General features: G+C 35.8%; 11 protein-coding genes across 18 annotated transcripts in view; 6 read left to right on the plus strand and 5 right to left on the minus strand.

Annotated features, from left to right (window-relative positions):
* Positions 1-11,334: 11,334 nt before the first annotated feature.
* LOC147941320 (uncharacterized) lies at positions 11,335-12,282 on the plus strand. The gene is made up of 2 exons (XM_087458468.1): positions 11,335-11,712; positions 11,764-12,282. Exons 1-2 carry the CDS (start codon positions 11,335-11,337, stop codon positions 12,280-12,282), a joined length of 897 nt encoding a protein of 298 aa, XP_087314594.1.
* A 3,844-nt stretch (positions 12,283-16,126) lies between these two features.
* LOC104701147 (secreted transmembrane peptide 5) lies at positions 16,127-16,842 on the plus strand. The gene is made up of 2 exons (XM_010416786.3): positions 16,127-16,383; positions 16,529-16,842. Exons 1-2 carry the CDS (start codon positions 16,158-16,160, stop codon positions 16,681-16,683), a joined length of 381 nt encoding a protein of 126 aa, XP_010415088.2. The 5' UTR covers positions 16,127-16,157; the 3' UTR covers positions 16,684-16,842.
* Positions 16,843-18,352: 1,510 nt separating this feature from the next.
* On the plus strand, positions 18,353-19,291 carry LOC104774203 (secreted transmembrane peptide 6). Its single transcript, XM_010498859.3, has 2 exons — positions 18,353-18,568; positions 18,988-19,291. Exons 1-2 carry the CDS (start codon positions 18,460-18,462, stop codon positions 19,137-19,139), a joined length of 261 nt encoding a protein of 86 aa, XP_010497161.1. The 5' UTR covers positions 18,353-18,459; the 3' UTR covers positions 19,140-19,291.
* Positions 19,292-20,984: 1,693 nt separating this feature from the next.
* On the plus strand, positions 20,985-21,899 carry LOC147941321 (uncharacterized). The gene has a single exon (XM_087458469.1). It carries the CDS (start codon positions 20,985-20,987, stop codon positions 21,897-21,899), a length of 915 nt encoding a protein of 304 aa, XP_087314595.1.
* A 6,468-nt stretch (positions 21,900-28,367) lies between these two features.
* LOC104701151 (precursor of secreted transmembrane peptide 7) lies at positions 28,368-28,982 on the plus strand. Its single transcript, XM_019227645.2, has 2 exons — positions 28,368-28,552; positions 28,684-28,982. Exons 1-2 carry the CDS (start codon positions 28,399-28,401, stop codon positions 28,812-28,814), a joined length of 285 nt encoding a protein of 94 aa, XP_019083190.2. The 5' UTR covers positions 28,368-28,398; the 3' UTR covers positions 28,815-28,982.
* A 2,213-nt stretch (positions 28,983-31,195) lies between these two features.
* Positions 31,196-32,182, minus strand: LOC104701150 (enoyl-CoA delta isomerase 1, peroxisomal). The gene has a single exon (XM_010416790.3). The coding sequence runs from the start codon at positions 32,027-32,029 to the stop codon at positions 31,307-31,309; it is 723 nt and encodes a 240-aa protein (XP_010415092.1). The 5' UTR covers positions 32,030-32,182; the 3' UTR covers positions 31,196-31,306.
* Positions 32,183-38,855: 6,673 nt separating this feature from the next.
* On the minus strand, positions 38,856-44,278 carry LOC104701152 (uncharacterized). The gene is made up of 15 exons (XM_010416792.3): positions 43,922-44,278; positions 42,896-43,533; positions 42,500-42,812; positions 41,527-41,673; positions 41,354-41,442; positions 41,174-41,266; positions 40,838-40,964; positions 40,631-40,695; positions 40,375-40,549; positions 40,047-40,241; positions 39,901-39,948; positions 39,667-39,813; positions 39,499-39,581; positions 39,305-39,420; positions 38,856-39,190 (listed from the first exon to the last, which is right to left on the minus strand). Exons 2-15 carry the CDS (start codon positions 43,456-43,458, stop codon positions 39,096-39,098), a joined length of 2,256 nt encoding a protein of 751 aa, XP_010415094.1. The 5' UTR covers positions 43,459-43,533; positions 43,922-44,278; the 3' UTR covers positions 38,856-39,095.
* A 606-nt stretch (positions 44,279-44,884) lies between these two features.
* Positions 44,885-47,294, minus strand: LOC104701153 (2-alkenal reductase (NADP(+)-dependent)). Of its 4 annotated transcripts, none has more exons than XM_087456365.1 (5): positions 46,860-47,294; positions 46,233-46,419; positions 45,965-46,131; positions 45,790-45,872; positions 44,885-45,376 (listed from the first exon to the last, which is right to left on the minus strand). In XM_087456365.1, the coding sequence occupies exons 3-5, from the start codon at positions 46,127-46,129 to the stop codon at positions 44,998-45,000; spliced, it is 627 nt and encodes a 208-aa protein (XP_087312491.1). In that variant the 5' UTR covers positions 46,130-46,131; positions 46,233-46,419; positions 46,860-47,294; the 3' UTR covers positions 44,885-44,997. The 4 variants fall into 4 exon arrangements, with proteins under 4 accessions (XP_087312491.1, XP_019083191.2, XP_087312490.1 ...); XM_019227646.2 differs by having other exon boundaries at positions 46,855-47,294; XM_087456364.1 differs by having other exon boundaries at positions 45,965-46,113; positions 46,855-47,262.
* Positions 47,295-47,987: 693 nt separating this feature from the next.
* Positions 47,988-50,300, plus strand: LOC104701154 (cytochrome P450 72A13-like). The gene is made up of 5 exons (XM_087460090.1): positions 47,988-48,451; positions 48,549-48,766; positions 48,850-49,097; positions 49,187-49,556; positions 49,637-50,300. Exons 1-5 carry the CDS (start codon positions 48,175-48,177, stop codon positions 49,991-49,993), a joined length of 1,470 nt encoding a protein of 489 aa, XP_087316216.1. The 5' UTR covers positions 47,988-48,174; the 3' UTR covers positions 49,994-50,300.
* A 7,127-nt stretch (positions 50,301-57,427) lies between these two features.
* On the minus strand, positions 57,428-59,495 carry LOC104701155 (polygalacturonase-like). The gene is made up of 3 exons (XM_087460245.1): positions 58,868-59,495; positions 58,029-58,547; positions 57,428-57,858 (listed from the first exon to the last, which is right to left on the minus strand). Exons 1-3 carry the CDS (start codon positions 59,321-59,323, stop codon positions 57,640-57,642), a joined length of 1,194 nt encoding a protein of 397 aa, XP_087316371.1. The 5' UTR covers positions 59,324-59,495; the 3' UTR covers positions 57,428-57,639.
* Positions 59,496-63,796: 4,301 nt separating this feature from the next.
* Positions 63,797-68,971, minus strand: part of LOC104701156 (type II inositol polyphosphate 5-phosphatase 15) — a 7,151-nt gene continuing 1,976 nt past the window's right edge. For 2 of the 5 annotated variants that reach the window (XM_087458783.1, XM_087458784.1), the window contains exons 3-12: positions 68,698-68,971; positions 68,222-68,596; positions 67,777-67,901; positions 67,326-67,410; positions 66,976-67,141; positions 66,833-66,873; positions 66,470-66,737; positions 65,963-66,086; positions 65,074-65,434; positions 63,797-64,484 (exon numbers count right to left, since the gene is read on the minus strand). The exon at positions 68,698-68,971 is cut by the window's right edge and continues 55 nt beyond it. In XM_087458783.1, coding sequence (XP_087314909.1) covers positions 64,134-64,484; positions 65,074-65,434; positions 65,963-66,086; positions 66,470-66,737; positions 66,833-66,873; positions 66,976-67,141; positions 67,326-67,410; positions 67,777-67,901; positions 68,222-68,596; positions 68,698-68,727 — 1,926 coding nt within the window. In that variant the 5' untranslated portion in view covers positions 68,728-68,971 and the 3' untranslated portion in view covers positions 63,797-64,133. Of the gene's footprint in view, positions 64,485-65,073; positions 65,435-65,962; positions 66,087-66,469; positions 66,738-66,832; positions 67,142-67,325; positions 67,411-67,776; positions 67,902-68,221 lie in introns of all 5 variants that reach the window. The other 3 variants (XM_087458781.1, XM_087458782.1, XM_087458780.1) reach the window with 2 other exon arrangements.

Genomic DNA, 68,971 nt, shown 5'->3' on the forward strand with positions numbered 1-68,971 from the left:
TATCTTAATTTCACCGATAATTTAACCAAACCCATAGCTGAACATAACCGAATGCGTACCGATTTCTTGATTTTAATCTACCGGATAATTTAACCATATATATAGGTCTCTCTGTAATTGAACTCTAGTTTTTTATGTGATCTCTATTTCTCTCCAAAAATTCTGATATTGTTGCTCTCGAAAATTCAGATTGTCTTCCGTCTTTGAAACTCAAGGACATCTCAAATAAGTATTCTCATCATTTCTCATCGGCGATTTCGTTTTGTAACGTTTTAGCTTATTTTGTTTGAAATATATATATTTTCATCGTTTTTTGTTCATTTTGCACACAGATATAGGGTTACACAGCTACACTCAGCCATCTTCTAGTTCTTTGCAAGTATGGAGTGCAGGTCCACCCGAACTAAACTTTCTTGCCTTGACATTTGGAATTACTCAAAAATGTTTCTGCGGAAGGGAAACCGTTATGAAATGTTTCACTACAACCGACAATCTTGTAAGGATTTTCTTTGGATGCAATAACCATGAGGTTGTGAGACTGTGTGGTGGTTTATTCGGTTGGTATAATTATTATTTGAGTATAAATAACATTCTTATGGGTATATTTATTTCTTCGTATAGGATAGAGAGGACCATATTATGAAATGGTGGGATGAGGCTATTATACAAGAACTTCAAGCAATAAGAGGTAGACTTGCTGACTAGAGGTATTCTATTATAGCCATCCAGGAAAATGAAGATATGTTATGTGTTCAGCAGGAGCTAGACAAGGTGAAAGATCAGATGAAGGAATTACGTCTGTAAGATCGTCGTGGACCATGGGTGGTCGAGAATGTGTTAATCGCCGGTATAATCCTCATTGTTGTATTAATCTCTTTGGTTTCGTAGATCTTTCAATTGAGATCTAAAATCTGTGAACATTTCTTTATCGTGTCTGTTTGTTTGAATGGTATAATTATGTTTGTAATCTGTGAACTTGTTTCAGTTTCTGTAATATTTGGACGACTTCGTTGACTTCAGTAGTTGACTTATTTAGTAGACTTCAACCGTTTACATAAAGACTTAAAACTTAGATTATAAAGTCATTCTTACAATGTGAGTAAAGAAGTCAGGCGATGAAGTCTGCGTGTGAAGTCTACTCGTTAATGAGTAACGACGCGACGGTTCACATTATTAATTAATTATATTTATATGTAATTGTTCATTGTAACCGCTTCGTCTCGTCTATATAAAACAAGTCCTTTGCCTACTGACTATTTTTGCAAGTACAACCAAAAAAAGTAATTAGCAAATCATTTCATTCCTCTCACAAAAAATAGTCTGTAGTTCATCTGGACAAAGTTGATGCACTGTCGACGCCTCATGATCTAAGTCCAGATTGCACGACGAAGAATTGGAGATTGAAAGTCTTTCAGTACTTGTATCGGTCAATCTAAATCATCACATCCACGAAGAATTGGAGACTGAAATCATTCACGGTTGGGTAATTCTTAGAAAGTTTCTATATCACTTCACTTCATACTTATAAGTGTAGAATTTTATATTCTTAGAAACTTTTGTCCCTATATCAAAGAAACTCGTTCACCGTTGTTAACGATGTATTAATTTTGTTCATTAGATTGATTTGCAGTTTAAAATATGGTTTAGTTTCCCAGGAAAAAGTCTTCCTGATAAGTCTTCAGCATAATTATTACAAATATTAAATTAATTTGATTGATTTGATTGATTTACAAACGGTTCAGTTTTCCGTGCAGAATTCTGCATGAGAAATAGTCAACATAATCATTACAAGTTTTAAATTGATTTAATTGATTTGACGTTAGTTGGCGGTAATTTCTTTTTGTGGTTTTAATCAGTTTTTTATATTTTTACGGTATTGTTTCAAATAAACCAGAATTGGTTTTCTAAAACCGGGATTATTATAATTATTATAATTTTACTCAACTTAAAAACCACGATAACAACTATAATTATCTCTAATTCCATCTTGCTCATATTGTTGTCATCAATCTCTTCCTCTTATCTCTTCCGCTTATCAATAACAGTTGATTTTCCCATTTCCTTTTGTGTTAAACTTAAATCTCCATCTTTTGGATTGTCTTTTTTGTTTACTTTGCTTAACTTTTTTGTACCAGATCTCGCCGAACTCTGCATTCTTCAACCCCGCCATGAATATCACCAAGGATTATTTAACTGTCCATGAATACCACCAAAAAACGGTTTCCATTCTTCAGCATCTACATACAGTTCATCTCCATCTCCATTGTCATCTTCATCTTTAAATTTATCGTACTCACTGTAATTGAAATCCATCTCATCAACATCTTTCGGCGTCTCATCTGCATGATGAATATCATGGAAAGCTTCTGCACATTCTTCGGCACCTCGATCTACATCATTACCAAATTCATTTGTTGGCTCCCCTTCTTCAACAGAACGAGAGTTGTTTATATCAATATCACATTCGTTAACCGGCTATCCATCTATGCATCGCGTAGAGACGCAAAGGCGAACAAACATTCCTACTACTAAACTCTATCAAGTTCTGAACTGATCTATCATTTGTGACATAGACAGGAGGAGTATCTTGGAGCAATTGCTGAAGCATCATCTTTGTTAAGGGATACGATAAGTGAACCATCTCGGTTTCTTTGTCAATCAGATAATCTTCTACAATCATTTCAACAAGCTCATCGTATGTACAACCGTTTCACAAAAAAATATTCTCCCACCTTTGCGTCTATCCATGTCAAAATGTCAAGACTCATTTCTCGTCAGCCATTCTCCGAAAACAACGGGTATATGCGCCATTTCCCTGAAAGAGTAAGAAGCAAGTTAAATACTCATTATATGGTTGACAATCCGTAGAAGTCTTAAATCAATAACCTAATTGCCTAAGAAAACCAAAAACTTGATTTATCCAAAAGTATAATATATTATCATGAAAAAAATATACAGAGGCAAATACATAACCGATATAAAACAAACGAACAAAGAAATCAAAAAAAAATCTATATATATTTATAATTAAAGACTTTTTCAATTACATAGACTTCACACAGAACTCCAACACGTTGACTTCCAAAATAAGTCTAAGTTAATGACCTAACTGCCTAAGAAAACCAAAAACTTGATTTCTCCATATGTATAATATATAATCATGTCAAAAACATAAAGAGGCAAGTACATAACATATATCAAATAATACAACAAGAAAATCTTTAAAAAATTTCACCAATTTGCAATAAATTGGTTTTCAAATTTTTCCGTCTTCATATTGATGTCAAACGAGTAGACATCAACAAGCCTTTACGCAGAGACAATAACTCGAAGTCTACTTTGTGGTCTATTTTTGCAATTACAATTTAACAAAGCAGACTGCAAACGAAGTCTACTAGGTTAGTTGACTTATTTTGTGGTCTTCCTTTGTTAATTTTTTAGTCAGTTTTCAATTAAATTTATAAAACCGAGTTGACTTCAAAGGAAAATTCAACAAGTTAACTTCGATTTCAGTCTATTATGGCTATTTTTGCAATTGACCAAACCATTGACTTTGTTGTAGACTTCTAGTTACACATTAGACTTCATCTATCCGTCAACTAAAAAAAGTAAACTTCATCGTGGTTAGTTTTGCAATTGACCAAGTTTGACTTTCCCCAAGTAGACTTCAAACGAAGTCTCCAGACACGTTGACTTCGTTTGGAGTCTGTCGTGGTCATTTTTGGGATTGACCAAGATTTTAATTTATTTAATTAGTAGACTTCTTTTGTAGTCAACTAATTTATTTTAAATCAATAATATTCTGGTCAATGTTTTTATATTTTTGTCAATCCCAAAAATAGCCAAAATAGAAGTCTACTCTTTTATTATGGTAAGAAGACTTCGTCTGGGAGTCGTAACTAAAAAGTCAAGAATTTGGTCAATTGCAAAAATACACCTTAGTAGACTGCAAACGAAGTATTCGACAGAAAGATTATAATGCAGTCTGAACCATATTTTTTTGTTTTCAAATGAATTGAAGGAGACTGAAATTTCAGTCTACGGGCTCGAAACTCGATAATTTTTTAATTGCAAAACTAACCACATAGTAGACTTTACATGATATTATGACGGTTGGAATAACAAATGAAGTCTTATTTCGACAAAAAATCAAAGAAAATCACGAAACCTACTGGAAAATAACCTTATCGGTGGTTGTTTCGCAATGTCAAGCACCGAGGACGTCGTCTTTAGTCACCACGGAAGAAACCCAGCACCAATTTAATCACTATCCAAGAATCACGACATATAACAAGGTGAACGCACTTGCAAATTTTCTTAGATTAAAATGAAGTTCTCATAGATGGAGAGGAGATGGAAGAAAATGAAGTTCTCATAGCATTAGGTGTTATTTAAGCTCAAAAATTTGGGTAGTTGAAGCATTAAGAGCTTCAAATTTGGTTGTTCATGGTTGTTGGAAAATTGATGGCGGTGGCACAACCGTAAATAAAAGAAGAAGATGGGGATATGGATGTAATAAACATTTTTGCAAGAAATTCAAATATATCAGAAATAATGGCATTTTTGTGAATACAATGAACACATAAGAATTTAATTCAGAGAAAGTGGCAAATGTTGAAAAAAAAAAAAAGAGATAGTTATTTTTACAATTGACTCAAGTTAGGGGTCTAGTTTTGCAAACACCCCATGCTAATGAACCCAAGATTTTCAAAACACAAAAGTGACAAGTTCTACAAAATTAGAAAATTCAAAAGCAATTTACCACAACACAAAGAAAAGGAAAGAAAAGAAAGCTGAGAAAGGTAGACATAGTGACAAGTTCATATAAACAGATAAGTGACAAGTTCAAGGGATGTGAAATGATTAACAAGTAACCTAATAAGCAGATGGAGACGGTTGAGAGATGCTTTGTGGTTGCTGCAGCTGAATGAGTTTCCATGAAGTCCAAAAAGGCTCGATCAATTTGTCGCATATACTTTTCCACCAAGGACAAGTACTCGAGCTTGTCCTTTAACTCATCCACAGCTCGTACATGATATGCTTCACGGGCCGCAACCGCAACATCACGCCGTTCATTATCAACAACATGCTATTTGAATTTATGTTGATTCCTTCAGTTGCTCTTGCAATGCCACAAACAATGAAGAGTCTCATGGGTGCTTGCGCTTTTCATTGACAAGAGTCGTTTTGATACTTCCAAATCCATAAAGATTTCCTCTTGAATCGACTCTTCCAATGCTTCTTCATATCATGTAACGCTGAACGCATGCTACATTTGTCATAACTTTTTTTCAGGAAACCATATAGTCGATATTGTCCACAATATTCGAGATAGCCTTCGTCTCATATACATTTTTTTTTTGTCTCAAACTTTTAAAGGATCGATTCCAGATATTGAATACTTTGTGCCAGAATTTTACAATTCTTTTTTTTTTTTTTGTGCACCAAACAATTCCTTTTTTTTTACTTCTTGAACTTAACTTTTAATTTTATATTCTTTTTTTTTTATAACTTTTTTTAACTTCTTAAACTTAAGTTAAAGAATTTTGTAATCCTTTTTTTATTCTAGTTAAGAAAATTAAAATTCAGGTTTTCACAAATCCTACATTTCTAATTCTTCTCACCGTGAATCTTGTATACGACATTGTTCAGTAGTTAAAATGACTCCACGAAACGATGCAATAGTAAGAAAAGAAACCTACAAAACAACCCTACAAAAGGTGTACTCATCTTCGGAATATACAGAAAAGTCCAACCACATATTTATTGTCTATATTCTTGAGAATGCAATAAATGATCATATATATTGTCCATATCTATAGTAGTATTTTTTGCAGCAATTTTTGCTCAAAAATCGATTTTGGAAAAATTTTACATTTAATGTCATTTAATGCTTATATCTATAGATTCTCTACTAGTATTTTTGCAGCAGCTTTTGCTCAAAAATCGGTTTTGGAAAGTTTTTACATTTAATGTGATTTAATGCTTATATTCATATTTAAACAAGTTTAGTTACTCTCTACTATCCTTATAATCAAACAGAATTAAAATATTTTAAATATCCATATATATAATATTCTATAATTAATATTGATATTTAGAAGATTTATTCCATATTAAGAAAAATTATTCTCCTATAATACATAAAGGGGGGTGTATTGAAACAATGATTTTGGAAGATTTGATGGGATTTAGAAAATTTGGAATTTTGATAGATTTTAGGGGAGTTGATATGATTTATGGTAAAATTCTTTCAAATCCCACCTAAAACCATGAGATTTGTATTTCTGTATTTTTAACTAAACAAATCTTCCAAAATCCTCCAGAATCCCTAAAACTTATTAAAATCCAAATCCACAAACTGTTTTGAATAACAGTGGATTTCAAAGTAGATTTTTTAATCATCAGTTGAATAACAGTGGATTTCATAAGACTTTTTAAAATCCATGATTGAATAACATAGGATTTGTAACTTCTACACAAATCACTTAAAATGTCAAGTTGAATACACTCCCCAAAGTAATGTATATTTTTTCCTACATATATTGTGATTTGAATTTTTTAAACGAACATATATTAATCAATTAATATAAAAAGTGTGTGTTAAACATACATATATCGTAAATTTACCGTACATAGTAAATTATAGAATTTTAAGAAGTTTATAATTTATAACTGATATATCTAAATTTAATAAAAAGTTTAAAATTATAAATATTTAAATATATTAAATTATCAAAATAACACAAACGAGTTATATTACATGACGGGTTATATGATATTACATGATTGAATTGATAATACTAAAAAAAAAATATTATTAATATGATACTTCAATATAGGTTAAATCCTTATTTTACTATTTTAACAACAACAATATAAAATATGTTGAATCAAACTGAGTTAATTAAGATTGTATTTTAAAAAAGTTGTTGTGTGGTATACCACGAATTATATACTAAATCACTAAAATTAACAAAAGATTACATTACCAAAATTATTATTAAAATAGTATATTAAAAAAATTAAGAAAAAAATTTGCACCGCGGTATGCTGCGGATCATAATCTAGTTCTTTAATATTCCTTCTGTTTCATATAAGATGTTTATTTCTAATTTTCCCATGTTTTAAAGATTTTTTTTGTTTGTCATTATAGGGTGATTTCAAATTTCTATTCAAATTAGTTATTACTTTAATATTTTTTAATAAATTATATTATGTAGTTTGTTTTAGAAATGGTAAAACTTTTTTAAAGTAGTTAAAATATCTTATATTTGGAACAGATGGAGTAATGTATATTAAAAAGTCAATTTTCAAACTTTTGACAACATGAATTTCAAAATTAATAAACTACTAGGTTATTTTACAAAATCTCCCTTGAAAATTCGTAACTACATATACTTAAACTGATTAAAGATTGTAATGGCATATTGACTAAAATCAAAAACAAATCAATTTTAAACTTTATAGTCAATATATATATATATATATTGGAAAAATATTGATGATGAAGTGCCCACGAAGGCAAAACATTTGTTTATATGCTTTTAAATTTAAATATATGTTCATTCTTAGTGTTATATTAAACAAGTTAGTGGCTCTTAATTGATTTGAATTAGTCTTTGCTTTTCATTCATATAACGTTGATGGTGAAAATACTCGATGTCGACTTGTCCCTTATTGTACTCTATATGATAGTTTAATTTATGTACAGCGAAATTGCATGCAAAGAAAGTCATACTTGGGTTATAAAAAAGAGTTAATCTCAATAGCTTACATATAGACCAGTCCAGCATTATTGCTAAGAAGAAAAAAATTATATGTACATGGATTGTTAATAAAGTACATTCTGGATTAAGAATGGGTTTGAAAATGTCAAGCAATGCTCATCTTCTATCTTTGTTTCTTTTACTTCTTTGTCTCTTTTCTGAATTTGGAGGAATTGAGACAACTCACCGGAGGATAGGTTAGTGCATGCCTTCTTATATCTGTTTATATTCTCTTGTTTTATTTTATCATTGTAGCCCAAGCTATATACAACTGAATTTGCTTTCTTCAGTAAAGAAGAAGATCGGTAATCTTAAAGGATTCTTTTAAGTCGTACGTAATCCCTTAATAACGCGAGCAAATGATCAATTATTATAAATCATTGATGTATGAAATTAAAGCAATATAGACTAATTTCAAAGTTAGTTTATATTACTGTTTCTTTTAATATATTAGTACTACAAATACAAAATTAGCTATAGCAAGAACCATGCAGTATTTACACAGAAAAATTGTAGGATTAGTTTAGTCTTTTTTTTTTTTGTTTTTTTTTCTATTTTTGACAGGTAATTTAGTTTTCTCCAGAATTTCTATCGTTATTTTTGTTACTACCATTCTGTATTAAAAAAACTAAAATTGATATTTTCATAATTTCTAACATAAAGTCCTCACTGATATATCCACAGTAGAAGATCCTATTAAACAGATAGCTGCAACTCCATCTTGTTCATGCGGTAGCCAAGGAAGAGGTTCTCGAAGATCATACCATTATCAACGTCCATGCCAACGTCCACGTCCGTGTCCACCTCCACATGCACACTAGCTACTAGACCTTTGAAAAGGAAGCTAGTAAAGAAGAAGGGAAGATTTCTATTTTGGTGCTTGCACTTTTTAATTATAATTACTTAGATATAAAAAAATAATAATGATTATTACAGAAAATAAATAAAACTCAAAAAATATAAAATGGTGGTGCGGCAACAACCCACCCTACCAGCTACGACAGCAGCGTTCCCTCCAGGCACTGTTACCACTCTTCGTGTAGCTCAAAATTGCGTCGAACATCATAGCCACCCATCCCATTCTCACCCATATCGTTTACCATTTCATAAACAGCATTGCATCACCTTACCGGAGATCCATTTTGCATATTTAAAATGTTACGGTCTGTCTATCGTCAGCCTAATCAAACCAAAGCCCAAGTTTGAAGGTTCGGTAATAACTTGTCTATTTTACAAGAAATGATTAGGATAAAACTCTCGTTGGTGGAATCCCTTACATGAATTCTACATTCGCTTTATCTTAACCGTCACAGTACCATGACAATTAACATCAACGGAATTATCAAAAATTAAAAATATACAGATAAAGTGCCTATTCTGGAGCATATATGATCGAGATACTAAAACTTACTGAAGAATTACGTTGTGTGATGTCCAAAAGCACCCCGAAGAGCTGTATCCAATATATACTTGAAAATTCAATTTTCAAAATTGCTTCTAGCTAACTGATAATTCACCAAGAAAGCAACTCTATTAGGCCTAATCATCAAGAGAGACAAGTCTGCTAACGGACTCAATCCGAAGATATGATCACCCATCTAAAATAAGCAACCACCGTACCATACGATGAATTGACTTAGGATGAATAAAATCTTGAGTGAAATAAACTACCACATCAAAAACCTTCCTGAAGTGATATATAGAATAATCAAAAATAATTATATAAAGAATTCAACACATACGTTATAGAGTACAACTCAATTAAGTTATATGAAATAAATCATTGTTTGAACGAAAACGTGATACAATAAAAAGTTCTATCCGAGCTCAGATCGGGAGAGAAAACCCGACATGAAATGAATTAATCATGTTCATCTATAGAATAATGACAAGTAATTATATATATAATTCAACCATACATCATAGAGTAGGTTTTGTTGGGTATTTTCATTTTTAAACCATAAATTCAAAAGAAAACAAAAAAAAAGAAACAGCGTAATGCAAAGCAAAGCCAGATTGAACATCCATAATCAAGAATACAAATTTTAAGAAAGTATACCCTTAACACCAAAATATAAGTTTTAAATTCAAATATCACATCAATTATTAACAAACATTATCCCAGTATTATTCAATGATTATTATAATAAGTCTATCTTTTGGTCAATATCTTATATATAAACTGGTCCAGTATTATTGCTAATTAAGAAAACAAAAATCGCCTTGATTAAATATATATATATATAGATATATATACATGCAAAGCTACATGCTAGAATTTGGAAGAAGAATGGGTTTGAAAATGTCAAGCAATGCTATTCTTCTATCTTTGTCTCTTTTACTTCTTTGCCTCTTTTCTGGAATTGGAGGGAGTGAAGGCACTCACCGGAGAGTAGATTAGTGCCTTCAATCTGTTTAAATTTTCTTGTTTTATTTATCGCTATATAGTCCAAGCTATATATATATATATATATATATATATATACCACTTAATTTGCTTTTTCTGTAAAATGATTCAACGAATGAAACAACAAAAGTTCAAAAAAAAAATAGATGGTAAATTTTACATTGAAAATTATAGACATATTAATAAATTAAAACAAAAAAATACAGTCTATAAAATATCACTAATTACGAAACAGAGGAAAGATATGATTTGATAATAAAGTTATACTAAAACTGATATATAATTTTTTTGTCAATAATATTCAATATACAAGTTTGCATTCGTTCTTGGTAGACTATTAAAAGCAGAAACCAGTAAATTACAAAGCATAGTTATGATAGAAATGGCTTTTTACACAAAAAGTAATCGTAGGATTAGTTTAGAGTCTTCTCCAGATTTCTTACGTTATTTATTTATTTTTTTTTTTTTTTGAAAAAGGAAAGATTGTAAATCTTACGTTATTTTTGTTACTCTCATTTTTTTTAGTTGATCTTATTCATCATTTCTCACATAATTGCATTGGTTCTTGGTAGATATACGTCTTAGAGAGCTAACTGTAGGTCCATCTTGTTCATGCGGAGGCAAAGGGCTTAGTCCTGGAAAAGGATATCGACGTCCATGTCCACGTCCACGTCCTTGCCCAACTCCACGTCCACACTCTTAAAGAAGAAGAAAAAGATATTAGAATATACTTTTTGGTGTAATCAATACTTTTTGTTTATTGGAATATCGTATATAATCATATCCTACATGTTTAGGGATTGTCAATTATGTAGTTACTTCCTGATTGATCGCACATATCTTTGAATTTATGACCTGCGATTCTCTCTTGGCTTATATAAGCTATGTACTCAGCTAAGTTCAATATAAAGAATATTGTCTTCCTTTTGTGTCCATGATATCAGAACCTGAAACACAAATCTAAAAAAAAAAAGTTCTGATGTCTCACGACTCTTTGAACTCGATGCCACCCACGACGACTCCGAAAACATCGACCCCGACAACGACGATCCCGACAACGACACCAACTACCACGGAGGTTCGCCGAACGATTTCTCCGTACGACTTGACAGCAGTTGATAATCTTGGCGCCGTGTTTCGCATTCGTTGCTGTTAGGCATGAACTATGACGAATGGGCTTGTGGTATGAAGACCGCTTTGCTCTCCAGGAAGAAGTTTGGTTTTCTTGATGGAACCATTCCCCGTCCAGATGAGGGATCCTCCGACCTCGAATATTGGTGGACAATCCAAGCTCTTCTTGTGTCTTGGATCAAGATGTCCATCGATCCCTCTTTGCGTTCCAACATCTCTCACCATGATGTTGCGAAGGACTTGTGGGATCACCTCAAGCGGCGTTTTGCTGTCATGAACGGACCGAAGATCCAGCAACTCAAATCGGAGTTGGCTTGTTGCAAGCAGCGGGGACTTGCGATTGAAACCTATTTTGGCAAACTTACTCGGATTTGGGATAGCATGGCTGCATATCGTCCTCTGCGTGTCTGCAAGTGTTGAAAATGTCAGTGTAATCTCCTCGATCTCCATGAGAAGGATCGTGATGAAGACAAAGTGCATCAATTCCTCTTTAGTCTCGATGATGCCTCGTTTCGTGTTGTGCGTTCCAGCTTGGTTTCTCGGATGCCCATTCAACCTCTTGAGGAGGTGTACAACATCGTTCGTCAAGAAGAGGATCTTGTCCGCAACGGCACCTCCGCTACCGAACTCCCTCAGGAGGTTAGTGCTTTTGGCGTTCACGCAAGCTCACTATTTCGTCGTGATGATAAGGACAAAGGTTTGTTCTGCAAACATTGTAATCGTGCTGGTCATGCATCAGATAGCTGCTATGGTCTTATTGGTTATCCAGAGTGGTGGGGAGATCGTCCGTGCACTCGTACGTCTGCTTCTCAGGGTCGTGGTGTTCCCATGTCCGGTAACAATGGTCATGGTCGTGGTGTCGTCTCCTATGCCAATGCCGTCTCTACCCATTCTCCCTCGTCCTTTGCAACTGATAATCATGTCATCACCAACAAAGATAGGGATGCGGTAACTGGTCTGAACGATACGCAGTAGCAATCTCTTGTTACACTTCTCAATAGTGGCGCAAGCACTAGCACTGAAAAACTATCCGATAAGTCCTCTCATCATTCTTGGATTATGGATTCTGGTGCTTCTCACCACCTTACTGGTTGCTTTGATCTTGTGACCAATGTGCGCACCATGGAACAACCTGTGCTGGTTATTCTCGCCGATGGTCGTCAACGTCTTTCGGTTCAGGAAGGCACCATGATATTGGGTGCCCATTTAGAGTTAAAATCAGTTTTTTATGTTGAGGGGTTTCATTCGAATCTGGTTTCGGTTGGTCAACTAATGGATGAAAATGGTTGTGTTGTTCAAATGGCTGACAAATTCCTTGTTATCCAGGACTGCGCCTCGAGGATGATGATTAGTGTTGGGAAGCGTGATTGTGGCACCTTCACCTTTTGCAGAATGGAGTTGGCCGCAATGGTGTTATCTCGGGACAAGATTTGTATGAGCTGTGGCATAAGAGACTAGGTCATCCCTCTGCAAGGGTTGTTGGTTCTCTTTCCAATATTAATGTTTCTGTTGTTTCTGAAATTTCCAATAAGGCGTGTGATGTTTGTCTCCGCGCTAAGCAAACAATAACTTCCTTTCCTTTGAGCAGCAATAAAACTTCATCTATTTTTGAATTGATTCATGTCGATTTATGGGGGCCGTATAAGAATCCTTCTCATAGTGGTGCCCGTTATTTTCTTACCATCGTTGATGACTATTCACGACGTGTTTGGTTGTATCTTCAAGTTGATAAAACAGAGACAGCCACAAATCTCAAAAATCTGATCTCCATGGCCGAACGACAGTTCAACAAACACGTCAAACTTATCTGAAGTGATAACGGCACAGAATTTTTGGTCCTAGACAGTTTTTTCTGTTCTCAAGGCATCATCCATGAAACGTCTTGTGTCGGAACGCCGCAACAGAATGGCTGCGTCGAATGCAAGCATCTTCATATACTCAATATTGCAAGAGCACTTCATTTTCAAGCTCACTTGCCAATTCGTTTTTGGGGTGAATATGTGTTAACAACAGCATATTTGATCAACCGCACTCCAAGTTCTGTCCTGAAAGGTTCAACACCCTATGAGCGGCTACATAACACTCCTCCTCCTTATCATCATTTACGAATCTTTGGCAGTCTTTGTTATGCTCATGATCTCTCGCACAAAGGTGATAAATTTGCCTCTCGAAGTCGCAAGTGTGTTTTTGTTGGGTATCCATATGGCAAAAAGGCATGGCGGCTGTATGATATTGACAAAGATATTTTTTTGTCTCGCGGGATGTTCAGTTCTTCGAGGAAAAATTTTCGTTTGCCTCTCCTTCGGATCCTAACATCGACACCACGCAAGAAAATGAAGGTGATGCTTTGTGGGCCTCTTCTCTACCAGGCCCAATTGTTGATGATGTTATTGGACCTCCAGTTTCAATCTCATCAAGCCCCACGATTTCCAGCTCGACCTCTCAGCCTATCGAGACTTTGTCTCCCTTGATTTCGTTGTCGCCTACCATTGATGAACCTAATTCCGCTACTGATGTCTCTGTTTCCTCCTCGTCCGACGTTGTTTTCAGTTCTCGCTCGTTGGGTTTGGTTGGCACCGCTCCATCCTCTCCGTCAGTAGACGCGTCCCCGTCGTCTTCTTCTTCGACCCCCACCTCTAACCAGCGTGTCCATGTTCCTGTTGATCCAGTTCCGCCACCGGTTCTACCGCGTCGTAGTACTCGTCCACGCTCTCAACCAGCTGCTTTGAATGATTATGTCATTAATTCGGCTCAAACACGTCTCCTTCAACCATTCATGGGGCGATATCTTTATCCTATTCAAAATTATGTTGGCAATACACGATTCTCTACCACCCATCTAGCCTATTTGGCTGCAGTTATAGAGGCTGTTGAACCTCGCAATTTCCAGCAAGCGACTCAACAACGCGTTCGGAAGAACGCAATGGGAACCGAAATCGAAGATTTGCCACCGGGAAAACACGCAATTGGACCAAAATGGGTTTACAAGATTAAACATAATGCTTATGGCATGTTCGAACGCTACAAAGCCAGGTTAGTCGCACTTGGTAATAAACAAAAAGAGGCTGTTGATTATGGTGAGACTTTCGCTCATGTTGCAAAAATGGAGATTGTTCAATTATTTCTTGAGGAATCAATGGGTGGTCCATCAAATGGATGTGCACAACGCTTTCTTACATGGTAATTTGAATGAAGAAGTATACATGAAACGTCCTCCTGGTTACCATGTTGCTGACGCCAAGAAGGTTTGTCGTCTTCGCAAATCCTTGTACGGTCTCAAGCAGGCTCCAAGGTGTTGGTTCGAAAAGTTGACAACCTCTTTACGTCAATACGGGTTTGTGCAGTCTCTTTCGGATTACTCGTTGTTTACTTTCACCAAGCGTGGGGTTCAAATCTACATTCTGATTTATGTGGATGATATGATAGTCTCGAGTAGAGGCAGCGTTGCAAGTTTTCAAAAATTATTTATCTTCTTGTTTCAAGATGAAAGATTTGGGCACCTTGAAGTATTTTCTGGGGATCGAGGTTTCACGCAATCGTTACGGCTTCTAAGTCAGGGTAAGTATGCACTCGAGATTGTTTTTGACACGGGTCTACTCGGTGCCAAACCAGACAATTTCCCATTGGAGCAAAACCACAAGCTTGCTCTCTCCAAATCTCCTATTCTCATCGACCCGGAACGGTATCGCAGATTGATAGGTCGCTTGATTTATCTCGCTGCCACTCGACCTGACTTGACGTTCAATGTTCATGTTCTATCGCAATTCATGCATCAGCCACGCGCAGATCCCTGGCATGCTGCTTTACGGGTTGTTCATTATCTTAAAAAGGACAGCGGGCCAAGGGATTCTTATTCGAGCAAAGCATAATTTTCAGATTTCAGGATGGTGTGATTCGGGTTATCCAAGCTGTCCGCTTACACGTTGTTCAGTCACGGGTTACTTTGTCCAAGTTGGGGATTCACCCATCTCATGGAAAACTAAAAAGCAGGATACTGTGAGTCTCTCTTCTGCTGAAGCCGAATATCGTGCCATGGCATTTCTCACAAAGGAATTGCTTTGGATGAAGCGAATGCTTTTTGATCTCGGCGTCAAACATGATCGAACAATGCGAGTTTTATGTGATAGCAAGACTGCCATCTACATTGCTACAAATCCGGTCTTTCACGAACGAACGAAACACATTGAAAACGATTGCCATTTTGTTCGAGAGAAGATTCAACAAGGTATCATTACTCCAGTTCATGTTGATTCCGCTTTCAACTGGCTGATATTTTTACAAAACCGCTAGGTGAACTTTCTTTTGAGATCTTCCGTCGCAAACTAGGCATATGCAATCTCCATGCTCCAGTTTGAGGGAGGGTATTGGGATATCGTATATAATCATATCCCACATGTTTAGGGATTGTCAATTATGTAATTACTTCCTGATTGATCGCACATATTTTTGTATTTATGACCTGCGATTCTCTCTTGGCTTATATAAGCTATGTACTCAGCTAAGTTTAATATAGAGAATATTGTCTTCTTTTGTGTCCATTTCATTGTTAGATATATATACAATCATGTGGAAGCCAAACGATGTTACAGAAGAAAAAAAAAAGTTACAGAAAAAATAAGCATAATTATGACCAATTCAAGATCATTCATAATGGCACTAAAGCCAGCGTACACTTTAGTATTATTCTCGACTAATATGAAATGGCAAAGAAGTCGTATTTGGCATCATCCAAAACAACGGGACAAAAACACTTATCTCTTAAAATTCAAGTTTTAGCCACTCTTTTTGTCAACAAGGAATCTTGTGGCTAATGTAGAAACCGCGTTCACCAGTCAACATTTATAGAAATTATGCTGGCTATGAAAGAAAACATAATAGAAACAACCAAAAATATGAGGGTTAATTATGCGTCTTCTATATATGATATCACAAGACTTGCGATGACCAACAACACAACGAAGAAGAAAATGAGTTTCACGTCACTAAAGATTGCTGCACTAGTGTTACCACTACTTCTTGTACTTTTCATTCTCTCCTCTCAAGTTGAAGTTGTGGAATCTACAGGCCGGAAACTTGGTAAATGTCTTTACAACAAATACACATAGTATTAGTCAATGAAATTTGTGAAATGCTAACGAACTTGAAATTGGTTTCCCAAACTAAGTGAACCAAATTGAAACATCTCGCTAAATTAGTTTAACGTTAATTAATTATACTGCAGCGTTTTGGGGGAAGCCTATCGTGTGGACTCCTCCCTCAAACTCATGTGGAGCTTCTCCAGCAGCAGCAATAGAGTCTTCCAAGTGGACAACAGGCCGACCATGCAGACGTAGTCATCCTCCAGGAACTAATATCCCCGTTTCTCAATCTCCTTAATACTCACACCCTAATACTTCGAGTTTGAGTCTCTCTTTGTTAAAATTTTGAAGGTACATGTTATATTAATTGTCTTTAGTTTTCTGGTTTATTGTGTCAACCGTAGATGAATGTTATCACCTACTACGAATCAATGAAGGAACTAATACTTATTACTAATGGGTCCATGGTCAATTACTAATTGTTACTACTAACTTTGATATCGTCGCTTTTTCTTTTGAGGTTTATGCATTTAAAGAAAAGAAAAAAGAATGTCAGGATTGTAGTCGATGATTCTTCAAACTCTCAAACCGGCGTTGGAATAATTTTCTGATTTGTGTGGAACTTTGGGCTTAGTTCTATGCTATGGGTTGAGTGTCAACTTTAATGGACCTTATTAGATTAGACTTAGCTTGGGCCTGCTGCTGTTGTGGCATGCCAATAATTTAACAAGGAGAAAAACAAAAGAAAATTGAACTAAAGTCACGGCTTGCATGGGAGGGGAACTACGTCGCTTATTCATTTATACTTTATCTTCTTCAAGACCATTAATTAGAATCCATGTGTGTTCAAAGACAAAGAAACTCTAGTTACAAGAAGACGAGTCACCTTGTTACAAAGAATATAGGAGTTCATTATTATAATAACGAAAACTAAAAGAAAAAATAAAAGTTTATTGCTATTTTTACTACCGGGAGCTGGATATGTTACAAAACTAATAAGCAATATGATCCCGTATAATAAAACGGAAGTACACAATTTTTTTTGTAGATTATATAATTTTTATAAGTTGGTTACAAAATAAGTTATACATTAAATATAGGTTGGTTAAAAAAAACGTTATAGATTAATTGGTTAATTTATGGGCTATATGAATACACTTAAGAATATACTAAAAAATCTTCTTAAAGAGAATATTCCAATAATTTATACAATTTCCTAAATAAAATCTTTAGTATTCCATGTATTGTTACAAAATATATATTGTTAGGCATAAAAGTATATTCTTAGGCGTAAAAAGGAATAAAATCTTGGCAATTTTATCACACTTAATCGTGATTTCCGAGATTTTATTGTGCAACTGAAAATAAAATCTTACCTAAGCACATGTCATATTAAAAAACTTTCACCAGGCATGTTCAAAAATTAAAATAAAAATAAACAACAAACATAATCATTTCTCATACATAACATTACAAAATTAACAATATAAAACTTACAAAATAGATATTTTTTTCAAGTCATTATATTTAACATATGATTTTATTGCATAATGTTTTATCTAAAAAGCTTTTAAAAATAATAATATAAATTATATTTTATTCTAAAATTATAATTAAATAAAATGAATGAGCACGGATTTTAATCTAGTATATTGATATTATTAAGCAAGGAAAGTTTGAAAAAACAAAAACAAATCTTGACCAATTCAACTATTATTGATAGTGGCATAGTGCGAGAGACTTTGCTATTTTCTTTTCGACATAAGTCAAAGTCATTAGTCGGTTCATCTAGAATCCCACGATCTCATTGTTATTACATAAGGTGTACCAGTCGTTGTTATTACATCTTCTGCGTAAGTCAACGTACACTATTAGTCAGCTCAACTTTAATATTCTTCTCCACTAATTTGAAATGACAAAGAAGTCATGTGTGGCTTTATCCAATAGTAGGGATAGAACACTGTTAGGCTTGTAGCAATGTAGAAACCGCGTTCACTAGTGGTAATATATGTGGTTAGCGTCTTCTATAAATGTCACATGACTTACATAGACAAAAACCACAAAGAAGGAGAGAATGGGTTCAAAGTCTCCAAGTGTTGCTGCACTAGTGTTACCACTGCTTCTTATACTTTTCACTCTTTCCTCTCAAATTGAAGTCGTGGAATCTACAGGCCGCAAACTTTGTAAGTTTCTTAACAACAAATACACATTTTCTTAAAGGATTTTCGTAATTATAGGTAAATTACCGTATATTTCAATTACATAATTAGATCTGATGAATTCTATAATCATATATCATGCAGCCTCTTGACTTTGATTAATAATGGCTTTTTTTTTTTTTGATTAAACATCTCAAGAGGTTACATATTTGTATACAACTACAAGTCATTAGCCCTAATTATGTAATTTAAATATGCTAATTTTACCTTTGATTTTGAAAAACACATATACATGAAAAGAGAAAGAGTGTATTGCAAGATATTTATTGAGATTAAACAATTTTTTAAGTAAAACTTGTAAAACGAACGAGCTTGAAATCAATTTCTCCACCAAAGTGAAACAACAATCTCTCTTATTTTTAGTTTGAACTTTAATATGGCAGCGTGGTGGTTTACGGGAACTCCCATTGTGTACACACCACCTTCAAGGTCATGTGGAACTTCTCCAGCAGTATACACTTCGAAATGGAGAAGACCCCGACCATGTAGGCTTCCTCCAGGAGGTGTTATTACTGCTTCTGATAAATCTCCTTAACTACGTGCTTTTGTGTCTCTGTGTCGGATTTTTCAAGTTCTATGCAATAATAAAGTGTCTGTGGTTTTAAGATTTGGTTTCTTGTCTCAAGTGTAGTAAGTACACTTTGTAAGGTATTATGAGTGAATAAACGAACTAATACTTATGGTTAAGATGAGTCGACGATGCCTCCTGCAAAAAAAAAAAAAGGCGATTAACAATACAATTTCTCCTCTCTCCTGAGGCGATAGAAAAGGCGATTAGTTTTCTCTACCCTAATCTCCGCCGCCCACCGGCCTCTCGCCGGTTGGTGTTTTTCAAGATGACAAGGAAGAAAAAGAAGAAGGGATCTCGCCCCTTAGTCCCTGGAACCTCTCAATTCGCTCGATTTGCCTCTTCAACAACTCAGTTGACCTCCCCTCGCCAAAGGGTTGATGGCCCTCTGCTTGCGGAAGACACCCCTTCTCTACCACATGTGGTAGCTTCTACGGAGGTTCTTGCGACACCTTCAGCAAACCCGGATACAGATCGCCTTGCCTCTGTTTCCTTGGTTCCTGAGCCGGTTGAGGACGCTCCCTCCCCTCCCGAGATCCCGGTCACTCTGGTCTCCGGTATTTCCTCAGTCGCTGTAGAGGTCTCCGCCTCTGGCACTTTTCAACCAAACTCGACCGTTGTCTCCCTGGGTGCCTCGGACCCGATGGCTCCCTCGGTCAGTGTTCCGCCTAAGGCCGGAAAAAGATGGACCTCTCTCTTCGGTGAATCATCTCAATTGGAAGAAGTGGGGTCTCCGTCGCAGCACATCTCCGGGGTCCCCTTTGTCCTTATCCCGGATGAGAATATAGAAGCTGCTAGGGAAGAGTTTAAAGACTTTATCTTTGCCCAATTTCACGGGAACCCTCCTGACATGGGTCGGGTTATAGGCGTCGTTAATGCGCTTTGGGCTCGTTCGGGTCCTCGCATTTTTGTTCACAAAATTGGCTATGGTGCCTTTCTACTGCGGGTCACTAACCCTAGAACCAGAGCTATTCTTCTGGGACGAAATGTCTGGAACATTGCAGGCTTCCCCATGTTTGTCTCTCCTTGGTCCCCGGAGTTTACTCCCAACTCCCCTCCGATAACCTCAGCTGCTATCACTGTGGAATTACGTGGGGTTCCTTATCTGCTATTCAACAAGCAGAGTCTTAGTCGGATTGCTACTGCGGTTGGAAAACCGGTAGCTCTTGCCCCGGAAACTGAAAGGAAGGAGAACTTCGAGGTTGCTAAGGTCCTAGTCCGCATTGACCTCACCAAGGAGCTCCCCTCTAAGGTAATCACGGGCTTCTCTGATGGTCATGAAGTGGAGGTTGACGTCTCCTATCCTTGGTTGCCCCCTAAATGTTCAGTATGCTGTGCATATGGCCACGACATCTCCTCCTGTCCTTCTAGGCCTTCTAGCCAACGTAAACGCGCTAATAGGTCCCGTAGTCGACCCCGTAGCAGGCGACGCTCACGGCAAGGAAGATCTCCTGATAGTAAACCATCTCAAAGGATTTGGAGAATCAAGGGAGGGTTAGAGACCGAGCAGTCAATCCCGAGGCTTGAACCTGATCACCCTCCTTTTGGTGATTCCCCCGGGGACATTGGGAAAGGAATGAGGAGCTTAGCTCAGCAAATCAAATTTTGGATTGGCTGGCTTCAAAGATTTATCGTGCACCAACCTCTGTTATGGCTCCGGTGGAGGACCTAGTCCCTGTCGAATCTGAGCCGCCTAACGAAGGGACAACGGTTGCTCAAGACCTCGTGCAGGAGTCAGAAGGTCCGTTTATCCTTGTTTCTAACAGGAGAAGTGGCTGCAAGGCCATGTTGTCACATTAACCCCCTTTATCGATGTTTTTTGTGTGGAATATAAGAGGTCTGAATAGTACCAGGCGTCAGGACTTTACAAAAGAATGGATCTCCATCCATCAACCACTTTTTGGAGTGTTCCTTGAAACGCATATTCAGTCGAATAATACAAGCAGAGTTGCAAGAGCTATTCCAGTTGGTTGGAACTTTTTTGGCAATTTTGACCATCACAACACCGCGAGGATAGTTGTGTGTTGGGACCCCTCAGTCTCTGTATTAGTGTACCAGTCCTCTGCTCAACTGGTTACATGCGGTATATATATCCCTACTTTGAGTTTAAATATTACTGTCTCTTTTGTCTATGGTCACAATCTTCCGGAAGACCGTCTGCCACTGTGGGAGGACCTGATCCGGCTTCATGATACCACTCCAGTAAGCCGCTGCCCATGGGCGGTGGTGGGTGATTTTAACCAAATCCTCCGTCTTTCAAATCACTCTGATCATCTCTCTCAAGATGTGGATACCACTGGTGTTGATGACTTCATGATCGCATTGCAAGAAGCGGAGTTGTTCGAAGCTCAAGCTCAGGGTCTTCCTTTCTCTTGGTGGAATAATCAAGATCACAACCCCATCTCCAAGAAAATAGACCATGCACTCATCAATCAGGCATGGGCCTCTCAACACCCTGAGTCTTTTGCTGATTATATGGAGCCTCAGCAATCAGATCACGCGCCTTGTTTTTTTCAAGTTCCAGCGATGAGGCGGCAGATCCGCAAGCCTTTCAAGTTCTTCCAACATGTGATTGACCATCCTGATTATCACCAGTCTATTTCGCAGGCTTGGTCCCCTTCGTCTATTCAAGGAACATCCCAATTCAAGTTGGTCCGGGCCCTAAGAAAACTGAAACCTGTTTTGAGGAAACTTAACAAACGACATTTCAGCGGTATCAGTGTTTGAGTCAAGTCACAGGCAGCTAAGATTGCTACACTGCAGCGACTCCTTCTCTCCTCGCCAGACGTGCAGACTGCTACTGAAGAACATCAAGCAAGGACTCTCTGGCAGGTCCTGATTAAGGCAGAGGAGAAATTCTACAGACAGAAGTCGAGGGTTCTTTGGCTACACCTGGGGGACAAGAACACTTCTTTTTTTCATAAATCTGTGATGGAAAGGGCAGCCAGGAATCATATTCACCTGATGTGCGATCATAATGATAGACGGATAATGAATGCTAATGAGATTAAGTCTTACGCAGCATCCTACTTTGAAGGTATCTTGGGTCAAACTGACATGCCTACCTCTCCCGCCACAGTTGACACGTTGCGAGAGCTACTACCTTTCCGCTGCACTGATGAACAAAGTCAGCTGCTTTTAAGTCCTATCACTCCTGAGGAAATAAAAGCGGTTCTCCTAGCAATGCCGCTGAACAAAAGTCCAGGTCCAGATGGGTTCTCTGTGGAATTCTTCAGAGCTTCCTGGGATGTCGTTGGTAATGAGGTAGTGGAAGCAGTTCAGGAATTTTTCAGGAATGGGCGTCTTCTAAAGGATTTTAACACTACCATCTTAGCCCTCATACCCAAGGTGCCTCAATCAAGCAAGCTAGGGGACTTTCGGCCGATAAGTTGCTGCAATCTGATTTATAAACTCATTTCTAAGATTATTGCCAACAGATTAAAGCCGATTCTGCTCGAGTGTATCAGTCCAAACCAGGCTGCTTTCTTGAAAGGAAGAAGCCTCGGAGACAATGTGCTCCTAGCCTCGGATCTGATAAGGGACTATCAAAAAGCCTCGTGCCCAAGGAGCTGTATGATCAAAGTAGACATTCACAAGGCATTTGATACGGTTTGTTGGGATTTTGTACTGAAAGTGTTGGAAGCACAGGGGTTTCCCCCCCTTTTCTGTACGTGGATCAAGGAATGTATCTCCTCTCCTCGTTTCTCTATCTCGATCAATGGAGAATTGGCTGGTTTCTTTCCTGGGAAGAAAGGTATCAGACAAGGAGACCCAATCTCTCCCTACCTCTTCATAATGGTGATGGAGGTCCTCTCCAAGCTTCTAGAATCGGCTGTTGCAACTGAGAAAATACAACTGCACCCTCTGTGCTCTTCTCCGCAGGTAACCCATCTTTTATTTGCAGATGATCTCCTTGTTTTCACAAATGGATCAAGCTGCTCTCTCACGGGAGTTGCAGAGGTTATGAGCCAGTTCAAATTGTTCAGTGGTTTGGACATGAATCCAGCTAAGTCTGAAATTTTCTTTGGGGGATACTCGGATGCTGAAGTGGGTGACCTCAATGCTCTCTCAGGAATCAAAGTAGGCTCTTTTCCAACGAGATATCTAGGCTTGCCGCTTAACCCTGCTCGGATTTCGCTTGCTACGCTTCAGCCTTTTCTAGAGAGAATCAAATTGAAGCTTCACTCTTGGACAGTTAAGTTATTATCCTTTGCAGGAAAAATCAGGCTCATCTCCTCCGTCATATATGGCATGGTCAATTTCTGGATTTCTGTCTTCAATCTCCCGAAGGGTTTCTATGAAAAGGTGGACTCTCTCTGCGCGCTTTTCTATGGAAAAACAAAGTGGGAACAGCAGTTGGGGCGAGAGTGGCTTGGAAAGATGTGTGTAGGCCTAAGGAAGAAGGTGGCCTCGGCATTAGGAGATTAGAGGACTTCCAGATTGTTTTTCAGCTGAAGTTAATTTGGAACTTGTTTGCCAACGCAGGCTCCCTGTGGGTTGCTTGGTTACGAGGGAATGTTTTCCATCGAAAGAGTTACTGGGCTATAGAAGACTCTCAACGACTCTCCAGATCAGTTCGTGGTCTGATAAAGCTGAAACCCCTCCTCAAGGATTTTCTATACTGTGAAATTGGTAATGGTAGAACAATCTCCTTTTGGTATGACAACTGGTGTGCACTATCTCCTTTGATCGATTTTCTTGGAGCTAATGGACCAAGACAACTAAGAATCAGGAAACATGCTCATATCTCTGACGCGGTAAGGGAAGGGGAATGGCGGATGCCTGCAGCACGATCTGAACAGCAACGATCTTTTATGGAGCTGCTCACTACCATCTCCCCACCTGCGGATTCAAATGGAGAGGATACTTTTCTCTGGCGTCGGTCTTCGGGAGTTTACGCAGGTTTATTCTCCTCAAAGGAAACTTGGGAGCAGCTTCGCCCTCACTCTCCCACGGTGCCTTGGTACAAAATTGTCTGGTTCAAGGAAGCAGTGCCACGCTATTCTTTCATAACTTGGCTTGCTATGCTTGGGAGACTGCCTACAAAGGACAGAATGCGAAGCTGGGGCCTCACGGTACCTGCAGGCTGCGTCCTCTGTTCTTCTGGTATTGAATCTCAATCTCATCTCTTCTTCGAGTGCACCTTCTCCACCTCTGTCTGGGATGCTTTCGCTTCTAGAGTCTGGCCATCTCCTCCGCAGGATCTCTCGTCTATTTCTCCCTGGATCCTCCAAGCACGATCTAATTCTCAATCCCAGGAAGCAACTCTCGTCAAACTGATCTTGCAGGCAGCTTATTACGTCATTTGACGGGAGCGGAATGCAAGGATCTTCACCAACACATCAACACCAGCAGCTTCAGTTCAAGCCACCCTGGATCGGTCCTTAAGGGATCAGCTTCTATCTCTCCCTAGCTCGTTTCTTGGCTCATATTTCAGTTGTATTAATTTCCCTTTCTAGTTTATTTCCCTTAAATAAGTTGTAAACAGAGAAAATCAGAAAATTTGGTATAAATTTAACCTTTTACCAAAAAAATAAAAAAGATGAGTCGATGATGGATTACTAATGTTATTATCCGTTATCATCATACTACGTACGCCTTCCGCAGTAATATGTTTAAGGTTTTACATGCATGTTAAGAAACTTAATATACGTTTTAGCCTTTATTATATAATCAAGTATGAATTGTTCTTTTCTTCTAATTCTTAACTATAGATAGTTATTGGTAAATATTACCAAAAAAAAAGTGCAAGAAAATACAAATATGTATCTTTTATGAAACAATAATTTCATCTAAACCATCTCTAGTAAAAAAAATGTTTATTTGATTCAATAGCCAAAAAACTCTTTGAATTTGACAGTTATATTAACCTTTTGAGATTTGCAATATTTCTTATATTATTTTCTAATTTGACATTTCTTGTTTGGTTTAATATAATATGACATTTCAGTCCTTAACCAGTGCATTGACTACTTTTTATACACCCTCCCATGTATTTTGCTGTCACATCTAAAAAAACATGCGCTTCTTTAAATTGATGCAAACAAAACAACAAACTATCATGTGTTTGACTAAAACCAAAACAAACAAAATATTTTGGATCCTTACTAAAATAGTTCTCGTTTCTTTTTGATATTGTGGTTAATTAAGGCTTTAATGTTTCTACATCGGTTTTTTTGAATCTGATCTTCGAGGGAGTCTATTAGTCTTAACTTTTTAAGTATATGTTGAAAATTTTGCAATATTTTGTGTACTGTCGCCAAAATGTCTACAGTGACTCGGTGACTGAAGTGTTAATGTGGAAGAATGTTGTGGAATCATAAAGGAAACCGTTTGTAAATATGTGTTGGGCGTAAACCAAAAATTTCATGGGAAATATCGTAGGAGTTTATGAGGTTTTCTTGTAATTCTTGGTAGTTAGATAATTCGTTTATGCGACAAAAAAAAAATAAAAAAAAATAAGTCTTATGAAGATTTTATCATTTGCGATAGGAGAAAATCAAAAGCAGTTAGGGTGTGAGATGTAAGATTTAGAAAAAGAAACTAGTAATGCTGATATATCTTATGATACTAGATAAGGATTCGCACGATGTGCGGGTTTAAAAATTGTTGAAGAAAATATATTCTAAATCTTAAATAATTTTTTAAAATTATATAAAAAAATTTATTTCTTAAAGTAAATATATAAATAATTTAAGTTAGAGAATATTTGTATTTACCTTCATAGATTTATTTATATTTATATATTTTTAATATATTATAACAATTATTATAATAATCTAAAGCTAAATTATATCACACTAAAATTTTTGCCAAATATACTCATCATTACAAATATTATTATTGTCAAATTTCAAAAACGTTTCACAACTTATTCACAAAATATTTTTACATGCAACAAATTCATCAAAGCAACATCTAATAAGTAACCACATACAATTTTACTCTATGTTTTACCATTATATATTCTTATACCCAAAATTATTTTATTGTTAAAGTATGCTTTTTATCACCACCTATAAAATGTCTTCTAAACAAATTAAACAAATTTTATGTTGCTTTACTTTTATTTTGGCATAATTATAGTTCTTATAATTACTAAAATTGTTTTGTGACATAATTTCTTTAACCATGAAGTTTTTTTTACTCCAAAGGTATTAGATAAACAAGTGGTGAAAATTATATACTCGGTTACAATGATTTTATGACTAACCCATGAGAAACTTAAAGAAAGTTAATATAATATAATAAAAATAAAAATTTGAAAATTATAATCATGATGGTATATATGTCTTAGGTAATTCAGATCTACAAAATAGAAACTTTATATACAATCCAAAACATGACATATGTCATAATCACGTTAAGGATCAACGACCTATTTACTCTTTAGAAATATCCAATTGTACCAAAACAACTTAAAGCTATGATCTCAAATATTCTCGGATCATAAATTCTCAACTTATTTTTACCCTAATCAAAAGTTCTCATATATTTCTCCATATACCTGGTTTAAACGGTTTACGAACCTAATCTGATAGAAAACCACATAAATCTGGTCTGAAACCAATTTTAAAATGGCATACCGTTCTAACTTCCCAAATTTGAAACCGCTTCTCAATTACTCGATCAAGCAGCTCTTATTTCAGTACCGGAATCATCAACATTATTCAGAAAAGAAAACTCTAAATTTTGACCAGAAACATCAACCACCGACTTATCTTCCAAACTTATAATGCTACTAATTGTAGAATCACTTTTGGAACCTCCATCATCGATTAAATTAGCGGAGATTATATACTTCGATTTCATTTCATTGCATCTGATAGCTTCTATTGAAAAATCCGCACGAATCAAAGACCCACGCAATAGATCGGCAAAACTATATCAGAAAAAAAAAATCAAAGATCAAAGCTTTCGATATAAACATGTAATGTTATGTAGATATAATGTTATTTTCTTAATTAGATGTCCTATTATGTTTCAAAAACAATAATTATTTTAACATAACTTATGTTATTCTTTTTAAATTTGTTATTTACTATTGATTTATTAATAATAATATATATGCTTAGTGAATTACTTTTTTGTTTATACATGTCAAAATCCTATTGAGAAAACACGTATAATATAAGTAGCGTACAATGGAAAATAGATTAATTTTGTTAATTTTTCTTTTTGATTTAGAATTTTTTTAGATATAAACATGTAAATTTTATTTAGAGTTAATGTTATTTTCTTAATTAGCTGTTTTGAAAATAACAATTTTTGACATGTGTCAACATCTTATCAGTATACTTGATACATGTCATGATCATGTTAATGACTAATTTGAAAATCCAACTTTACATAATAAGATTTTTAATATAATAAAAAGATTAGACTTCAATTTATGCTTTTTCTTAAGACTGCCAATCGGTTCTTCATGATCTCCGTTTTTTCGCATTTGCCTTCACAAATCTTGTTGCAGTATTCAGTGTCTGAAATTGGCTAACCATAGAGATATAAAGTTTTTTTTTTTTTTTTTTTGTGTAAACAAAGACATAAAATTTCATATGTTAGGTTATATTTTATAATGTATATTGTATAATTATACGACCAAATATGGATGACACATAATATATTTATTTTACCATGTAGTGGTTGAGAATCTCTGTAACAGTGAAACTTTGATTTTTTTTTGTCTACATTGAAACTTTGATATGGATGGTACATAGTATATTTATCTTAGTTGTTTTTTTTAATATAATAAGATTACAATTATCTTATGCTCTGTTTTACCAAACTTGAAAACTGTAATTTCTTATCGTTAAAATTGGCACGTGTCATGTTCTGATGAGTTACTAACTTTGATATTTAATCGTTAAATTTGACACGTATCACAATCTGGTAAGTTTTTAATTTTGATTTCTGATCGTTATAACTAACACGTGTCACGATCTGGTGAGTTACTAACTTTGAAAACTAAGGTTTATATAATAAGATATCAATCATATAAGACTAATATCAAGATACTAAAGTCAAGTCAAGCATCGAAAATATGTACACATTTATCAGTCTTAATAATAGCAAGAAATCGTATGTTGTTACTTGTCGTCCAAAACAGAACGTTTGAAACCGCGTTACATATGTCATTCAAAAGTAAAATATATTAGTTTCGAAAATGATGTAAACAACAATAAAAAAATTATTGAATTGGCCTTACTCTATATATTGGTCAATAGAGATGATCATGATGTATGATAAAATCAAAGCGTGTGGCAAAAGAATGGGTTCAAAAAAACCATCACATATTTTTGTTCTTCTCTTATCTCTTCTAATTTTGATTTTCACTATTTCTTCTCAAGTTAGAGTCGTCGAGGCTACAAGCCGCATACTTGGTAAGTACTAATCTTTAGAGATTTGAAAAAATCACAATCATCGGGTGGCATAAGCTAAATATGGTAGTCAAACAAAAAAAAATTATTCCGTACACTGAGGATTATAATATAAACTTCTTTTGATGTTGTAGCAAATGGAAGGACCATCGTGTGGACTCCAGCATCAAAGTCATGTGGAGCTTCTCATGCATCGTGGAAGAAGTATCGCCGACCCTGTAAACGTCCTCCAAGATCTGCCCCTGCTTCCTACAACTCTCCATAAGACCATAAGACAGTTTCACGTTTAGTTTTGGAATTTCGGGGTTATGCGAGACAAAATAAAGTGTATGGTTTTCAAATTTCCTTTCTCATCTGTATGTCTAAATCAGTGTGTAATGTCTAAACCATATAAGGATATAACTTTATTAATCTCACATCTTTTCTTTTAAAAGAACATGAACTTCTGTTGCTAGCTAATAATAACGTAAAATATTGCAAAAGTCAATCTGGTACCTGTACAGTCTGAAATATGGCAAAGTACAAAGATGTGGCGTCATAAGAGGCAAATTTGACATAGAGCCTCAATTTTGTATAATAAATCATTAATACAAACAAATGTATCAACACTCTAAAATTTAAAAATTCTATTGAGCTCTCTTCAAGCAACTTCCCATTAGTATGATATTATCCGTTAAATTAGTTTAAGTGGTCAAATCGCACAAATTTATTTTTAGGCTCTTTTCCAAAAGATTCTACGGTAGTTAGAGTTGGATGACATATATTAAAAACATATTTTCTAATATTCTGATATGGGGCGTTGGCTTCTATCTCAACAATCCTTCTCTCAAACATAAGACCATGAACTTTTGGTCTCCCTTCCAGCCAAACCTTGTCACCTAGGCACCAACACCCTTTATTTGCAAAGTATTCTGGAGACATCCTTCTAAACGTCTAGGATTAGTTGTGGTTTTAGATACAGTGGTTTAGTTGTGGTTTTCACATAACGTCTAGGATTTGACTTTAGAGAATGTAATCTTTTGCAATCTATGAATGCAAATTTTTCACACATTTCCACTTTCCAAAGAATTTTTTTTTGAAATTAAAACAAAAATAGTTAAATACTCATCAGAAATTTGTCAGAGTTTTTTTTTTTTGAATTTCTGACCATATTATCTAATAACAATAAATATCCAAAAAGAGAAAATTTAATTTTTAACGAATTCCCATTGTACATCGAGTTTTTCGACTAACTGCAACAGTTTTTTTGTCGGAAAATAGTTGGTATTTTGTCGACCACCATTTTGTCGGAAATGGTAGTGAGAAATTTGAATGTTTCTTTTGTAGACGTACCATACTATGCATGTTAAACAAAAACAATATATGTCGTGATTTTATGTATTATGGTAAGTAGGACTGTCCATTGTGGTTAATAAAACCACTGGTCGTAATTTATGTGTTGCAATGTGTTATGTGTATCCTGTGTTGTATAATCATACACTATACATGGAACTGCGTATAGTAATTATTTGTGTTGGAAGTCGGTTGTAGATAGTAGTTAAATAATTTTTGTATGAAAGATTATTCTGTGCAATAGAAAAATAGCAGATAAAGATGATGTAAGGTTAAGAAAATAGAAACGAAAGATTATTCGTGAATACATTTAAATAGAATAAAGAAATGAAATAGTCAAAGTAAAAGGAAGAAAGTAACAAATCTAAGTCAAGCATTCAAAATTATGTGTTAATTAAATTTAATTAGTAGTCAATAAATTAGTCATGATTGTTATTTTCGAGTAATATGTAATGGCAAAGAGGTCGTATACTCGTATGTTGGCTTTTAGTTCATAGGTCGTACGTATCTGTAAATTTACCAAGCAATTCAAACTTGTAGTAAGTTAAATAATTAAAAATGTATCTTGTCAATAACGTGTGTATATAAGAAACTAGGACCATGAAAGATGATAGCAGCAAGATAATAACATAGTTAAATTGGCCTTGCTCTATAAATATCGGCAATGAAACACTTTAGATGATCACAACATACCGGGACGAAAACAAAAATGAGTTCGAAAACATCATATATAGTTTCTTTTATGTTATCTCTTCTCATTGTGATTCTTGTTTTTTCCTCTCAAAGTGGAGTCGTGGAGGCTACAAGCCGCAAACTAATTAGTAAGTATCTTTAAAATTATATTATCATTCCGTGTCCAAAGATAGAATACTATTAAAACGTCTGCTCACTAATTCGATTTGTGCACCTATACCAAATAGGCGCTCATCATGATTATGTAACTTAAACATAGCATAGGCTAACAGAGATTTTGAACTTGATGTTGCCAGCAAGGGGAAAACCCATCGTGTGGACTCGATCATCAAAGTCATGCGGAGCTTCTTATGCATCGTGGTCGAAAAAACCTCGACGACCATGCAAACGTCCTCCAAGATATGTTCCAGTTTCTACTCAGTCGTCTCCCTAAGTACCCTCTCGTTTTTGTGTAATATTGGAGTGTAGTGAAGTTTTCGGAATTCGAGTTTCATGTAAAAAAAATAAGGTGAATTTTCTGATTTGTATTCTTGTTTGAATAATGTATGAAATTAGTGTGCAATGTAAAATGATGAAATATACAACTCCATGTTATATATTTCTGATTTTTGAATTAATCAATACTAGCAAATTTCATGTTACTATGTTTTTTAAGTTCACATTATTACAACAAGTTGAAAAATTCAATCTCGTACCAAACCAAAGTACAACACACCCGTAGACTTTCCTATCTTAGAGTTTAGATCCAGTGTTTTGCACCCCACTCGAACCGGTCTCATCAAAACCAATCGTATGGACAAGAACCTCTCTTAAAAGAGTCTCTCTCATCTTACCATACACGTGTCCACCACCACGTCTCATAACAATCTCCTCACCTAACCTAACGGCGGCCTCAACCGTCTCCGCCGCATTACCATACGCCGAATCAACAATCCCCATCTCTACACCCTTCTCCGCCGTCACTTTCGCCGCCGTCAACATAACATCCCTCCTCGCCGCCGGAGAGCCAATCTTAGCCCTAATCACAGCCATAAACCAGGCCGGAACTTTCAACTCAATATCCAACTCACTCATATACAAAAAGCCTCTGTCACGACGCATCAACACATAGTCATGACTCATCGCTAAGATACATCCCGCGGCGGAGGCGTGACCTGTGACGGCGGCGATGGTTGGCATAGGGATAGAGATGAGATCGGCGACTAAGGATCTGAGTTTTGCGTCCATCAGAACAGAGAGAGATGGGTTTGTTTCGGCTAAAGCGAGATCGTAGCCGTTGGAGAAGAACTTACCATCTGACGTTGTGATGAGTACTGACTGTGAAGATGATTGATCTGAACGGATCTTGTTGATGGTGGAGCGGATGGAGTCGAGTAAGGTTGGGTTGAGACGGTGTTCGCCGTCGCCGGTGAGTTTTAGTATGAAAAGCCGACCATGTTTCTCTAATGAACACATGATGATGATGTGTCTCTCTTTGTGACTGATTGATTACAAATGATTTGGATAGCAGTAAATTAGTGATTATGTGTGTTATAAAAATGTATTTTATTAATTTGTCACGTTTGTTTTTTAGACACGGGAAAAAAAAAAAAATAGGTTTACTGGTTTTTAAAATTTTTTATACTGCATTAAAAAAAAATCTGAAAATAAAAAAAGTGAATTTGAATATTAATTTGGCTTGTTTAGAAAATTGTAAAATATCTTTATAGAGAAGTGCAAATGTATTTCTGGCTCGGATCATTCAAACAAAAATACCCGAAATTGAAGATTCGACTTACTAATTGGGCAAGAAAATGGGTTTGGATATAACCACTTACATGTTTTAAAAATTAATTTAGGATTAATTTATTAATAATGGCATCTAATTAGTTTCACCTAAACCGTTGTCAATAGGGCTTTAATTTCGGCATAATTACTACGATAAACCAGTTATAAAAATATCATTCAGTTACAAAGATATCAATCTTTAACAGAATTTTCGAATTACCAAACTGAACCTAATTGTAAATTGTTAATTACGTAATTGATTTTGAAATCGTAAATCTAATAAAACTATATCGTAACTGAATCTAATTTTTTAAAGACAATCTGTATACATTATTATAAAGTTCGAAACTTAAACCGCTCTTTTATAAATTCACACCGATATATAATTTCGTTTTAATTGTAAAATCTGTATTCTAATCATCTCATTTGTAAACCCAAACCGACATATAATTTCGTTCAAATTATAAAATCTAAACCCTAATCATCTCATCTGTAAACTCAAACCGACAATTTTGTTCTAATTGTAAAATCTAAACCCTAATCACCTCATTTGTAAACTCAAACCGACATATAATTTCGTTTTAAATTTCAATTATAAAATCTAAACCCTAATTCTCATTTATAAACCCAAACCAATATATAACCTCGCTTAATTGTAAAATCTAAACTAAGACAATATTTAACTTTCTTTAAATAAAAGTATACAAAATTTGTTTCCTTAATTAGTTTTGCTTTTTAATTTATTTTTGATTTATTTTTAAATAAAATATTAGATAGAACATTATGATTGGTTGAGAGGGAAGGGGGTGAATACAAAGGTTCACCCTTAGGGGGAACCTAACTATTTTTCATTTTTTAACTAAAACGATAGTAATATATGGAAGCCAAAAAAATTGAAATTTATGTATGTAAACTTATTTAATTTAGCAAAATAGAAATAAATAATCTCGGAACTATTTTAAAAAAAAATATATTGATTGGATATTCACGTATTTCTTTAACTAAACTATAGTAATAATTCGGATTACTATAGATGTAAGGAAAAAAAATCATAATTGTATATATGTAAACTTATTTAATCTAGTAAGGTATATAAAAAAATATTTTCAAGATTCATTTTTCAAAAATATTAGTTAGATATGAGATATTTCCATATTTCCTTCGGAAAAAAATCCACATAAATTGATTAAAAAAAACATACCAAATTTGAGTCTTTAATATTTGTTTTTTTTTCTTTGAGTTATTATTAAGGGGTTTTTGTTGTTGGAGTATATAAAAACATTGACAATAGTATTGTAAAAACCATATAAACATATATATTTATTACATGTTTTCATACTCTAAACTTTCTTTTCATACAAATTTTCAACATAAAAAAATTCTCTTTATATTTTAATATGACCTGTTAGATATTCATAGGTGGGGAGAATATGAGACTTCAAGCTATGAAACAAAAAGGGATAAAAGTGATAAAAGTGATAAAAGTGAACAGATTAGAGCCTCTACGTTATCATTTGAATATGATATCTTGGAAAAGCACTATTGATACTTTTTTACAAATAGTTGTGAAGATTGCAATCTTTCAAATATATGTTTTCCACATCGTGTTGAATTATTTCATGCCACATTTAAAGATCAGACTTTTAAATTTGAAATTCTAAAAATCTCAAAAATACCAAAAACATATTATATGTTTAAATAGTTTAAAATAAAAAAAATTATTTTATTTCTTTTTATTATATCAAAACTCATTATATTACCATTTATTATACTCAATTTTTTATACTATATTATCTAAATTCATTACACAAATATATGATTCACTATAATCGACCGTACTATAGTTATGAAATGTAACATATTTCATTTTGTTAAGAATCGTACATATTCCCTCGCGCTGTAGTGCGGGTCCGATCCTAGTATATACACTAAAATGGATTTAAGGGTGTGACAAAAAAATTGTGATCAAATTCATATTTGGATTTATATTTTGAAGTATTATTTACAAGGGTGTAGAATTTTTATTTATTTGTTTGGGGTAATTAGTTCAGATTTAAGGTATAGTTTTTAGGGTGGTTAAATACTGAACATAAAAATCTTGCAGAATAAAATTGATTTTTTTTTTTTTTTTTTGCTAAACTGTTAGTGTCATTTACTAATAATGAAAATGTTTTTTTTTTTTTTCTGGTAATGGACAAGGGTTTTATCTCCTGTAATTTATTAAATGAAAGACAACAACACAAGTACGAATGAACCAATAGTCCCTCGACCATCATCGTTTACAAAAGACTCTAAACTTGGCGGACACAACTCGAAAAATTGAAAACCTTTAGATAAAGTAAAAGCATAGCGAGTTAAACCGTCTGCAAGATTGTTCGCCTCTCTACACACATGCGAGATACGGACTATCTATTCCCTCGATAAAAAGTCATGGCATAAGCTTACCAGGAAAGACAAAGGGTGAGCGTCATCAATCTCTGTCTTCAAGAACCCAACTACCAACTCTGAATCCACCTCCAACTCCAACCGGGTAATCTTCTTCCTCCATGCAATCAAAAGCCCGTAATAGACACCCCATAGCTCTGCTAAATTGGCCGAGCATACTCCAATATTCACAATAAATCCCACACGCCAATGTCCACTCTCGTCTCTTAACACACCCCCAGCTGTAGGCAACCCCGGGTTCCCTTGCGAAGCTCCATCTGTATTCAGATGCATCCAACCCTCCCCAGGCGGCTTCCAACCAATCATTTTTACTACTTTACTTTGTCCGACCGGGTCACCTCGTACCATCTGGTGAGCCTTCCAAACTTCAGCAGCAACATCTCTCGCAAATTTAACTTGGTCTCTGCATTTTCCAACTGCTCCAAACACATATGTACAACGCCATTTCCATGCCCACCAAATCCCCATAGCAAACATGGTTGGCCATAAGCACTCTGTCCCCACATTCACATTCCCCCCCCCCCCCTTCCAAGTTCTCATATAACCATTCCAGCACTGTACTGCTAAAAAATAATTGTCTCCTCCTTGCAAGCACAATTCGGTTCTAAATACCTACAATGGATGGACAATTACGTAGAGCATGAAGAATAGTTTCACCCCCCCCCCCCTCCCTTACATAACTGACACACACTCAAGTCCCCAAGATGTCTTCGGTATCTTCCACATTTGTCATGATAACTTGGTGTGTCACCAACCAAATAAAAGCACAAACCTGTTCCAGAGCAATCACACTCCACACCCGATCAAAAAAGCTTGCCATTTTCTGTTTGGAGACCCTTGTTGATGCAATCCTAGAAATATCCATGACTCATCAAGAATTGGTTCAAGGCAAATCAAAATCAAATTATAAAGAAATTACTAGAAGACAATCAATTCATTACTATATCAAGAAATTGTCTAGATACAAAGAACCAATCTCCATATATCAATGATGATTGATAAAATCTCTCAAATTTATTCTTGATTGATTTATGTAATTAATTTGATTTATTTTGTATTTATGTAATTGATTTGTAAATTGAGCCTATATAAGCTTATGTTTCCCTTCATTGTAAATATACATATTTTTTTGGAAAAATAAAGAGAGGGTTTTCTCACTTTTAAAGCTTAGGTTTTTATTTTACTTGTCTTTTCTACTGTGTGATTTCTTCAGAAAACAAGTGGAATCTTTATCTTTGTGTGTGATTCACTTAGATATTGATTTGAGTTCTTATCACAAAGTCATTCCGCAACTTTGTGTGGCGAACTTCGATCCATCATTCAACTCCATCCTATCTGAGTTAGTTAGAGAGGTCCTTTAGACCAGCTATCGACTCACCCCTATTTTGGCTCGTATCACTTGTTGCTGTTAACAACGAGTATGTTGACTTAACCGTAAAGCGTCCATCCTCTGTTCCACTCCACGAAAGCCTATCCAAATTCCCAGTCACATTATCCACTACTACAACTGCAAGTTCCAAGCGTATAGACAGCGGCACGTAAGGCAGTATATTATCTAGTTTCCAACCCACTCCGTCACACCATAGATCCTTTACCCATACCTCCTCATAATCATGAGGAAGATCCATTATGACTCTGTTCATTAAAGGTTCCTTAGACAGCCAATTATCAGTCCAAAAATGTATTTCACACCCATTACCGAGGCTCCAACTTTTCCCAGGCATGACTACTTCTTGTAAACCAATCTTCACACTCTGCAAAGTGGATGATCCAGGCCTTTTCGCATTTAACCACGTCTGGTTGCTGATATCTCCCACTCTATACTTGCTCCGAAGAATGCTTGCCCACAAACTTGTACAATCATGCAGTAGCCTCCGACACAACTTCGCTAATAAAGCCTTGTTCACTACTTGTGACACCCTGATACCCAGCACACCCTCTCGTTTTGGTAAGCAAACTCTATCCAAGGGAAAGTAAGTGAGTCTTTCTTTTTTAAGGTGTAGACCCCCATAAGAAATCACTCGTCACTTTATCGAGCCCAGTCAACAATCATTTAGGTAGAGCTATTGTACTCATCGTGTGCATAGGATTAGAGGCTAATACAGATTTTGTTAAGGTGATTCCCCTGCAAAACTCAGAAAACGGCCTCTCTACCCTACTAATCGAGATGACACCTTCTCGAGTACATCTCCAAATGTCTCCTTATATATTGATTCTCTTCTGGAGAACAGGTGATAAGCCCAAATTCGAGGATCACTCAGCCAGATTAGAAAGGATAGAAACTCGCCAAGGTGCAAGGTGCAACAAGGGAGATTTGATGGATTGAGGGGTCGCACAGCAGTTGCGGAAGGCTGCTGATATTCCCAACTCCAATCGCTACTAGATATGACACACTAGTCCAACAAGAGGAGGTTGTTGCTTGGATATTACACACCAAGAAACAAGAAAGTGTTCTACACAAAGAACAAAGAGATAGACTCATAAAATGAACAGGAAAATTGAATCATGATTCTCAAATGAGATTACATGTGTTTATATAGGGATAAGAAACTTGGTAACAAGACCAAGTATTAATTGTTCTTGAAACTAAAAGAAAATAATTATAGATAGTTGAATGGAGACCCAACTCTTGGTGCATGTTTCCCTTCCCAAGGTGTCCTTCCCAAGGTGAGTTGAACTCCATTTTCATCATCCCTCTTTGACCACAAAATAAAGTGATTATTTTAGGCTTTCTTGGACTTGAATTAGTCTCAAAGTGGGTTGGACTTGAATTAGGCTCAAAATGGGTTGGACTTGATAGGTATCATCTCCAATAGTTTTTCCCATGCTCTCTTTGGCCATAAGCTCTTGAATAAGCCCATTTAATGCATTTCTTAGCTTCTTAGCTTTTGCTCTAGTCATTGGTCCTTCAGGTACAAGCATGGTTCCTCCGCTACAAGCTCCTCGGGTTCAAGCTCAGCTACAAGTTCCTCAGGTTCAAGCTCAGCTACAAGCTCCTCCTCCTTAGCTCCATCCATGATCACATCAACAGGAATTCCTAAATATTTCCTCAGATCCACTGTTGCCTTAATCCCACTTTCCTCACTAATTAACTGCCCCAAATCTCTTGATACATTTTTGGTTAAAACGATTTCAGATTTCTCCAAACTTACTTTCTGACCATAAGCAGTGCAGAACTTCTCCAACACCCTCCTAATGACCCAAATTTAAGAAACTGATGCTTCAGCAAACAATATTAGATCATCTCCAAAGCAGACATGCGAGAGCTGGGGTCCTCCTCTAGACAAGCAGATAAGGTCCCTCCATGTTGATTCTTTTGAATGGAGAGAGAACTACGACATTCTTACCAGCTAGGGGACTTAGACAAGGTGATCTTAAAATAACCTAATGAAAATGTTTGGTTTTTACAAAAGTTAGAACCTAAAAAATTTATGACTTTGGAAAAAATAAAATAATAGTAAGATTTGAGAAAATCACCTACAGTGAAATCATGATAACCATAGCAGCATCAAGTTACCGAAACACTTTCTACGACCACGTGCTAGGATGATGTTTCGAATCTCCCTGTCGAGAAGCTTGAAGATATTGGCCGATGGAATAGAGAGATGATTGTGGACCTTGTTGTTTCTTTGCTTCCGATCCATACGTGATAGATTGTTCCTTGCATGTGCCACAATTTTCCTGAGCAGTGACGGAGAGAAGAGGCTCGAACGCAAGAAAGAAGTTCAGACTTCTGACCATGAGATGAAGAGGGTTTTGTTTGGATCAATTCTTTAAAGAACAAGTCGCCATAATAAAATAGATTATGATTATTTTTGTTTTTGATTAATTAATATTTATAGAACAGTAAATAGCTGGCCAAAATTAAAAGAGTAATATCATGCTGTTCACTGTTGTTACAGATGATGTGGAATATCGGATTGCACGTTTTCACATTTTTGTTTTTTGTGTTACGAAAGAGATTTCACATATTTGCATCGAAATAGGTTTTCACTTTTCACAAATTTGGGAACACGAATTGCGATTTTCACGTCACCTGGCAGTTTCGACACCAAAATACAACAATTCAATGAAATTAAACGCATCTATTCTCGATTTTATTATTTCAACCGCAAAAACAGTAGTAATCATATCGTCATTCTTCGACTGGGTGATATACATTTCACATTGTTTCGTCGTGGTAAGTATAAAACTTCTTGAAGAAACCAGTAATGTCGAAAACAAAAAAACCTCCTCTGAATATGTATTTTATTCTCTTTTCGTTTCTAGTTATCAATCAGGTTAACTGATGACACGAAAAGAAATAATTTCAAGACTTGGTAGTAGGCTCGTCTGTCTCGTCAGCTTCAGCATCTTCGATCTCGCTCGCTAACTTCACTAAATCTTCCACCAGTATTTTGCCATCTAAAGCAAAAACCCAAGAAAACTTCCATCATACAATCCAATGCGAATTATCAGGAAAAAAAAGGAAGTTTAGAAGTTAAGGCAATGGAAGAAATAAAATATAGAGTGTGTGACCTTTATCTTTAGAAAGATTCTGGATAAGCTCTTGGATTCCCTCTTTGCCCAATGTGTCTTTCAAGTACATCGCAGCCGATGCTACCTCATCTGGACTAACCTTTCCATCATAATCTCTGTACAAACAAAATTGAATTGATTCATTGCCAAAATATTCTAAGGCGAGAAATCATCTTAAGGATAGTTACACAGACCTGTCCAGGAGTCGCCAGCGGTTGCCAATCTTGTTATCGACATCATCAATTTCCTTTTCCAGTTTCTGGAGCATTGTCTCCACCTAAAGATAGAAGATAAATAGAGAGAATATTAAACAAAACACTACAGAGTTTGTGATCAACAAAACATGATAGAACTGTTGTTACCCTATCTAACAACCGAGAGGAAGTTTTATCGGCGATAGCTTTCTGAGCACTTCGGTCACTATCTTCTCGAGCAGCTAAATAAGCTTTCCTAGCCTCTTCCTCATCATCTGTACCACCTTTCTCTACCATGCTGTTGTATAGATCAACCTGTAAGTACGGAAAGTAATTTTACTCACATCAATCTAAGAAAGCAATAAAATGAAGAGAAACGAAAAATGTTTTAAGCCGATTTACCTCTTTTTTAACTAATTTTAAGAACTCCTCACGCTCCATGCTAACAGACTGGAATCCAAGTCAAAAGAAACAACAAGCATTAACCCGTTTGATTTCTTATGAAAACTCTGATAGTAGCAAATGGGAGTGAGGTAAAATGTCCATACAGATGCGGAAGCTAAAACTGCCAATGCACGGCTAAGCTCACAGAGCTGCTCATGCTTCTCCAGAGTTTTCGCTTTTGCCTGTTCATTAGCATCTTTAGCTGTAGAAGCCATCATCTCATCCAAAGCTACATCTTTTTGGCTCGAAGCGGACTCTTTCATCTTTGCCATTTCCTCCTCTTCTTCTTCCTCCTCCTCCTACATTCAACCGAATCAGAAGTAAGATAATAGTTTATGCATGCAAGGGAATTTCCAGACTCGATAGAAGGGAAAGAGAAATATAGTTCCACAATCATGCTTTGCTTAGTAGGGCAACAAAGATAAAAAAAACCTTGATTAATTCTTCTTGCATTTCTAGGTACTCCAACTTCCTCTTCCTTTCTGATACAGAATCTTCCGATGACAGAGCTGTAACCCCAACTGTGTCCACAACCTCATCTGGCAGAGAGGAGAGAGTAGCTTGAACAGCCTCTTCAGGCTTGAGTTTCCCAGCCATTGAGAATGATCTGTTAATACGCACAGCCATATCATTTTCTAATCTTCTCGTATATAGTATTAATATCTACTGAATTGCAATAGAAGATTACCTAGAGAGAATTAAGAGGGATGATGGTACTGAATGGTTGAGGGACAAATCCAGCCAGTCATTTAGCTGCAATGAGAGATTTACAGATCAGCAATCACCTATATCTCTAATTTAACTTTTAGAACAACACAAACCATACAAGATCTTTCTTCTTGTTCACAAAGAGTACAACTTATTAACAACTCCACAAAGATTTATAAACGATAACCTGCTCTCTCATTTCTTCAACTGAACCTAATTGCAGCATTCCTCTGTATCTGCAAGCTTGGCGCAGTTCAGCTTCTGTGAGAGACTCCAAACCTTCAGCCTTGATCAACTTATCATCTTTTTTAATCCTACAAAGTCCAAAGAATGGCATTGGCCAATGATTATACGAGAAAGAAGAACTTAAATTTAGATGAACGTATACTTTGCAATGCGTTCTTCGTGGAGTAAATTGATGCTCACAAAACTCTTATTTTGCCACCAGAAACGGAGAAAATTATTGTAGAACAATAGGGCTCGTTGTCAGACATTTAAGAAATATGAGCAATGTTGAACTTACTCCTGTAATCTTTTCCGAAGCATATACCGTAAATATGCATCAGTTCCGAATGGGCTAATACCCATGTATTTGCACATATTTACTAATCGAGACCTGCAATAAGGAAGATAATATAAACAAAACAAACCAAGACAGAAGCAGTATATTTACCAAGATATACAGTTTAGACTAATGCGTAACCTGTTAATGTTATCTAATGTAAGCTCATCGTTGAAGAGCTTCGCAAAGCCCAAAATTTCATCATTCGAAACGCCGACTCCTCTTCTGACCTGTGCAATTAATAACGAAGCTATCAGTTCATCTAGAAGATTACCGAAGGAAGTCAGTTATGTAGAATAGCAAGGAAAATGAACCTTGTTCATAAATCCATCGAGATCTTCTGCAGTCTTTTTAATCTCTCCACTGCGCGAGGTTTGGACTTCCTTTGCCATTTCTTTAACAGTATCTTGGAGAAACTTAGCATACTCCATTCTTGCATTCAGCCTTCTTTTCAGTGCTTCCTGAAAAAGATACGTGAAGTTTTAATTAGCATGAAATATCAAACCAATTCATACTTCCCAGATCAGTGTAAAGTAAGTATAAAGTTAGTATGATTTGTATTTCTTTAGCATTGATAAGTATCACTTGGATTGACAAAACAAAAGAATATCACTGAAGGGTAGCCTGAATAATGATCACCGCTAAACCAGTTTCAAACAAAACTAGTTTCAGTACCAGAGATACGCCTTAGTTAAACATCTTTTACTTTTACAGGGAACAACGGTTAAAGGCTACACATGTATATCAAACGTGGGCCTATGATGTTCAGGATATTTTCAGACACTGAACACTTTTGAAACACTGATGTTAAGATTAAGTTTCATACAAAAACTTTTCCTACTACATAAAATAAAACAAACCAAAATAATTTTTCCAGCACTAATTTGCCAGAAGCTGCAAAAAAGGTAAATTTTGCTGTCTCATGATGAATATAAAGCCATCACATAGGTAGAAACGACTCCTGACAGTCTTAGGCCAGTTTCCAAAGAAGTAACTGGCAACACTAAATTGCTGTATTATTTGGTCTATGCAAATGTTCCTTCTGAACCTAAAGTGCATTACATTATCTTGCGGATGGAAGAGCAAAATATAGATGAAAATGTGGAAATATAGCTCCTCAAGTCTGTCAAATACTCATGCAAAAGTTCCAGTACTCTAGTCCGTATAGAATAACCAGAAACATCTCACGATTACTTTTTCAGACAACTGAACTTTTAATACCAGTAAATAAAATGGATAAAACACTTATATAGAACAGAGAAGCAATAAAATAGGGTTTAACAGTACCTCTTCTTTCATCTTGTCCTGGAAAGTTGACGGCAGCATGTTTGGGAACAACTTAAGAAATACCGGCAGCAAGAACTCCATGAATGGAACAATAATGAAAACTGCAACCGGGACTAATCTAAAAATGTCGGCAGTTGTTCGAGTGAGTTGCTGTCGTTCCCTCCTAGAGAGACCTTTTCCATTAGCAAGTTTAACAAGCAGCCTGACACTAATCCTGACATCAGCCCAGAGCAACTTTGTCCCGAGCCAGTAGTGCTGCAGAGTAGATTTAAATTCATCTTTCCAATGGCGAAGCTTCTTGGCCCAATCTTCCCTGCAGAATAGATCATATGTTAAATAACAATAGATAGCATCAAATCGCTCAAAAGCTATGCAACATAGAAAACGCAGCGATACCTGCTCATCGAAGCAATAGCTCTTAAAGCAGGACCTATTCCCAGAAGAAACGTCCTCACACGCTGCATAATGGATATATCAGATTTTTGGGATTCTTCCAGTTTCATGGCTTTAGCTTTGGCTTTAGCCAAACTTAACCCCTCAACAGCTTCATCACACTCCTCGGGAGAAGCTTCTTTAGTTTGTGAGGTAACCTTTTCTTCCTTTTTATCATGGTCAGGCTTGTTGGCCGTTGCTAGAGAGGAGTACATAGATTGTCGAACCAATCTATATCCCAAAGGGTAAGGGACTTCTAAATTTCCAACTCCATTACTAAAACTTGGAGACTGAAGTAATCTACTTTTATAAAAACCCTCCAACGACACAGTCGACTCTTTATTCTTGACATGTTTGAAATCAGGTTTTCCAGAATTATATCCCCAATCAGAACTAATCCCTCTAACGTTCTCATATCCTTGTTGTCCTAGCCGCTCAACGCTTGAAAGACATTGAATCGTAGGCAAACATTCACTAAGAGATTTAACTACGTAACTCCTCCTTCGAAGCAACGCTCTTGAAGCCATATTTGCAGTAAAACGTGTAGATATATACAGTATGAAAGCAGCTACATACCAGCAAAAGCCAAATTCTATACCAATCTGCACATTGAGTATAAGATATATCATTTACATTGATGCTCTCATCAGCAAGTAGCAAGTTATATATACTACAGTCTACAGATATAGATCATTCAAAAACAGTTAAAAAAAAAAAAAAAAAGATGAATAATTGAGATTTTTCAAATGGATTGATTCGTACATCATCACAAAGCTCAACCCAGAAAAAAGTCCTAAATCCATTTTTCTCGACAAAGAGAGAATGATAAACACATAGATACTGTGAAATTGGCACTCGATACACTGGATTGAAAGCATTGCATGAATCTTAGCAGCAATCTGAAACACGATCGATCCTAGGGTACTAAACAAATTGATCGCGACGAAATTAAGACGACTTAATCGGATGATGAAAACGGAGACGACTTACATCTACAAAGAAGCAGGAGTGGAGAAGAATGTGATCGATCAAACGTGGAAGATGATCTAAAATTAGTTTAGAGGAAAAGAGCGTCAAACGAATTGTCGTCACTGAGTCGGAGAAGAAGAAGAAGAAGGAGGAGGATTCTTCAACGTGTTTCTTCTGCTGATTTTGATCGTTTTGCTTCGGGTCGGGTCGGTTAGATACGGATCCGAAAATAAAATACACATTAAAATAGTATATTATATAGTGACTATGTGTAACAGACGGCCCGGTAAACAGACAGCAAATGAGAAAGAATTATAGAAATTAAAAAGAGTATAAATAAGTTTAACATATTGGTAAAGTTATTCCTACCACTAACACGATCTCCAATCGTTTTCTCTATTTCTTTTTTTATAACAGAGGATTTCTATAACGGAGACGAGTTTTTTTTCAATGGTTTTCTCTATTTTTTATTCTATAAAAAAATATTTCCAATAGATTTTATTTTTATTTTACAATTAACACTTTTTATTTTAAAAAATTGCAAACTAATCCATTTTACTTTAAATTTTGTAACACTTTCATAAAATTATCTTTTCTAAATGGTAGTCTCAATATTTTAGAATAAATATTTATACTTAAATTTATATTATTAGTTCTTAAAAATTCTTATTTTATTTATTTTGGTCATAAATAAAAGAAGTTAAAAATTAAGAGGATTACTTTACAAATAAAATAGTTCACCTCTATTTATAGAAGAAAAAATAGAGTTACTCTATAAATAGAGAAAAAAATAGCAATCTCTATTATAGAGGTGAAAATAGAGTACCATTGAAACAAAAATTACTCTATAATAGAATATAGAGGCAAAAGTAGAGTACCATTGCAGATGTTTTAACATGGGTATTTTACTTTTGAGTGCAACAAAATGCTCATCTTGATCTTGAAGTAAAAAGCCTAAAAGGTATTGAAATCTAAAAGATCACGTTTGTGAAACACACACTTCCTTCCTCAAATAGCGGATTCACAAGACCTTTTTGCTTTGGTTAGCAAGAAGATATTACAGATAATGCAATATACATTTAGAAACAAATCACTCCTTAATTAGCAACACGAACAACTTGTTTACCAATGTTTTTCCCAGAAAATAGCCCAACAAGTGCAGCAGGAGCGAGCTCGATTCCTTCAGACATATCTTCGATGTATACAATCTTCCCTTCCTTGTAATATCCCTTGACGTGTTCAAGAAACTGTGGGAAAATATGGAGGTAATCGCTCTGCAAGAACCCTTCTAATCTTACGCGTTTAGGGTTCACGTTGTATAGGTTGTTGATTCCTTGTGATGAGCTTGAGAGGCTTTGCAAAGATACCATTCCGCAAAGCGCGATTCTCCCACGGACCTTCATGTTGAGGAGAGCTGCATCAAGCATGGATCCACCCACGTTGTCGAAGTAGATATTGATCCCCTCCGGGAAGTACCTGTTAGTAAGATAAAGAAACATTTCAGTCACGGTATGCACGATACTTATCTCATTCCGTAGAGCTAGCCACAAGAAATCACAGTAAGTGGCATAATCAGAGTATCTTACTATTACATTTATGGAAATTTTGTCTAGTGATTGTTTCTGCTTTTTCTTTGTCTAACTAGAGTGACACAGTGTTGATAAGATGTGTAAATAGAGTTGCAATGATGGTGAAATTAAGTTCCTTATGGCATAATTAAAAGCCTAGAGATACAAGCCATAATGACCTCAAGACAAGCATTACATCATAAGTGACCTTTTAACGAATCAAACAGGTTTCACGTTTCCCAAAACAATGATGGTATGCAGGAGAACGAACGAGTGAGACTATTAAGGTAATTGATCCGTTAGGTTGAATCTTGGAATTACCTCTTTAAAGCAGCATCAAGGTCAGCCTCTTCCTTGTAGTTAAAAGCTTCATCAAACCCATGCTTTTGTTTAAGAAGATCAACCTGAAATAATGTCCACAAAAAGTTACTTCACAAAGACAAGTCAAGTAACAAGAGTTCCTAATCATTAGTTTAGAGACTAGAGTAATAACAACCTTTTGCTTACTACCGGCACTCCCAACAACATAGCAGCCGTGTAACTTAGCAAGCTGTCCTACAAGTTGTCCAACTGCTCCTGATGCTGCAGAGACAAAAACGCTATCTCCTTTCTTAGGACAGCAAATCTCGTAAAACCCTGCATATGCTGTAAATCCAGCCATTCCTGTCAAAAGTGAGAAGAATCAGAGAAAAACAAACTATAGGGTCTGGTAATTGTGAGCTCAAACTGTTTAGATCAAACAGAAGATGGGGGATCATACATACCGAGAAGTCCAAGATGATAAGAAAGTGGAATATCTTCATCCAACTGAATCTTTCTCAACTGCAGGCTATCTGAACTACGAAGCAAACTGTATTCTTCCCAACCTATAATCCCAGAGACTATGTCGCCCGGCTTATAGTTAACATCATCAGAATCTATCACTCTTGCTAAACCAAACCCTTCGATACGCTGCATCAATATCACAAAAATATCAATACGCTTAATACAGAGTACATAACAAAGGAAAACTCAAGCCAAGAATCATCATCTAAAAGAGTCATCAAAGAACATAGAAAAAAGGGACCAAACAAACAAAACAAATCTCAAGATTCCTCAGCATATCTGTGAATTAATTTATCTACCGCACGAATACAATAATTACACATCCCTCTTCAATTATGAACAATTCACCAATCAAACAAGATAAATATCAAGACTTGGCAGCATTTCTATATACATTCACAAGTTCCGTCAAAACGTCGAACACTTGGTGTGCAAAAAACTCTCTATAGCACCTGTACAATGTTTACACACCCATCTTCAAAATTTGATTTTCCAAAGAACAAAAAACAATACCAAAAAATACCAATTGACACAAATGTAAAGTATGATAATGTTATATACTTGACCAGGAACAAAAGGCGGGAGGTAGGAATCGTGGAAGTCACGCATTCGACCTCTCATGTAAGGATCACAAGACAAGTAGAGATTTTGAACGAGGAAACAAGAAGACCCTTTTGGTGCTTTAAGCTCAATCGTCTCCCCAAGCTTCACTTCCATGTCTTCTTCTTTAGGAATACCATCTACATACTTCTTCAATATCACTTTCTTGTTTTGCACCATTTCAACTTGTTCCATTTTTGTTTCCAATCTGTGATAAAACATAAAAGAATGATGAGTAGCAAGTTTTCTTCCAAGTGATGATTTGGTTTTGGTTTTTTAGGGGAAAGAAAGAGTTTGGTAAAACGAGTGTTTCTCGTTGTGGCCGCGCGCTTAGTACAGTTGAAGTCATTCAATGTACACTCTACTAACAATAAGTGTACATTTTAGTCTTTGGAATGTTTAAATTCTGTGTAAAAATATATATATATATATATATATATATATATTTTCATCCCAGTTCATCGTATTTGGCTTCAATTTTTCACATAAATTAAAATTAATTTAATTTTATGGTTCTACTGATATATATATATATATATAGTTTTTTTTTCTTCTGTATTGTGACATGTTTGAATTTCTAATGTAAAGACTTTTTTTCACTCTATTTCATCATATTTTGCTTCTATATTTTCACATAAATTAATTTAATTTTATGATTCTTCTATATTTTTTTGTGTACTGTTACATGGTTTGAATTTCTAATGTAAAGATATATAATTTTTCATCCCATTTCGTCATATTTTGCTTCTATATTTTCACATAAATTGATTAATTTAATTTTATGATTATTTTTTTGTATTGTGACATGGTCTGAATTCCTAAAAACGGACACAGTTAGACATGACACAGTTATGAGTGAAACAATTTATACAAAGCATGTTGTAGGCATAGTTTTTGTGCTTACTTCCTTCATTATTAATCTTTTCATGATTGTTTTTGTCATTCTAGTCATTTTCTTAGACGAAAAAAGGCCTATAAAAAAGGACAACATTTCAACTCTTTGGTAGAAAAAACCAAAAACACATGAATGGTGGTGAGTGACAACTGATAAAGAAACGTCAACACAACTTATGGCCAATATATCTCCACTTTCTATCGCATAAAGTTTATTTTCAAACTAATCTAAATAAGCTACTCTATAAGTGGTATAGCAACGTTCACAAGTCACAACAAACTTATGTAAACTGTGAAAGTATAAAGCAAAAGACCAACGTTCACAAGTCACAACAAAATAATTAACAGTCCGAATGTTCTCAAATCCTCTCTATCTGGGAAAGGAAAATGGAGATATCAGTAGCGTCGATAGCAGTTTCAATAGCCATAGCTGTTTTGTCGTGGTGGGTATGGAGAACTTTGAATTGGGTTTGGTTTAAACCTAAGATGCTTGAGAGTTACCTGAGAGGACAGGGTCTTGTCGGAACTTCTTACACGCCTCTTTTCGGCGACATAAAGAGGAGTTACAGCATGATGATGGAGGCTAAATCCAAACCCATCAAACTAACGGATAATATCACGCCACGTGTTGTGCCTTATCCCTTGCAAATGCTTAAGACTCACGGTAGGGGTTTTTTCTCTCTGTTTAGGACAAAACTATTCAAGAGTATGTGATCTAGAAAAGGTCTCAATTTTTGTATCCTCTTATGTGGCTGGAACAGGAAATACTTTCTTTACATGGCTTGGACCTATACCAGTCATCACTATAATGGATCCTGAGCTAATCAAGGAAGCGTTTAACAAAGTTTACGATTTCCCCAAGCCGCATACGTTCCCTTTGGTCAGACTGATAGCAACTGGACTTGCTGACTATGATGGTGAAAAATGGGCGAAACACCGAAGAGTCATCATTCCGGCTTTCAATCTTGAGAGAATCAAGGTTTAGGCTTTAGAATCAGTTTATCTTTTCTTTATGTATGTGTTTATTTGGCTCTGATTTGTGCCTTTTGCTTCTATGTATAGAATATGCTACCAGCGTTTCACCAGAGTTGCAATGAGGTTGTTGACGAATGGGATAAGTTAGTTTCCAATAAAGGGTTTCCATGTGAGGTGGATGTTTGGCCTTGGCTTGTGAATATGACTGTAGATGTGATCTCTCGTACTGCTTTTGGTAGCAGCTACAAAGAAGGACAGAGGATATTTGAGCTCCAGACAGAACTAGCTGAGCTCGTTCTACAAGCTATTCGGAAAGGTTCTGTCCCTGGATATAGGTAAATAAAGATAAAACTAGCTGAGCTCGTTCAACAAGCTATTAGGTGTTATGAACCATATTCTCTGTTTTGTTTTGTTTTTTGCATAGTTATCTCCCAACGAAGCTTAATAGAAGGATGAAAGCATCATATAGAGAAATCGAAGTTATACTGAGAGGGATCATTAACAAAAGGGTAAGGGGGAGAGAAGCTGGGGAAGCACCAAATAACGATTTGTTGTGTATGCTTCTTGAATCAAGTATGGGTCAAGCGAACGGAAATGGATTGAGCATTGAGGAAGTAATAGAAGAGTGCAAGTTGTTTTATATCGCCGGGCAGGTGACAACCTCAATACTTCTGGTTTGGACAATGGTTATGTTAAGCCAACACCAAGACTGGCAGATACGTGCAAGAGAAGAAGTGAATCAAGTTTTGGGCGATAAAGAACCAGATACAGAAGGCCTTAACCAGCTCAAAGTTGTATGTAAAATCAAATTTAAAACGTATCAATACTTTGTTGTGTGTTGTTAACTTTTGCTGAATCATTTGATCCCTTGCAGATGAAAATGATATTATATGAAGTATTAAGGCTATATCCTCCAGTAGTTCAGCTGATGCGAGCTACTGACAAAGAGATGAAGCTAGGAGACTTGACACTACCAGTTGGGGTTCAGATTAGTCTACCTATTATGCTAGTCCAACGGGACACCGAACGGTGGGGCAACGATGCAGCAGAGTTCAAGCCCAAGAGGTTCAAAGACGGTCTTTCAAAGGCAACAAAATGCCAAGTCTCCTTCTTTGCCTTTGCGTGGGGACAAAGGATGTGCATCGGCCAGAATTTTGCCCTGTTGGAGGCAAACATGGCAATGGATTTACCGACTGCAAAAACAGTCATTATACAATCGTTAACTACTTAGTCACGACTGATTGGCGACTAACATACGTAGTCGCTAAACAATGCGTCGCTAAAAAAATCAGTCGCTAAAAAGTCTTTATGGAGCTACTAATTGGCGACTGATAATTGGGGTCGCTCTTCCCTCGCCAAACAGTCGCTAAAGTTGCGACTGAATTGCAACGCTTTAGGGACTGATATGGTTACTCATTTGCGACTGTTTGGGTACTGTTTTGTTTACGTTTTGGTGACTGTTTAATTATCATGTTTTTAAAAAAATTCTGGTAAAAATGAATTATTTGATTTTGTAATACCAAAACTGATTAAGAAAACATGTACTAAAACATAACAAACATGAAATTAAACAAATACACAAGTACCATGTTTTTACAAAAGTTGCAAAAGCTCCAAAAACATCCAAATATCCAAGAGTGTTGCAAATATTACATGAGGGAACCTAACTCTGAAAATCAGCAGGGTTTAGGTCATTGGTTTGAGACTCAGGGAAGGCGACATAGTTTGGGTTAGTCTTGAGGAAGCTCACCAAGCGTGAGATCTCTGCTTGTTGCTCAGATGCAACCCGCAAAGCCTCAGCTGCAACCCGTGAAGCCTTTGCATCACGCTCTGCTTGTAGAGCTGCTTGTTCCTCTATCTTGCGATTAGCGTCTTCAAGCTGTTGTTGTAGGGTTCTGAAAGTAGAAGAGCTTCCAGGGTACTTCCACTTCCCATTGATGTAACTTCCTAGGCTTCCAACTCCAAAGTATGTTCATCTATCATTTATGTAAGTAGACTCCATACACAAAACAGAGAAAAAAAGTTATTATAATTACTTAATAATGAAAAACTTAATAGCTTATTAGAAAGAAGAAAATTACCTGAAGAAATAGCTCATCATCCTCCTCATGAGATAGCTCTGATCGACGTGAAGTACCATCTGAAGACTCATCATTATCCTAAGCAGCCAACTTAGCTTCCCTTCTTTTCTTATATGCCTCATGAACTGCTTGCGCTTTCTTATCCACAAAAGTACCATCTTTTTTGGTATGAGTCCTGAGAAAACCTTCAGGAATAGTTGGCGGTCTTCCCAATTTTACTTCCTGGAATGTTAGACAATGAAAAGGTTAGGAACCATTTGATGTCAAGTAATTAAACAATGAAAAGGTTATGATGTAACTCACCATCTCTTGTTCGATTTGTAAGTAAGACTTCGGCCCTGATACATGCTTGTGAGGGCCAAGACCATTACGGTCAGACATTCGAGCTGCTGAAGTGGTTGCACTCTTTTCCATGGCTTCTTCTGTGTTCCAATAGTCACACATTTCTTTCCAAAGAGTTCTCTCAATATACCTCGGTTTCCCTTCCTCTTGCTGAGCTGCTGCCTTGGAAACAATGTCTTTCATACGGTTTTGACAAATGCTATAGAACTTTGCTTGAACCACACCGGTTAGAGAGGGATCCCAGGTGTGTGTTTTCTACAAAAGAAGACTAGTGTTAGTGATTAAAAAAACCAAGAAAAAAGCTATAAATACAGAAATCAAATTGAAAAGAGTAGAAGTTTACCGCGAATTCCAAGAAGTAACCTTCTCTTCTTGCATTCGGAACACAACCCCAACTGTAATATGGACCATCAAACTTGTTTGTAAACACTTTTGTAATCTTTCGGGTAAGTGATGACTTGTGTTTACCAAACCTTCAAACACAAACAAATCAGTAGTCAAATTCCAATCAAACACAAACAAATCGATCAATCCAAGTAAAATTCTAATCACAAACAATCCAAAATTCTAATAATTCTAATCACAAACAATCCAAAATACAAAATTCTAATCCAAATTCTAATCACAAACAAACAAACACAATCAAATTCTAATCCAAACAAACAAACACAATCAAATTCTAATCCAAAATGCAAAATTCTAATCCAAATTCTTACCAAGTGGTTCCACGCTCTAATGAGGGAGAGAGGACAGTGGTATACTTCTCACGGCCTGGTTGGACAAGCATGTCATGTAAAGAAGCGAGTACATCAGCTGGGAGATTTGATTCCCTTGCACCGTCATCATCCGAATCAGCTTCTTCCTCATGTGAGTTTTGCGCTTGAAAACTGTGAAGCGATGCTGAAGCTGCTCGAGGTTGACCAAGTTGAGAAGAGAGTGGTCGATGAGACTGTCGAGGTAGAGGAGACTCTCGTGGTAGATTTGAGACTTGAGGAGACTGTCGATGATGACTCCTGACTGACGGTTGAGGAGACTCTCGAAGTTGAATCGAGAATTCTGGTGGATTCGTCGCGGAGGCGAGAGGTTGAGGAAAAGGACGCCTGGTTGGATCTTCGCCGGAAGGGGATGTTCCGGGAAAGCTCCTCGAGTGCTGGAACAGATTTGTCGGAGGTGGATAGTCTCGGTAAGAAGGTGTAGGTCTCGCTGGAGGCTGGAGGTTTGGGACAGGAGTTCCCTGAGAATCAGTCTCTGGAACTCGATGGTTCGTCGGCGTGAAGGTATACTGGGGAAGAAGATTGGTGGGTCTGTGATTCGCCGTTTGTGAGGTTCCAGAGGTTCGATTAGAGGGGTTTCTTCTTCCTCCGCCTCTTTTCTTTACTCCAGCCATCAAGGGTTTATGGTTTCGTCGAGTGAGAGGAATTTAGATCTAGGGTTTTGAGGTTTTGCCGTTTCGTCTCGAAGAAGAAGAAGAAGAAGAAGAAATGAGAAAAGATATGTTAGATTAGGGTTTGTTCGGGGAAGAAAACGAAAAATAATGGGTTTTTGTGTTTTGTTACGGCCCAAATTTTGTTAAGGCCCAAATTTATTAAAGCAGTCGCTAAATAGTAGCTCTTTAGTCGCAATCTTTTAGCGACTGTCAAACTGGTCTCCAAATTAGTCGCAAATTGGCGACTACACTACGACAATATGCATCAGTCTCCAATTAGCGTCTACTAGGCGACTGATTTATTTTAGTAGCCATTCAGTAGCTAAACAATCGCAATTCAGTCGCTAAATTTAGCGACTGTATTTTTAGTCGCAAATTGCAGTAACCAATTCCATGTTTTCTTGTAGTGTTCACATGTCAATATGTTCTATATATTAAACTATTATAAAGTAGAGTTATGAGAAATTGTCATTTGGCACCACTCTATTTTTTTTAACATGTGTCATTTTTTTCCCCAATTTTAATGAAATAAAAGACACATTATTGCTAATCTACAACTAAATTGTCTACACACATTTTTTAATTTGAGATATTTTATTTGTTCAGTTTCTTTAGGTTACACTTACTTCGCTCAATCAATTACCTTTAAGACATTATAGGTGGATGTTTTCTTTTGTTCAAACTGTTCATGTTGCAATAATGAATATGACTGAATTAATTACAATTAATATGCTTTATAACTGTATTTATTGTCATGAATGTGTTTACTCAGAATAATGTGTCAATAGAATTCCTTAATTCCTTACAAACTTCATAAAATGTTTAGTGTATTATATAAGATTTAATGCTCATGTCTTTCTTTTCCTATCATTTCCTATAGTATTTTATTTTATTTTTTCTTATGAAGTTTTTTTTGTTAAAATGATGTCTTGCAGTATGATGATTAATAGATTAATAAATCGATGACTATTAGAAGAAATCATATACAAAGCAATGTCAATGTTTTGTTCTTTTTTGGTATCAAAATCTTATCAATATTTATTAGCCTCTTTCAAAGAATTATGTTTTATGACAGTCATGATTTAAAGTTTTTGCATTGTTTTGTAATGTGTTTTTTTTTCTTTACTTTCAAACTATAGTTGGAAGTCTTTAGTGATGAAGATGAGTCCAATGCTCGACTCCTAAATCACAATCTCTTTGGCTTTGAACATTCACTCATAATATTAGTTTATGTTTCGTAAATTTGCTTTGTTTTTTTGTTTTTAAAAGTTTTTTTATCCCCATTACAAAAAAATATTTTACTTTGCCTATTTTTACCGTGTAATGCATATATACATGGTCAAAAGATCACATACTTCTTATACCTTTTTGGAATCACTTCCCAAACTTTACAACATCTTTTCACATTACAAGGAAAAACATTACAGAGACCTATTGTAAATATTTAATATATATATATATATATATATGTACATATTGTAATCTCAATACTTTCATCATAGATACATGTCAATAGTTAAAAGTGGTATAAATTAACAAGTAGATTAACCTTTACAAAAGCAAGACTACTTTTACAAGAAAACATGTAGATTAACCTTTACAAGAAAACATGGATTTACCGACTGCAAAAACAATCACTATACAGTCGCTAACTACTTAGTCACGACTGATTGGCGACTGACATACGTAGTCGCTAAACAGTGCGTCGCTAAAAAAATCAGTCGCTAAAAAGTCGATATGGAGCTACTAATTGGCGACTGATAATTGGGGTCGCTCTTCCCTCGCCAAACAGTCGCTAAAGTTGCGACTGAATTGCAACGCTTTAGCGACTGATATGGTTACTCATTTGCGACTGTTTGGGTACTGTTTTGTTTACGTTTTGGTGATTGTTTTGCGACTGTTTAATTATCATGTTTTTAAAAAAATTCTGGTAAAAATGCATTATTTGATTTTGTAATACCAAAACTGATTAAGAAAACATGTACTAAAACATAACAAACATGAAATTAAACAAATACATAAGTACCATGTTTTTACAAAAGTTGTAAAAGTTCCAAAAACATCCAAATATCCAAGAGTGTTGCGAATATTACATGAGGGAACCTAACTTTGAAAATCAGCTGGGTTTAGGTCATTGGTTTGAGACTCAAGAAAGGCGACATAGTTTGGGTTAGTCTTGAGGAAGCTCACCAAGCGTGAGATCTCTGCTTGTTGCTCAGATGCAACCCGCAAAGCCTCAGCTGCAACCCGTGAAGCCTCTGCGTCACGCTCTGCTTGTAGAGCTGCTTGTTCCTATATCTTGCGATTAACGTCGTCAAGCTGTTATTGCAGGGTTGTGAAAGTAGAAGAGCTTCCAGGGTACTTCCTTTTCCCGTTGATGTAACTTCCTAGGCTTCCAACTCCAAAGTATGTTCCTCTACCATTTATGTAAGTAGACTCCATACACAAAACAGAGAGAAAAAGTTATTATAATTACTTAATAATGAAAAACTTAATAGCTTATTAGAAAGAAGAAAATTACCTGAAGAAATAGCTCATCATCCTCCTCATGAGATAGCTCTGATCGACGTGAAGTACCATCTGAAGACTCATCATTATCCTGAGAAGCCAACTTAGCTTCCCTTCTTTTCTTATATGCCTCATGAACTGCTTGCGCTTTCTTATCTACAAAAGTACCATCTTTTTTGGTATGAGTCCTGAGAAAAACTTCAGGAATAGTTGGCAGTCTTCCCAATTCTACTTCCTAGAATGTTAGACAATGAAAAGGTTAGGAACCATTTGATGTCAAGTAATTAAACAATGAAAAGGTTATGATGTAACTCACCATCTCTTGTTCGATTTGTAAGTAAGACTTCGGCCTTGATACATGCTTGTGAGGGCCAAGACCATTACGGTCAGACATTCGAGCTGCTGAAGTGGTTGCACTCTTTTCCATGGCTTCTTCTGTGTTCCAATAGTCACACATTTCTTTCCAAAGAGTTCTCTCAATATACCTCGGTTTCCCTTCCTCTTGCTGAGCTGCTGCCTTGGAAACAATGTCTTTCATACGGTTTTGACAAATGCTATAGAACTTTGCTTGAACCACACCGGTTAGAGAGGGATCCCAGGTGTGTGTTTTCTACAAAAGAAGACTAGTGTTAGTGATAAAAAAAACCAAGAAAAAAGCTATAAATACAGAAATCAAATTGAAAAGAGTAGAAGTTTACCGCGAATTCCAAGAAGTAACCTTCTCTTCTTGCATTCGGAACACAACCCCAACTGTAATATGGACCATCATACTTGTTTGTAAACACTTTTGTAATCTTTCGGGTAAGTGATGACGTGTCTTTACCAAACCTTCAAACAGAAACAAATCAGTAGTCAAATTCCAATCAAACACAAACAAATCGATCAATCCAAGTAAAATTCTAATCACAAACAAACACAAACAATCCAAAATTCTAAAAATTCTAATCACAAACAAACACAATCAATCCAAAATTCTAATAATTCTAATCACAAACAATCACAAACAATCCAAAATACAAAATTATAATCCAAATTCTAATCACAAACAAACAAACACAATCGAATTCTAATCCAAACAAACAAACACAATCAAATTCTAATCCAAAATACAAAATTCTAATCCAAATTCTTACCAAGTGGTTCCACGCTCTAATGAGGGAGAGAGGACAGTGGTATACTTCTCACGGCCTGGTTGGACAAGCATGTCATGTAAAGAAGCGAGTACATCAGCTGGGAGATTTGATTCCCTTGCACCGTCATCCTCCGAATCAGCTTCTTCCTCATGTGAGTTTTGCGCTTGAGAACTGTGAAGCGATGCAGAAGCTGCTCGAGGTTGACCAGGTTGAGAAGAGAGTGGTCGATGAGACTGTCGAGGTAGAGGAGACTCTCGTGGTAGCTTTGAGACTTGAGGAGACTGTCGATGATGATTCCTGACTGACGATTGAGGAGACTCTCGAAGTTGACTCGAGAATTCTGGTGGATTCGTCGCGGAGGTTGAGGAAAAGGACGCCTGGTTGGATCTTCGCCGGAAGGGGATGTTCCGGGAAAGCTCCTCGAGTGCTGGAACAGATTTGTCGGAGGTGGATAGTCTCGGTAAGAAGGTGTAGGTCTCGCTGGAGGCTGGAGGTTTGGGACAGGAGTTCCCTGAGAATCAGTCTCTGGAACTCGATGTTTTGCCGGCGTGAAGGTATACTGGGGAGGAAGATTGGCAGGTCTGTGATTTGCCGTTTGTGAGGTTCCAGAGGTTCGTTTAGAGGGGTTTCTTCTTCCTCCGCCTCTTTTCTTTACTCCAGCCATCAAGGGTTTACGGTTTCGTCGAGTGAGAGGAATTTAGATCTAGGGTTTTGAGATTTTGCGGTTTCGTCTCGAAGAAGAAGAAGAAGAAGAAGAAATGAGAAAAGATATGTTAGATTAGGGTTTGTTCGGGGAAGAAAACGAAAAATAATGGGTTTTTGTGTTTTGTTACGGCCCAAATTTTGTTAAGGCCCAAATTTATTAAAGCAGTCGCTAAATAGTAGCTCTTTAGTCGCAATCTTTTAGCGACTGTCAAACTGGTTTCTAAATTAGTCGCAAATTGGCGATTACACTATGACAATATGCATCAGTCTCCAATTAGCGTCTACTAGGCGACTGATTTATTTTAGTAGCTATTCAGTAGCTAAACAATCGCAATTCAGTCGCTAAATTTAGCAACTGTGTTTTTAATCGTAAATTGCAGTAACCAATTCCATATTTTCTTGTAGTGATATACTTGTAGTGATATACTTGTGAATGTCCTTTATAATATGAGCACTGCAGCAATGATTCGTTTGCATATAAAGATTGAGCTCCTTTTTTTATTAATTACAAATCAGTAGGTACTACAACCACATGTTATGTACACATACACATAATCATTTACATTAATGGTTACAAAGTATATAAAAATAATGAATTTTGATACATATACAAATATATTATGTACAACTTACCAATGTTGTTTTATTCTACAAATCTTGGTCTGAGCAAACGTATAGAGTTTCAGAGACATCCACTAGGTGAAACCAAACCAAGTTGCTTACCAGAAACATTTATGCAAGAAGTCTTTGCTGCTTCACCATTGTAAGTTAGATTAATCGCTTGCATTCGAATCCCAGTGCATGGTACTCGCTCACTACAATCCATCTTTATAGCAATCTTTGTGGCTGATGTTCCCATGATTCCGCTATATATTACATCGTTTATTTTGACTCCCGACTCCTGTAAAAAATTTTGTTTTCATATTTTAATTAAAGTTTCACTATCACTTTTTTTGCTAATTTTCTCGCATTTGTGATTTGGTAACAATCATCCTATATAAAAGTTACCAATCAAACTCATTATTTCTTAAAATCAGACAAAATTATTTGAGTTATAAATATGAAACGGACCTGAGAAGGGCAAGAAGAATCGCCTGGGCAATAGTTCTGGTCGATGACGATAGGATACGAAACGTTGACCATAAGAGCCCCTAAGAACCGAACCCTTTCCACGAACCCGTTGCTATATCGTGGCCACGACTTTATCCTTAGTCCATTGTCCGTTCGTACAAACACAGCCTTCTTCACAGTCACGTTTTCCACGCCTTGTTCCTCTATGGACTTCGCTAAGCTCCCAATGCTGATTCCATGTCCAGGACCACAAGTGATTCCATCTACCATCAGGTTCTTTGTACCCGGTCCGATCGAGATACAATCGTCTCCGGTTTTGATGGAAGCATTTCGGACCTCGATGTCGGTTGATAGCTGGATGTGAATGCCATCAGTGTTGGGGCTATCATCTGGTGCTATCATCCGGACATCTTCAATCCATATGTTTCTGCATCGGCTTATTGCTATGTGGAACAATTGGCTCTTCAATGACAATACTCCTTTGATCCTCACGTTGTATGAGTCCATGAATCTCAATGTCTACATTAAATAGCCTTTATTAAATCTTGATTGCTAGTTGGCAAAAAAAAAAAAAAAAATCTTGATTGCTTATTTGCGTTTGTGTTCTTTTGTGATTAATAAAAAATTAAAATTTATATTTTCGTAAACAAATTTTTTGTTTTCATACAATTTCAAGCAAATGCATAAATTATTGGGACATGTAGCCTCGTAGTTGTAATAGTGTTGTCTATTTGTCATCGGTAAAATTCAATTCCGCATAATGCATGTTATTGGCAAAAAAACACCAAAAAAAAAAAAAAAAAACACGCAAATGGATAAATCAAAGACTTAACACATACCGTTGCACCTTCAGGGCAGTTGTAACCATTGGCTTTGCAGCTCCACAAGGTTGATCCCTTAGCATCAAAAGAACCACCAAGAACCGTAACATTGTGAACACCAATAAAACTAAACCAGTTTTCTCTTTTCCCAAGCAATCTGTAGTCTTGCGGACCAATTAAAGTTCCGTCAATCCTTAATGTTATCTCGCGGCTTTTACAACTTTCTCCTTCAAACCGAACCTCTCCGCTAACCAAATACCTTCCTTTAGGTACGTAAATCACGACCGAGTCTGCCACTTCACACGCGGCATCCCATGCATCCGAAAAGGCTTTTACCGAGTCTACCACTCCGTTTGGTTTTGCGCCATAGCTCAGAACGTTAAGACTTGTTCTTGCGTCAGACTGACCAAAGTGGGACATAATGATTGTTGTAACGATGCTAAAGACCTGAACAAAGCTTAGAGAGAATGTCATATTTTGTGTTTCTTTTTTTTTTAATGGAAGGATTTTATAAAGTTTAAGATTATTGTATTTTCTGATGAAAATGTAAGTGTGCACGTGTGTATATATATAAGTATGCTAGGGTCTTGGATAAAGAGAAGAAGGATTCTATGTGGTTTAAGAATCAAAGTATGAAGCAAACGGCGGGCGTCACCATAGATATCTCTCAAGGTATTTGAAAACGAGTTGCTTGATTTCCAAGTAGTTTTTGGAGCCTCGGTACGTAACGTTGAATAATCATTCTATCTATTATTGTAAGTCAAGTAATTATCAAGTGATCCTGAGCTTTAGTCGCTTTTTATAATGGTAATTACATTAAAAAAAACTCCAATCATGATCGTTAGTTAATTTAGTTATCATGTCATTTAAAATCAATGAAAATAGCCTCGAGTCCGATTTACAATTCATAAAACCTTCCGGCTAAGCTATTTCCAGCTCCAAACCAAATTTTGATTAATAATTATGTCCTATAGATCAGATTTTGGTTTGAAACTAGAGATTGTTTAGGTTGGCAAATGAAAAAAAAAATTATCAAAGTGTAATTCAGACTCAAAGCTATTTTTTTTAAATGACATTATAAACAAATGATATAACGACGATGATCGTAATAGTAAAAACATTAGAAAAAGCGATTAATGTTGAAGGATCATTTGATAGTTACTTGACATATAATAGAAAATACATTAATTTTTTAAAATAAATATATAATGCGAGATTTTAATAATTTATTAATTTATAACGATATGAATTCATCAAATATACAAAATTTTAAAAGTTGGTTAATTATGGTAAAAAGATTGACCATCATTTTCACTAATCATGTAATGGTATTGTTTTAGATGATATCAATTCTGAAACTTCATATGGATAAATAATTTGCATGAAGATACAATAAATTTTCGTACAAAATTTGTTATTGTGTTGCATATTAAGAATTTAGATGCATTATCTTGTGAAATGACATTCATAAACTAGATATGGAATTTTTCTCTTATAAGTCAAACTCTTGATGTCGTGAACATGAACACAGCTGATGTCTTGAACCTGAACACAACGCTACTACCATCCTTGAAATTTGTATGACATTCAGAAAATACATAAGATCATTGCTATTATTTTTCTAGTGTACATACACATTTCTGGTAATGAACATCTTGCTTTAATGTATACTTTAAAACTGAATATGAGGACTAGAAAAGCTTATATTTCAATTGTGTTTTAAAAGACATATTTTTGTACTAATTGTAAAGAATCGTTGAAAAAAGAAAAAAAAACACTCTTTCAATTATGAGTTTTAAGACATTACAACAAAACGGATCCACCGGTTATGAAAGATAATCAGAAAATGATACATACTAACGATCTGAATGGTTAGACACCACTTCATATCCTACTAATCAATGGGGATCGAAAAGTCTAAGTTCTTATCACACATTGACGAAGCATATGGATGATTTAAATCATATGTAACTACAAGATGATATTGGTCAGATGTGATAAAAAAGAAGACATATATTTCATCCTACATCTTGTGACCAAATGCTGTCATGATTCACAAAATGTATCTATATGGATACTAAGGGTACTTTTAAGAAAAATAGAAAATCAAGACAAAAATAAAGGATAACTCATTTTGCTTTAGTAGTAGGTTATTAGATAACTCATCGGTCACGAAGAAAACAGAAATATATGTCGAATATTAGATAACCATATATGCATGGTGGGTGATTCATGGAATAAAACTTTATTAAATTTCATATGGCTTGCAAAATTCAACGATCATTGTTTGTTTAAACTTATCGTATACTATTGGAAACTCCTTATTCGGTTTTTGTTCTTTTCAGTAGACCTATATATCATACATGCTTAGTGGAATATTAAGCATCGCATTGCTTATTAAATCAAAGAACAAAACTTATAAATTAATTCTATCGTTTAAAGTCATATATGGACCCAAAAATCCCTCGATTTGGCTTCTATTTTAACTCTCGCTCTGTAATCTGTATGACTTAATTACAAATTTAAATATCATTTTATGTGTTCACATTAAGCATAATTGCTTATTGAGAGAGAATACTTGCTTACTTAGTACTTCATTTACAGGTTGTTCACATTAAGCACAATTGTTTAAACTTACACAGCTCTATATAAAGTAAGAAAACGAAGGCACTAAAATTAAATTGGGTTTTTAGCACTCACATACATTTTGAGGTAAACTTCTTTCACAAAAACCCACTTTCCTTCCTCTCTATACTTTTCTAAGTTTGTTGCTTACGTATCCATGTTTCTTTTACAATTTTGTTCTCATAAGAAGAAAATGTAAATGGTAAGTTAAAACTTATCATTAGTTTATGTTGGTTTCCTCCCCTTTTTTTTTTCTTTCTTTCTTTCTTTCTTTCTTTCTTATCATTTGTTTAGTTATTATCAATAAATTATATAAATTTTTTGTACAATAGATTATGATTGTATTTTTTCTACATTTTAAGATGCATTTTGCTATATTTTAAGTGAATAAATTATATATTATCCATTTTTAGCTGAACAATTGTTCATGGATAAGTGGATGGTAAATTATGGTATAGCTAGTTTGTGGATACTTACTTATGTTTGACTTTGAACATTTAAAAAACATATGAAAACCTAATTAATTAAAAAGTTTGTGATTTGGTAAATTAGTTATGAATAACTAAATTTCAAAAAAATAATATAATTGTTGAAGGTTAATAATGAAATTTATTAACAAGTTTGTTGCATGTTCAAACATCACCATAGTTTAGGGTTTAGAGTTTGGAGGTTATATAGATTAAGTGTCTATGTTTTGAGTTCAGGTTGTATTGTCTAAGGTTCAAAGTGTAGGATTTAGGGGTTAAGGTTAAAATTTTAGGGTTTAGATATTAGAGCTTATATGGATGATGTGTCTATATTTTTAGTTCATGGTTTAGGATTTAGGGTTCAAGATGTAGGGTTTAGGGTTTAGGATTTAAAATTTAGGGTATAAGGTTTAGGGTTTAGGTTTTTGGGCTTATATGGATTCAATGTCTATGTGGTGTTATGGTTACGAGCTAGGGATATATCTAACCAAATTTTAGTGGTGAGAGGGTGGATGGGCTTTAAAGTAAACCCTAAACATGAGGATGTTTTAGGTTTTAGAGTTTAGGGTTTAGGATACAACAATAACATCAAATCCATATATTCATAGTTATGTGGATACCAATAGAATTTGTGTATTCTCTAGAGATTTAGGGTTTAAGATACAACGACAATATCAAATCCATATATTTGTGGTCATGTGGATACCAATAGAATTTCTGGGTCTATGGTTTAGGATACAACGATAATATGAAATCCATATATTTGTGGTCATGTGAATACCCATAGAATTTGTGGATTCTAGAGATTTAGGGTTTAAGATTCAACGAAGATATCAAATCCATATATTCTTGGTCATGTGGATACCAATAGAATTTTTGGGTTCTAGAGATTTATGGATTAGGATACAACGACAATATCAAATCCATATATTCGTGGTCATGTGGATACCCATATAATTTGTGGATTCTAGAGATTTAGGGTTTATGATACAACGACAACATCAAATCCATATATTCATGGTCAGGTGGATACCAATAAAATTTGTGGTACTAGTAACATATGACCATAAATGTGGGTATTAGTAACACATCAAAGTTTGTTATCAAATCCATAACACATGACCGTAAATATGGTACTAGCAACACATCAAATCCATATATTCGTAGTCATATGGATACCAACCGAATTTGCGGGTTCTAGAGATTTAGGGTTTAGGACACAACGACAACATCAAATCCATATATTCATGGTCATGTGGATACTCAATAGAATTTGTGGGTACTGGTAACAAATCAAAGTTCTTTAAAACTTATCCAAATAGATAACTATTTATGAATGCAATATTTTGTTAATTCATTATGCATCTAATTTAAGCTTAAAGTTTGTGTACAAACAGTCTATTTCATATTGAAAATTTAGTTAAATAAATTCATTAATTTTTAATTTATTTAATTAATTTAGTTTGGACTTAGAAATTGTTGATTTGACTATGAACACCAATTCAATTGTATTTTATTTAGATTAGACTCATAAATTATTTTATTTTTTCTTGTGGAAAGAAAAAAATATTGAAAGATGCAAAAAATATTTATTTACAAGTTACTTAATTCTTTTTGTTTGTCGACAACTAAAGTTACTAAACTTAAAATATAGTAATAAAAATGAAAAATAAATGGTGAAAAATAAAACTATTAAAAGAGAAAGAGAAAATAGATAGAAAAATGAGAAGGAAAAAAAAATGTAAAAAGAGAAAGTTAGTTTAGTTGGAGGATGCAAGTTGTAATTTGACATAAGAAAAGTATAGAGATAGTAGAAAGTGGGTGTAAGAGTGAATACTTTAGGGAAAAGTGTGTGTAAATGCAAAATTCCCAATGAAATTTTAATCAAAAGTTTCGTTTACACGTACATAGTAGAAGTATCAGAATGCTTATTGAGAGAGAATTACAGAAGCAATGAGGTTACATTATACAAATACATTACTTATACAGAGAAATAATATAACACTTGGTAGACCATATCCCCTGCATTACATAATTAGCCTCTTAAAACAAAAAAAAACGTAAGAAGCTAATCTCAGTTTTTCCTCTTTTCACACAAATTTTCCCATTAAAACACACGAAAACGAGTTACGAATTACTTTGGAGGTTTCGATTCTCCTTCTCTTGATCTCACTGTACACTTTGAATTGGATCTATGGACTGTGCAAGTTCCTTAGCTGCTCAACCACATCTAGAGTGTTGCTTAGTTGTTGATAATCGGAGCGATGGAGAGCGTTTATTTGTCCCGAGGATTTAGGTCTATCGTCATCATATTTTTTCTTTCCACGAGGGCAGTGACGCACACGGATTTTATGGTTTCTCGTCACAGTCGAGAACCTTCCATGTACTACTAGGACCAATATAACTTCCTCGTCTCTTGTGTCTTCACACCAAGAATTCTGAGCAACACCGTCCACAAATTCTTCTACTGTTGGGAAGTCTTCGAGATGGACTGAAACCTCGGCTATTTGGTTTGGCTTGATTGTTCCAGTTCCTGGGGATACCTGTTTAAGAAAACAAAATTATTTAGTGAAATCGATTCCAAAGGATATTCTCAAGAACCACGACATGATATATGCAAAGGCAGACATATGAGGTTTATGGTTTAAGAATTGAAACTTATATGGCATTACTAAGGAGTTTTCATTCCCGGGTAAACAAAACCAATCCGAACCAAAACCAAAGAGCCTTAATTGGTGGGTTAGAACTTTATAATAAAGCTTAATCTAAAACCACAGACCACACCAAATTTACCCATACAAGATTATGTTTTACTCTGGCAACTATTTTCTAAAACCAAAAACCCAACAAACCCGAACAGAATCCCATATTCAACCACCCTGAGGCATTACACCAATAACACACATCCTCTCTGCCCAACCTGATTAAGGCCAAAATGTACCATATCTGCAACTATGATGTGTATCATTACGGTAACTACTTACGAATTTAACTTTTTTTGAGTTTTTAGAAATCAAAACAACAAGCTCACGTTTCTGCTTAGTTACTTCTCTCGGACACGCCAGTTAAGAAAAAAAAACAGTAAGACAGGACAGTGAGAAGCCAGGCTGCAAGCGTAGAAGAACAACTAACCTCCAGCCACTGGGGAAACCCGAAAGAACCTCTTGCTCGGTGATCGTGTGCCTGACCGTCCTCCTCAATCTTGGCTTGGCCTTCACAAATTATTTGAAAGAAAGCGATGTTCTTCTCACTCTTATTTGTAATACGCAGAATAGTTGAATCCTGATTTTGGAGAATTATATTATTGGTGCTGACAATTGTCTCTGGAACCTTGCTTAACTCTCCAAGCATGACCTTGATTTTCTTATTCGAGTTTATGATGTTTCCAAATTCTTGTCTCCTAACTGATTCATCGACCCTCGCAATCTTGACACTAAATACACAACGAACAGGCTTGTGGTCACTGTCTGTCACATCCATGCAGGCATCATACCTTACAAAAAAAAGAAAAGAATTGTGAGTCTTAATCCTTTCTCAATAAAAGGGTTATGACTATACTGTATAAGTTATAAAGTATCACATGAAAGCATGATTTACTCAAATCTGTGTCTCACGGACTCTACACCTAAGTCTCTGTGATTATAAAGTAACATTAATGTCCGAGCAAAGAAGCATTTAAACTGATAAGAAAGAACATCTAATAAATGCCATGTTTCTTCGCCTTAGTGACTCATGTAAGATAGAAGTCGTATACATTCTGTCGATACATACAAAGAAAAATGCAAGTCACAAAATGTTCCGATTAGGAGTCATCATAGGCAGATCAAGCTTCAGAGAACATATGAATAGTTTAAGAAGCTACAACCCGTAAATCAGTTGAGGAATGACACACTCTTCAAAATCTACTGATCAAATAAAACCGATGTATTAGTAATGTGAGCTGTCTCTAGTATGCTTTCTATATTTAACTTACAGGAAACTTACTGAACATTTCCAAGAAAAAAAAAAACAGGAGGCTTACTGTGATACAGAAGACACCACTGGACAATCCAGACTGCACTCAGCTCCCAAATGTTTCTTGTTATCGCGATATAGAATCCTGTCACACCAGGCAGGAATCCGCTTCTTTTCCCCTGAATCATATCCTGCAGAAACACAGCTTCAATCGTCAAATATGGTTTCAGCAACTAAATGCCCTTAAAATCCCAAAAACCCTGAGTATAGTAATCACAGATCTAGCATCTCCCAGTACCCATTGACAAGAACCCCAAGACCATATCATAGAACCCAGCAGAACTTGGCTCCCATCAAATGAAAGAAAATGTGTTAACATATTATTTGCAGTATTTCTCAGTAAGTACTTACAGAAATCCACACAATTGTATCTACCAAGCTAGCAGAGAATACTTGGACGTTCACATTTCATAACGCTTTCAATTTTACTCCCTATTTTTTGGAGATTTATAACAGGGAAATGGTGTCAATTTGAACACTACCAGATGCAACGAAGGGTAAGCAAGTCACTGACCTGCTAGACCAGCTTGGTGCCTTTCAAACTTGTATGTTGGAGGGAATGTGATAATTGCTTCGCGCATCCCTTGAAAAACATTCCCAGCTTCCATTTCAGCATGGAGCTGATCTTTTTCTCTTAGCCAATCAAAGCATCTTTGCGAAATGAAATCCCTTGTTTCATCATAAGTTATATCATCCAAACGGTAATTAAAATCTCCAAGAAATATGACCATGTCTGCCTCGGATAATTCAGGCCTTGCTTCAACTGTGTTGACACCCACAGCCTGTGAAAATACAGCTCTTAGACTATTTAAATGAACTGCATATTAATCTCTGAAGAAGAATGAGAGTAACTATTCTAATTAAAGGAAATACATACATTGCCACCCCGAGGCACTGAAACACCAAATGACGCAGTAGCTGCAATGGAGGAGACCAATAACAAGAGTGACCAATGAATAGGCAAAAAGTAATAAGCTGAGCAGGCAACACAGCATGATAGAAATAAATTTCGCAGCATACCAACTCCCGTATTGAGCGAAGTAGACTGCCTTGAGAAGGTCATTGTTCGATAAACATGGTCGAAGTCAGCATTTCGCCGGCTAACCGCTTCTAGATGTGCAGCAAAATGACAATTTACAAAGCACAGTACTCGATCATACATTCTGAGTCGCACACCTACAGCACCCTAATTTGAAAAAAAAACAAAAATTCGATCATAATAGAGATAAAATGACAAAAATGGAAAAGGGACCAAAACCATTTAAGTAAACATCAGATAATGTTTAAAATAATCCATTGTTTCCCTTTTATAACATCTTTCTTATTGTTGATAATATTTGTGATCATCTTTCACAAATATGACGTGATACCTTATTGCCAATCGCTCGTCCAAAGCCACAAGGAACCGCAGCAGCATCAACATCTCCCACGTGAGGTTTAAGGTCATGTCTAACCCTGAGAAAATTATTTACTCTGTAAGAATTTATCACATTCATCCAGTACTAACAAAAAGGAAATTGGTAAGACATAGTCCCCAGAGAGAAAGCATGCAGGATAAGTAACACCAAAATCATTATTCTCTTTCCATAGAGTAAATAACATACAAAGAAATCTGAAAGAAAGAAATATCATTCATACTATCAATTTGTTACTATGCTGTTGTATAAAATTGATCGTGGAGATTATTCAAATAAGGATGAAAGCGAACCAAGAGCACATATAGGAGTATGCTTCAACAATAAATATAATTTGTCACAATATGACAACTGATGCTTGCAATAACTGAACAGAAAAAGAGTTTCACTAAAACAAAATACTAACCATACACAAATGAGTAACCCTGCCAGCTGCCTAGACCCAACACGAACAAAAGATGATCCTTCATCCAAAGTTTTGCCGATCATATCCAGCCACCACTGACCAAGTGGACTACCCTCAAGTCCCACCTGCATTGGGGGAAATGGAGTAAACCTGAGGCGCAAATTCCAGATAGGCTCATAGCTTTTCAATTATAAGAATTAGCCCCCTAAGATTTTGTAACCAGAAAGAGAATGAAAAAAGGATGGGTGTGTGTGGCCTCGAGTATTACGCACAACAGAGACCAATCAATTAGGGGAGTTAATCCAATTATTTTCATGCTGTGCATTCTTTTCTAAAAGAAAGTCATTTTAGAACTTCAATAGCATTGATAGTGGCGAGGATAGTGTGGCATATGCCTTAAAAAAATACACTTTTCCTGCTTAATAGTAGGAAAAAGAAAGCTTACTGTTTCTTTTGCTGCAGACATTGCTAGAACTCCTGCTCCCATTTCAACTTCTTGCAGTCCAACAACTACAACCTCAACTCCAGTAGCAGCACATCCTAGCCAAGATACAAGTGAGTCAGTCGATGCTCTTCCCTCTCCAACATTCCATGTGCCAGCTAATATTTTCAGATTCTCTATCCTTGAATACAAAAATTCTTTCCCAGCCAACTCAGCTCGCAAGACATTGTCAAGGGGCCCTGGAGAAGTAACATTCCATCCACGAATACCTCCATGATTTGCAAGGGTAAATAGATAACCGCCCCCGATAGCCATTTTTATCACAGGACCACTATGAGCTACCCATCCTCCAAGGAGCTTTCCCTCAAGGTCCAATACCTGAACAGTGCCGTTGGAATAACCAACCCATATTCGAGAACAAAAAGTGAACATGCAGAGAATACCAGAGGACTGGTATGAGTACTCTTGCAAACAATTACCATTTCCATCCCATCGCATAAGTACGCCATTTGAACTTCCTGTCCAAATCAGTCCATCAACTGATATGACAAGAGCCTCAGTTTTCCTACTATCATCACAAAACCCTCCTTTCGTTGCAGCACGACGAACAGCATCAGCTGCTCCCATAAGGGCATTACGAGACCTTTGAAAGAAACCAAGAGAAGATTGAGCTTTCTCTTTCTTTGAAGCAGTTATCTTCATCTTCCCCTCTTCTTCAGTCCCAAAATCAGGATATATAGAATTGTCAGTTCG

The sequence above is a fragment of the Camelina sativa genome, chromosome 7, assembly GCF_030686135.1.
Source record: "Camelina sativa cultivar CO46 ecotype springtype chromosome 7, ASM3068613v1".
Classification (NCBI taxonomy): Eukaryota; Viridiplantae; Streptophyta; class Magnoliopsida; order Brassicales; family Brassicaceae; genus Camelina; species Camelina sativa.

Bases quoted from the DNA above. Each gene is read 5' to 3' on its own strand.
- LOC104774203 (XM_010498859.3), top strand. From the start codon at position 18,460: ATGGGTTCAAAGTCTCCAAGTGTTGCTGCACTAGTGTTACCACTGCTT. The intron at 18,569-18,987 runs GTAAGTTTCTTA...TTAATATGGCAG, and splicing joins ATCTACAGGCCGCAAACTTT to CGTGGTGGTTTACGGGAACT.
- LOC104701155 (XM_087460245.1), bottom strand. From the start codon at position 59,323: ATGACATTCTCTCTAAGCTTTGTTCAGGTCTTTAGCATCGTTACAACA. The intron at 58,548-58,867 runs GTATGTGTTAAG...TATTTAATGTAG, and splicing joins ACTGCCCTGAAGGTGCAACG to ACATTGAGATTCATGGACTC. The intron at 57,859-58,028 runs GTCCGTTTCATA...AATTTTTTACAG, and splicing joins ATTCTTCTTGCCCTTCTCAG to GAGTCGGGAGTCAAAATAAA.
- LOC104701154 (XM_087460090.1), top strand. From the start codon at position 48,175: ATGGAGATATCAGTAGCGTCGATAGCAGTTTCAATAGCCATAGCTGTT. The intron at 48,452-48,548 runs GTAGGGGTTTTT...TGGCTGGAACAG, and splicing joins GCAAATGCTTAAGACTCACG to GAAATACTTTCTTTACATGG. The intron at 49,557-49,636 runs GTATGTAAAATC...GATCCCTTGCAG, and splicing joins GCCTTAACCAGCTCAAAGTT to ATGAAAATGATATTATATGA.
- LOC147941320 (XM_087458468.1), top strand. From the start codon at position 11,335: ATGAACTATGACGAATGGGCTTGTGGTATGAAGACCGCTTTGCTCTCC. The intron at 11,713-11,763 runs GTCTGCAAGTGT...CTCCATGAGAAG, and splicing joins CTGCATATCGTCCTCTGCGT to GATCGTGATGAAGACAAAGT.
- LOC104701151 (XM_019227645.2), top strand. From the start codon at position 28,399: ATGATCATGATGTATGATAAAATCAAAGCGTGTGGCAAAAGAATGGGT. The intron at 28,553-28,683 runs GTAAGTACTAAT...TTGATGTTGTAG, and splicing joins GGCTACAAGCCGCATACTTG to CAAATGGAAGGACCATCGTG.
- LOC104701147 (XM_010416786.3), top strand. From the start codon at position 16,158: ATGCTGGCTATGAAAGAAAACATAATAGAAACAACCAAAAATATGAGG. The intron at 16,384-16,528 runs GTAAATGTCTTT...ATTATACTGCAG, and splicing joins ATCTACAGGCCGGAAACTTG to CGTTTTGGGGGAAGCCTATC.
- LOC147941321 (XM_087458469.1), top strand. From the start codon at position 20,985: ATGTTTTTTGTGTGGAATATAAGAGGTCTGAATAGTACCAGGCGTCAG.
- LOC104701150 (XM_010416790.3), bottom strand. From the start codon at position 32,029: ATGTGTTCATTAGAGAAACATGGTCGGCTTTTCATACTAAAACTCACC.
- LOC104701153 (XM_019227646.2), bottom strand. From the start codon at position 47,115: ATGTTTTATCACAGATTGGAAACAAAAATGGAACAAGTTGAAATGGTG. The intron at 46,132-46,232 runs GTATGTATGATC...CACTTTTGACAG, and splicing joins TTATCATCTTGGACTTCTCG to GAATGGCTGGATTTACAGCA. The intron at 45,377-45,789 runs GTAATTCCAAGA...TCTTACTAACAG, and splicing joins CTTGATGCTGCTTTAAAGAG to GTACTTCCCGGAGGGGATCA.
- LOC104701152 (XM_010416792.3), bottom strand. From the start codon at position 43,458: ATGGCTTCAAGAGCGTTGCTTCGAAGGAGGAGTTACGTAGTTAAATCT. The intron at 39,582-39,666 runs GTAACAACAGTT...TTCTATCTTTAG, and splicing joins CCTCTCGGTTGTTAGATAGG to GTGGAGACAATGCTCCAGAA. The intron at 39,421-39,498 runs GTCTGTGTAACT...TTGTTTGTACAG, and splicing joins CGCTGGCGACTCCTGGACAG to AGATTATGATGGAAAGGTTA.